Source organism: Triticum urartu, chromosome 6A (genome assembly GCF_056163025.1).
Source record: "Triticum urartu cultivar PI428250 chromosome 6A, HENAU_Tu73, whole genome shotgun sequence".
NCBI lineage: Eukaryota > Viridiplantae > Streptophyta > Magnoliopsida > Poales > Poaceae > Triticum > Triticum urartu.
In genome coordinates, this window is record NC_141878.1 from 437046069 (window position 1) to 437117188 (window position 71120).

A 71120-nucleotide genomic window follows, 5' to 3' on the forward strand; every position below is an offset into this window, starting at 1 on the left:
ATCTTTGCTTCTCCAGTGTTCCCTTGAATTCTGTAGTCTTCTTTCCTCCTTCGACGTACTTGGTCCATATTTTTTTCTTGTGGGTGTTGATTGCAATTGCCATCTTCCTAAGAGCAGCGTCCTTGACTTTCTGCACATCTACATCAGTGAAATGATCTAGTAGGGTGAAATGTTCCATGAGAGATTCCCAAAGCGTTGATTTTGCTCTGTCGTCGACCCAAGTAAGATCTGGATGTTTCTTTGTTGGCTCTTTCCATTCTTGAATGGAGATCGGGAGTTGGTCCCTCACAAGAACTCCGCACTGACGAATGAACTTGTTCGCAAAGTTCTTAGGCGCGCTAGGTTCGCCATTAGCTTTGATGGCATTGATGTTGTACTTTACGCCATCCTCAGCTTTTTGCCCGGGCCTCGCACTGTCCTGCTGCCTGTAGAAGATTTGCTCGATCCGGAGGGCTGAAAGAAGAAACATCGATTCGTTAATATATCTTCAAATCATTAAAAACATGTGATGATTACAAGGTGTCTGCATATATAAATATACCTCGCCGGTCTCTGTTATTTCCAAATCATCATTTTCGGCGTCATCATAATCATTTTCGGCGTCATCATCATCATGGTTCATGACTTCATCAATTCGGTCATCGCGACCGAATATCATATCATCACCCTCCCTGGTATTGTTCAGATATTGGGAGCTGTCATCATCTTCATTCTGATCATCTGGCCCACGAGGGGAGTGTATGATCTCGAACAAGACCTCTTCTTCCTCTCTGCCGATATTGTCTGCCATAGCTTTTATTGAACTAATCAAGAAGAAATATAAAACAACTTAGTATTCAAATTACAATGCATGCATGCAATCAATAAGTAAAAAGTGAATCATAGTACATAATCTCGAATACATCGTCTTGAATAATATATATAATCTCGAATACATTGTCTTGAATAATATATATCAAATACATCACTAGCTAGCTAGCTAATAAAGATTGAATACTACAGAAGAATCTAGGCCACTCACGGTTCCTGAGGCGCGGGCGGTGGACACCCAAAGAGAAGGAACCATCACAGGATCATAGCTCCGGTCATCTCCCCAAAGAACATGCCAGGTATTAGAGAACCTGGCGTCCATAGCAGCCATGTAGCGACGGACGTGCTCGTCCTCCTCCCTAACACAGCGATGCACCACCTCCGACGGGGCCAGCTGAGGGAGTCCTGGACTAAGGGGTCCTCGGACGTCCGGCCTGTTAGCCATGGGCCGGACTGATGGGCTGTGAAGATACGAAGACCGAAGACTGTACCCGTGTCCGGATAGGACTCTCCTTGGCGTGGAAGACAAGCTTGGCGACCAGATATGTAGATTCCTTTCTTTGTAGCCGACCTTGTGTAACCTGATACGTCCATTTTGCATCATGCTTTTATATTGATATTTATTGCATTATGGGATGTTATTACACATTATGTCACAATACTTATGCCCATTCTCTCTTATTTTACAAGGTTTACATAAAGAGGGAGAATGCCGGCAGCTGGGATTCTGGGCTGGAAAAGGAGCAAATATTAGAGACCTATTCTGCACAGCTCCAAAAGTCCTGAAACTCCACGGAAGACGTTTTCAGAATATATAAAAAATACTGAGTGCAAGAAGTTCACAAGGGGGCCACACCCTGCCCACGAGGGTGGGGGCGCGCCCTACCCCCCTGGGCGCGCCCCCTACCTCGTGGGCCCCCTGGTGGCCCTCCGATGTCCATCTTCTGCTATACGAAGTCTTTCGATGAGGAAAAAATCATAAGCCATCTCCTTGGACGAAACTCCGCCGCCACGAGGCGGAACCTTGGCGGAACCAATCTAGGGCTCTGGCGGAGCTGTTCTGCCGGGGAAACTTCCCTCCGGGAGGGGGAAATCATCGCCATCGTCATCACCAACGCTCCTCTCATCGGGAGAGGGCAATCTCCATCAACATCTTCAACAGCACCATCTCCTCTCAAAACCCTAGTCATCTCTTGTATCCAATTCTTGTCTCCAAGTCCGGGATTGGTACCTGTGGGTTGCTAGTAGTGTTAATTACTCCTTGTAGTTGATGCTAGTTGGTTTATTTGGTGGAAGATCATATGTTCAGATCCTATATGCATATTAATACCCCTCTGATTATGAACATGATTATGCTTTGTGAGTAGTTACGTTTGTTCCCGAGGACATGGGAGAAGTCTTGCTATTAGTAGTCATGTGAATTTGGTATTCGTTCGATATTTTCATGAGATATATGTTGTCTCTCCTCTAGTGGTGTTATGTGAACGTCAACTACATAACACTTCACCATTATTTGGGCCTAGAGGAAGGCATTGGGAAGTAATAAGTAGATGATGGGTTGCTAGAGTGACGGAAGCTTAAACCCTAGTTTATGCGTTGCTTCGTAAGGGGCTGATTTGGATCCATATGTTTCATGCTATGGTTAGGTTTACCTTAATACTTTTGTTGTAGTTGCTGATGCTTGCAATAGAGGTTAATCATAAGTGGGATGCTTGTCCAAGTAAGGACAGTACCCAAGCACCGGTCCACCCACATATTAGATTATCAAAATACCAAACGCGAATCATATGAACGTGATGAAAACTAGCTTGATGATATTTCCATGTGTCCTCGGGAGCGCTTTTCTCTATATAAGAGTTTGTCCAGGCTTGTCCTTTGCTACAAAAAGGATTGGGCCACCTTGCTGCACTTTATTTACTTTTGTTACTTGTTGCTCGTTACAAATTATCCTATCACAAAACTATCTGTTACCACTTATTTCAGTACTTGCAGAGAATACCTTGCTGGAAACCGCTTATCATTTCCTTCTGCTCCTCATTGGGTTCGACACTCTTACTTATCAAAAGGACTACGATAGATCCCCTATACTTGTGGGTCATCATAACCCTAGATCCTCCCGGTGCTTATATAAACTGGAGGACTTAGTCTGGAGGAAGAGATTCATTATCATAGCCACACAAGCTAGACCTCTAGGGTTTAGCCATTACGATCTCGAGGTAGATCAACTCTTGTAATAGGCGTATTCATCAATATCAATCAAGCAGGACGTAGGGTATTACCTCCATAGAGAGGGCCCGAACTTGGGTAAACATCGTGTCCCTTATCTCCTGTTACCATCGACCTTAGACGCACAGTTCGGGACCCCCTACCCGAGATCCGCCGATTTTGACACCGACACCAGCTCCCTCTGCACCGTACGTGGCCCACGCGAACGCTACCAAAGGAGCTCAGGGTCGACGATGGGACGCGGGGCCGGGTTCCTCACCAAGCGGCGAGCCCTTGAAGGTAGCACCTCCCAGTGCCAGCCCGGGGGAGCCCAATCCCAGACATGGGTCCTCTGAACCAGGATGTCGTCGCGAACGGGTCGACGGCGAGGATGCGGGCCGGGCATCGTTGATGTCGATAACAAATTCTTATGAAAAAAATTCCTATATATGCAATGTCATTTCATTAGGAAATTTTGAGCAACTTTTTCCTATGCAACTTCTCCTAGTCCTTTGTCTAACAAATATATATGGTCAACTTTTTCCTATGCAACTTTTTTATATGCAATTTTTTCCATACTAGGATATGCAACAGAAACACTAAGTAAGCATCTACCACTAAAAACAGAGAAAGCAACTTCTATACATCCATTAAAAAATATAAAAACAACATTATATACAAAAAATCCATACTAATTAAACACTAATTATATCCATCTAACATGCATTCATACATATATACTAGTGAAAAAATAATAATCTAAAACACCTAAACTAATTAAACATACAAAAATACATATATACTAATTAACTTAAGAAAATGTGTGTGTGTGTGTGTCCATCATGCATGTGTGTGTGTGTGTGTGTGTGGGCTCGGGGAGGGGCGGCCATGGTGGCCGGAGGCGAGGGAGAGGGGGGAGAGCTCACAGCGGGGCGACAGCGACGGCGAGGCGAGACGACGGGGGCGACGACGCGGGGACGGGCCGGGGGCGGCGCGACGGGGATGGGCCGGGGGTGGCGATGGAGACGGGGGCAGCGATGGGGACGGGGGCGCCGACGACAACGACGCGCGACGGGGGCGGCGACGGCGTCGATCGAGCGGGGCAGGCGATGCGTCGTCGATGAAGAAACATAGGAAGAAACAAAGGGAGAATGAAATCTTTTCAAGTGTTGTTTATATAGGAGGGACCTTTAGTACCGGTTGTAGCCACCAACCGGTACTAAAGGTCAAATTTGGCCAGGCCAAGCGGCGGGAACGACACCCCTTTAGTATCGGGTCGTGGCTTCAACCGGTACTAAAGACCCCCCCTTTAGTACCGGTTGGAGCCACCACCCGGTACTAAAGGTGGTGCGCTGCCAGGCGAGGGGCGCAGAAGTTTAGTCCCACCTTGCTAGCCGAGGGGCGCCCGCACCTGCTTATAAGCCTCGCCACCGCTGCTGTCTCGAGCTCCTCTCTAAAGTAGGCCTTCTGGGCCTACCTCTGCTGTGATGCCCTGGTGGGCCTACTGGGCTAGCGGGCCTGCATCCTGGCCCAACTAGAGGTTGGGTTTCTGGTCGTATGCAGGCCGCTGTGGCCCAGTAGGCGGGCTTTTTTAATTTAGTTTTTTCTTTTTCTTTTTCTTTTCTACTTTATTTATTTTCTTTAATTTATTTCTGAGTTGTTTTTTGCTGTATTTAGAGTTTCTTTGTGAATATCTTTGCTTTAGGTACAAAAAATTACAAACTATCTGTTAGTGCCGGTAGTTTTCAAATTTAAATAGTTTAAATTTGAATTTTTTGAAATTTGTGTGGATCACTAGTTTGTGAATGACTTAACCTTAGAAATAGATTTTCAGTGATTCTTTTTTCTTATATTTAATATTAGTTTGTTTTATCATTAAATTCAATTTGGTAATACTTAGATTATTTAAAAAATAAAATGCCTTTGTAACAGATGAGTTTTTGTCCGAAACCCTGATACTTCGAAAAAGATTGTCCATTTTGTACACGAAGTGCATCCAATTTTTGCCGTAACCCTCTCTACTTTTTTGCACATGCTATGTGGGTGAAATTATGATACCATGCCAACTTTCAACCTTTTCAGAGTTCATTTGAAGTGTTTTTCAATTTGAGGGTCATTTAGCTGAAAAAAATTAGTAAATGCATGAAAGAATTTGTTTGCACATAAAATTTCTTCGCGTTTCAAATGCCAAAACACATAAGTACCCTAACTATTACAAAGATTCCCTCCGGTTTGTTCGAATCGGGACTTTCCATATATATATAAGTCTAGAAACTCACTAGAGAAGAAAGTGATGACAGTGAGAAGCTGATCACATCCCAGAGTGGGATCTTTGGGCCATGTGAAACTTTTTCTTCGCGTGTGTCCCTTTGCGCCGTAACCATGGACAATCTTCATTATCTAACTGGATGCTCGGGTCAATATTCATGGTGAATGGAGCAATTTCATGAAATTTTTCATAATCTTTTGACATGTCTGTTTTGTCATCCACTCGCACATGTTTCTTTTCCTAGAAAGAACTATGTGGCGCTTTGGCTCATCGTATGATGCATCCGCTACTTTATCTTTTCTTTTTCTCGGTTTGGTGGACATGTCCTTCACATAGAAAATCTGTGCCACATCATTGGCTAAGACGAATGGTTCGTCTTCATACGCAAGATTGTTGAGATCCACTATTGTCATTCCGTACTGCAGGTCTTCCGTTACCTTGCCTCGTGTCATATTCACCCATTTGCACCGAAACAAAGGACCTTCGAACCACGTCCATAGTCAAGTTCCCATATGTCCTCTATGTAACCATAATATGTTTTCTTTCCCGTCTTGGTTGCTGCATCAAAGCGGACACCACTATTTTGGTTGGTGCTCTTCTTATCTTGGGCGATCGTGTAAAATGCATTCTCATTTATCTCGTACCCTTTGAACGTCATTACATTCAAAGATGGTAACTGGGATAGCAAGTACATGTCATATTCAATAGCGGCGTCATGCATGGCACGTGTCTGCAACCAGGCGGCGAAAGTCCCCGTTTGTTCACGTGTAATCCAGTCATCAGACTACTCCGGGTGTTTGGAGCGTAGAAAATTCTTGTGTTCGTCCATATACGAAGCCACCAAGGCGGAATTCTGTAGAACTGTGTAGTGTGCTTGAGTGAGAGAATGCCCGTCCATACATATTATTTGATCCCCTCCTAGCGTGCCTTTTCCATCCAGTCTGCCCTTATGCCCCGATTTAGGAACATCAATCGGCTTAAGGTCAGGAATAAAGTCAATACAAAACTCAATGACCTCCTCATTTTCATGGCCCTTGGAGATGCTTCCTTCTGGCCTAGCACGGTTATGAACATATTTCTTTAAGACTCCGATGAACCTCTCAAAGGGGAACATATTGTGTAGAAATACATGACCAAGAACGTTAATCTCTTTGCATAGGTGAACTAGGACGTGCGTCATGATATTGAAGAAGGATGATGGAAACACCAACTCGAAACTGACAAAACAATGCACCAAATCATTCTCTAATCTTGGTATAATTTCTGGATCGATTACCTTATGAGAGATTGCATTGAGGAATGCACATAGCTTCACAATGGCTAATCGAACGTTTTCCGGTAGAAGCCCCCTCAATACAACCAGAAGTAGCTGCGTCATAATCATCTGGCAGTCATGAGACTTTAGGTTCTGGAACTTTTTCTCTGTCATATTTATTATTCTCTTTATATTCGACGAGAAGCCAGACGGTACCTTCATACTGAGCAGGCATTCAAAAAAGATTTCCTTCTCTTCGTTGGTAAGAGCGTAGCTGGCATGACCCTGATGTATGCCGTCTTTTCCGTGCATACGTTGCTGGTCCTCCCGTGCCTCCTGTGTATCTTTTGTCTTCCCATACACACCTAAGAAGCCAAGCAGGGTCACACAAAGATTCTTCGTCAAGTGAATCATGTAGATTGCGGAGCGGACCTTTAGGTCTTTCCAATACGGCAGGTCCCAAAATATAGATTTCTTCTTCCACATGGGTGCGCGTCCGTCAGCGTCATTCGGAACAGGTTATCTGCCAAGACCCTTTCCAAAGACTACCTTCAAATCCTTGACCACATCATGTACATCAGCACTAGTACGGTGGCGAGGCTTCGTCCGGTGTTCCGCCTCACCTTTGAAATGCTTGCCTTTCTTTATTACGGGATGCCTGCTCGGAAGAAATCAACGATGTCCCAGGTACACATTCTTCCTACAATTACCCAAATATATACTATCGGTATCATCCAAGCAGTGCGTGCATGCGCGGTATCCCTTATTTGTCTTTCCTGAAAGGTTAATGAGAGCAGGCCAATGTTGATGGTCACGAACAGCAACACCTTTATGTCAAATTCTTCCCCATGTGCTCATCCCACACACGTACACTTGTTTCATTCCACAGCTGTAAGAGTTCTTCAACTAATGGCCTGAGGTACACATCAATGTCGTTGTCGGGTTGCTTAAGGCCTTGGATGAGCACTCGCATCATAATGAACTTTCGCTTCATGCACAACCAAGGAGCAAGGTTATACATACATAGAGTCATAGGCCAGGTGCTATGGTTGCTGCTCTGCTCCGCAAAAGGATTAATGCCATCTGCGCTTAGACCAAACCATACGTTCCTTGCGTAACCTGCAAACTCCTTCCTGTACTTTCTCTCGATTTTTCTTCACTGCGACCCGTCAGCGGGTACTCTCAACTTTCCGTATTTCTTACGGTATTCTCTGTGCCACACATAGCCTTGGCATGCTCTTTGTTTAGGAACAACCATTTCAACCGTGGTATTATAGGAGCATACAACATCACCTTGGCAGGAATCTTCTTCCTGGGGCGCTCGCCCTCGACATCACTAGGGTCATCGCGACTGATCTTATAGCGCAATGCACCGCATACTGGGCAGCGTTCAAATCCGCGTACTCACCGCGGTAAAGGATGTAGTCATTAGGGCATGCATGTATCTTCTGCACCTCTAACCCTAGAGGGCAGACAACCTTCTTTGCTTCATACGTACTCTCGGGCAATTCGTTGTCCTTTGGAAGCATCTTCTTTAACTTTACCAGCAACTTTCCAAATGCCTTGTTAGATACACCATTATCTGCCTTCCATTACAGTAGTTCCAGTGTGGTGCCTAGCCTTTTATTGTCAGTTTCGCAATTCGGGCACAACAATTTCTTGTGATTCCTCTAACATGCGCTGCAACTTCTTCTTCTCCTTTGCACTTGCGCAGTTCTCTCTGCATCAGCAATGGCCCGACCTAGATCATCAGTTGGCTCATCTGATGCCTCTTGTTCAGCTTCTTCCGGCATTGCCGGCTCAACTTCTCCCCCATTGTTGTATCATCGTATTCAAGGAACCCATGGCCAAGATAGCTATCGTCGTCCTCTTCTTCTTCATTTTCTTCCATCATAACCCCTCTTTCTCCGTGCTTGGTCCAAACAATATAGTGGGGCATGAAACCGGACTCAAACAGGTGTATGTGAATGGTTCTTGCGTTAGAATAATTGTGATCATTCTTACAGCCAGCACATGGACAAGGCATAAAACCATCCACCCGCTTGTTTGCCTGAGCCGTAATCAGAAAAGTATGCACACCCTCAACGAACTGGAGAGAGCATCGGTCATCGTACATCCATTGCCGGCTCATCTTCATTACACAACACCGAATAGACCAAATTAATACAAGTTCATACAATACTTATTCTCATAAAGCAAACATATAAATAGCTCTCTAGCTAAAGAATTTAAATGCAACAACAAATGCGATCAAGATCGCAACTAAGGTAACAATTGATCCAACAACACAATGATACCAAGCCTCACTATGAATGGCATATTTTCTAATCTTTCTAATCTTCAAGTGCATTTTCTCCATCTTGATCTTGTGATCATCGACAACATCAGCAACATGCAACTCCAATTCCATCTTCTTCCCCTAAATTCTTTTTAATTTTTCTTTCAAATACTCGTTTTCTCTTTCAACTAAATTTAACCTCTCGACAATAGGGTCGGTTGGAATTTCCGGTTCACATACCTCCTAGATAAAAATATCTATATCAATTTGATGGGCATAATTTGTCATAAACACGAAATGCAACAAAATAGTTATAAAATCAAATATACCACATCCGAATCATAACCCGGACGAGGACCGACGGGGACGGATATCAAAACCATGGCATACGGGTAAGATAATTATACAAGTAACTATATATCTAAATCACACAAACATGATTCTTTTTATACAAAAAAGATAAGAACAAGAGGGCTTACCCCACAAGGTGGTGCCGGCCACAAGATGGTGCGGACGATCGACGGTGGTTAGGACGAAGACGGGAAGGCACTAAGTAAACCACACCTACATATGCAAACTAAGAGTTATTTTAAGCTCAAATTGCATATAAATCAAATAAACTACCACATATAATTCCTCCCAAATTACTAAAACCCACAAATTAATGACTATATAAAGCATTGCAAAAGCTAATCTAGCAACGAGAGATGAAAGGACAAAGTTGCTTACCTTTGTGATCACTTGAATGGATGGGGGCCTTCAAATCTTGACAAAATTTGGGCAAAATGTGAGATGAGCTCAAGGTAGAGGGGGAAGAACAGAGAGGAGAGGAAAAAAGGGAAAAACAAAGAGAGCTCGCTCGCGGTGGACGAAGGGTTTATATAGGACGACCTTTAGCACCGGTTTGTGCCACGAACCGATACTAAAGATGTTGAAGGAGCCCCAGACTGACAACATACTGTCACCACTCTCTTTAGTACCGGCTCGTGGCACGAACCGATGCTAAAGATTCGCCATGAACCGGTACTAATGGTAGTGGCCCAGCTAGCCGTTGAAACCAGCACTAATGATCATATTAGTGCCGGCTCAATTACAAACCGGGACTAATGAGCTGAACATTTGACCCTTTTTCTACTAGTGGTGATGCCCTTTGGTTGGCCAGGCGGATGTACAGACTCCCACAAAACTCCCCATGTTTGTTTCCAATTTGCGAAAGAAATCGTGTTCGGACCGTTCCGTGGACCGATACAAGACCGTTTTGAATAGCTTCCTCGGTTCGGATAGCGCGGTCTGAATGGTTGCGGGAGGTTTGCAGGTCCCGCATTGGAGATGCCCTTAGTCCCTTGTTTCATAATTTTCTTCATGTTTTGAAGTAAAACCACGACAAAAATAATTATGAAACGAAAGGAGTAGGTGTTAAGAAAAGAAATGGCAGGAAAGTACTCCCTCCGTTCCAAAAAGATGACTCTACTTTATACTAATTTTAGTACAAAGTTAATATAAAGTTGGGTCATCTATTTTGGGACGGCGGGAGTAGTACTCCGTTCGAAAATAATTGTGAGAGAAATGGAGTCTCTGATACGAGCGGCACCACACCGACCGTTTCAGCCGGACATATTGTTACAATTTTGCTAAAGCATATCTAGATGTGTCATAAGTATTGCACATCTAAATCATATGTCATTGATCTTACAATGAGATTCGTGCGAATATTTTATTTCCCTTTTTTCTTTTTCTTTTTATCCTTAATTCACTCACTTAGATGTGCAATAATTAAAGCACATCTAGATACGGCCTAAACACACCCATATTGTCATACCTCGAACTTATATGCATCTCTTGCCAACAATCACAAGGCCATCCACGGCACGCGCGCCCAGCTGCAAATCCAAAGCTAGCTCGTGCGCGTGTGCATGCCCTGTTACTGTCCAGGCCACTTCCTCACCAATGCCTCAGCTCGGCACCCTCGTCGCCATCACGCTACTCCTCCACCTCCACGCCGCGCCGACGGGCCTCGCGCAGGCCGCGACGGGCGCGTTCATCTACGCCGGGTGCTCGCCGTCCAAGTACGAGCGCGACACCGCCTTCGAGAGCAACCTCGGCTCCCTCCTCGCCTCCATCGCCTCCACCGCGTCCTCCGGCGCCGCCTACAACAGCTTCACCGCCGGCGGCGGCGTCGGCCAGGCGGAGGCGACCCGCACGGCCGCGTACGGCCTGTACCAGTGCCGCGGCGACCTCGGCCGCGGCGAGTGCGTGGCGTGCGTGCGGGAGGCGGTGGCGCGCCTGGGCGCCGTGTGCGCCAACTCGTACGCCGCGTCGCTGCAGGTGGACGGCTGCTACGTGCGGTACGACGCCAGCGACTTCGTCGGCCGGGCCGACAACACCGTCGCGTACCGCAAGTGCAGCTCCGGCAGCAGCGAGGACGCCGGGTTCCTCAAGAGCCGCGACGCCGTGCTCAGGGAGCTGCAGGCGCGGGCCGCGACGGGGTACAAGCTGACCGGCTCCGGCACGGTGCAGGGCGTGGCGCAGTGCCTCGGCGACATCGCGGCGCCGGACTGCGCCGCGTGCCTGGCGCAGGCGGTGGTGCAGCTCAAGGGCACGTGCGGCTCCGCGCTGGCCGCCGACGTCTACCTGGAGCAGTGCTACGTCAAGTACTGGCAAAACGGACACGACTTCCGCTCTTCACAGGGTACGTATTATTTTCTTAGGAATACGTCTGCGTGGTACAATGCCAACTATGTTAAGCATCGCCGTAGGAGTAAAACCATCTTCTTCTTCTCTTTTCTTTTTGCGGGGGAGGAGTAAAACCATCTTCAGCTTCAACAGATCACAACAAGTCCTCACTTTCCTTGACAAGTTATTTTTAGCCAAAAAAACGATTTTCTTCAGAAGTCCTAACGTTTAACATTGTTTTATCAATGAAGTTTGAGACAAACACATGAATTCAAATCTGTGAGATTAGACAACGGTGAAAAATGTATAGAGAACTTGCATACCGTGGCCCCACCGGATGCGCGAATTAGACGTCAATTGCAACTGGAGACCACTATATAGAACTATTATTAGTGATGATCAGTCAAAAGGTGATATGGAGGGCATGGGGCAATGGCAACGAGCATATATTCCGAACTGGTAAACTTCCAATCCAAAGTTGATAAAGAGGAGGACAAGCGGAATATATTCCAAACTAGCGTTTTGTTAGATGTGAGAGGTAATGGTGGGGTTCGAAACACGATTAGATGTGATTACTGGTATAAACATGGTTGTGGGGGGTGACTTTCATATCATGGCGCTTTACACACACCGACGTGTTCCGTACAAATTTACTGATCATATGATAGAAGCTACGCCTACTGATTATATTCCTTGTGAACAAAGGAGACACTTTTCTGCGAGTGCTGCACTTGTTTCGAATGGACTTATTAATCTGCTTGGCTTTGGTGACAGACTATTCGGGAGACGAATTTGGGAGGACCGTGGCTATAATAATTGGCATCTTGGCCGGGCTAGCACTCCTGGTGGTGTTCATCTCTTTCCTCAGCAAAGCATGTAAGTCCTCTAGATTATGTCAGCCCAAACTTCAGTTTATTTATTTAATTTTACCAAACTTTTAAACCATTTTTCCAATGCAATGCAGGCTAGAAGCCCACACGGCCCAGGTTACCTCCAGCTACAGCATTAGAGACTAGAGGACAGGACGACATGGCATCAGGAGTCCAAGGAAAAACCCAGCAAAAGGACTCCTACTGGCTGGACACTCGCACTTGCATAGGTCGACTGATCTTCAAGTTGTCTCAGAAGTATCGCCTCGGTTTTTCCTACAGTATTTTACTTTGAGGGGGAAAACTGCTCTTGAATAATTAAGACAAGAAAGAAAGGCCTGCTTGTGAACGCATTACCTGGTTGTTCATCATACCACACACCATGCAGGATTAATACTAGTACGTACAATATACATCACACAGCTAAAGCAACGGACATGGCCACATTCTTATATAGTCGGCCTCAAGGTTATTTAGATGATACACTACTAATAATAGCCCCATACAATACTACATATTCACATAAGCCGACGACAAGTAACATACTAGCATGCACCTCAGCCGGTTGGTTGATCAAGCGCTGTACCCTTGGATCAAGCTGCTCCATCTCGCGGAGTTCTGAACGCCGCAAGCCCCGATGCTTGCTTCCTTCATCGTTGTGCCAGAAATCCCATTGTTGCATATATTTGCGAAAGCTCGCATGTGCTTCATACCGTACTGAGTGAGCGATCCGCAATGAGACTCAAAGATCCGCACCTGAAGAAGGCGCTCAAGATTCAAAACATTAGAAGGACTGAGCTGAAACTATGCAGGTGTACACAACACAAGAGTCTCCTACTCACCATCCTCTTCAGGCAATCCCAGTCGTCCACTAGAGGCTTCCCAGAAGGTCTGACAGCTTGAAGCACCGAAGGTCCATTCTCGTAGCCAAATAGAAGCTTCCCAATAAAATCGATGCTGCTGTCAAGATGCTTCCTGTGGGTGACTGTCTCACTGATCTCCCTCAGAACGTTCGTCTTCTCTTTCGACTTTTCATGTAGCAGCTCATACTGAAACCAAACCAAGAACCTTCAGCTAACATAGGCATAAGGCAGAGGCCAATACTAAACACAAATACTAATCAGTCGCAGACACAGTGCTGTAGGTTCCGATGAAAGTAACTCGGTAGCAAGTACAACTAAAATGGAGAATTTCCTGTGAACAAGAAATAGCAACTGATATATCAAGGGAAAATGCAACAAAAAGCTCTAAATCAATAGACAGTAGACTGCTCAGTTCAGGTAAATCATCCTTCTGAAACAGAAGTCTATTACTGCAATTAGTGTTGAAGAGGTTAGCAAACCAACTGAAAGACTACATAACACTAAAACATACCCTCCTCCACAAGAAAAGAAGATCTGCGTCTCTTTGGTTGATTGCAGCCTTTGGGGCTTGCAAAAATAGCTTGTTTGTAATGTTGGTGTTTGCAGGATTGAAACCTTGATAAAGGTAAAGCTTCTCATCCTTGAAGGTCTTGTCGCCATACTCCATAACATGCGAACCGGCACTATAGCTGTTCATGTCTGAGGTTCGCTTCTTTACCTGCACATGAAACTTTCAGTACCAGGATCTTTACAATTACAAATGAAAATGGTAAAAAGGCAAATAAATCCGCACCACTTCGTACTGCTTCTTGATTGTCTCCTCCTTCAGATTATTAGTCTCACTGTGAAATAGCATGCAGATAACCAAACACGTCATTAAGTGAATGCTTAATATACAAACAGATTCTTCAGCAAGCTTGTGTAATCCGGATTTGCAGGTTCTATGTCATGTACTTAGGAACTAAAGGAAGGAATGGACATGACTTGTTACAAAATCCTCCTTGAGGTACTACGCAGTGCAAAGTAATGCAACCAAATATAACTCATCAGCTGCTGGTCATTGTAACCTATTCTGCTAAACACTGGTACTCTGTAAATTAATCCTATCATTGTGAATTTAGGTTACAAGTTACATACCTGTCTTCCATCCAAGAAATACTGTAGAGATCACCTAAGCAGGTAATATATTCAGAAGGAGGCGATGGTTCCATTCCTGGGCAGTATGTACCCCAGCTGCTTTCTTCTGCATTTGATGCTGTTGTGACATAAATATTGAGGTCTGCAGGCATCAAACCCTCAAAAATACTGCCACTTTCACAAGCTTCCACATATATAACCTGCCAATTATAGCACTGATTTCGGTCAAGCAGGAAACGGTTAGCACAAACAAGTAACCATGGGCAGCCTTACCATTTTTGCATAGGTATTGGATGCATGTTTTTCTTGCAAGACCTTGATAAAATCAGCAGCATACAGATATGGCAGGTTGGGCATACCTGAAACTTGCAAAGGTCAATACACAAGATGAACAAAACTAACTAATACAACAAAGCAGCGGATACAACTTCCACACACCAAGGACTCCAGGACCCCCGTGATCTGAGTAGTAGATAAATATATGGTCATTTGGTTTGCTGTCTATGACCTTCTTACTCCCTCCAGTGACCGCAGTTTTATTGCCCAAGAGAACTGCATAGAAGTTCTTAGCAGTAACTGCCTCTCCAGTGTAGTCCTGAAATTATAATGATGCTATCTTCATCAAACTTGAGAGAAGGGCAATAGATATCTTCATCAAACTTGAGAGAAGGGCAATAGATATGTTCTGTACTTCTACTATACACAATTATTGAGCCATATGAAGCTCGAAAAGAACATACCGATATTGAACTACTTTTTTGTGTCTTGATGCAGTGATAGTTAAATTTATGTAGAGCAGTCGTACAAGTACACCGAAACCCACACAGCCCCCACAACCAGGGGTATAGCCAGACCCCAGGCTGCCCAGGCCGCGGCCTGGGGCGTGGCGGTCGAATCCTTAGTATACTGTAGCTACTGCAGCTCTAAGGGCTGGCCCAGGGCATAGGCTGAGGCGCTGAGGCTGGCTAAGCAACTGCCTAAAACACATGCCATTCACCTAAGCACCGCGCTCCACTGAAAGTGTGGCCTGAAGACCGTCTCCCTGGCTTAGACCACAATCCCATCACTGCACGGATAGTGCCAAACAACATTGCAGTGTCGAGTCTAACTCCGTCGAAGACGGCAGCATTCCGCTGTTTCCAAATCCAGCATAACTTGAGCATTATCAATGAAGATAAGTCTTTCGTTAGCGATAGTGGAGTGGAACCAGCTGATTATTGCCACCAGCACACAAGCAATAGAGAACTCCATAGCGCATAGTGATAATATAAGATAGCAGCAGGACACAACTTGCTGCGCTTTTCCCCTTTGAAACTCTATTTACAAATCATAGGACTACACAAATGTTTGATTCAAAATGACCTATGTTAGGATGATCAGTTTGTAGGCAGGATGTCGCAGTAAAGTACTTCAGATTCGAATGAGCAAGGAGGTAGTGTTGAGTAGGTAATAATCAAGGCAACTCAAATCATATATCTTGGTAATAAAAATCATTAAATTACTTGGAAATAAAGGTAAATTTTGAGTTGAAGTAAAATACGTGCTGTAAAAGGTACTAATTGACAAAGCCAAACAACTTAATTGGCGAAACCAATAGACTACAAGGGAACAACCTACATATTGAAGTATTTGCCTAACAACACGCCTGTTTATTCCCCAAGAATATATTAGTGATTCCCATCAGGATTCAGGAGACAAAAATAATGGTAAGACCGTCATCATGTAAGTAGCTAATAGCTAGAACACAAAATAAGCTACTCGCAATGTTGAGGCTGAGTTATATGGACGCACACAACAGCATACATTAGCCCACATGCAATGCTATTTTGGAGATTTCTACATTGCAATTTTAAATTTCTCCTAGATATAAGCCTATTAGAGAATCCAATATGGACTACATACGGAGCAAAACAAGTGAATCTACACTCTAAAATATGTCTATATACATCCGTATGTAGTTTGTATTGAAATCTCTAAAAGGGCTTATATTTAGAAACGGAGGGATTACTTAATTTAATAATTTTGAATATACTACGTGATTAAATTTAATATAATATCATACAAACTAGCTCATGGAAATGCGTTGGTTGATGACTAGTGATCCTAATGTTCAACTCCAAGTTAAGCTACCAAGTCATACCTTTGGAACGCCAGCATATACATCTTCGCCCTCTGGGTGGTTGATGATAACCCCTGGCCTCGGGTTGAGAGGGTTGTTGGCAATGTCATCATACATAAAAACCACGATGTTCTCCTCCTTTACGCCCCCTTTTCTCAATATCTGGTAGGCATGGCATATATCGGCCTGCAACAGCAACACACCACGAATAAATCAAGAGTTCAACAAATGGTCCAGGAAACATAGCTGCTTGCTGGTATCTCCTAGTTTCAAACCAAAGCAAGATGTAAGCACACATTATTGTATCCACAGGCAAAATGTTTCAATCACACTTTCAGGGCTGCACCAAAATTCCAGTGTGCACTAGTGATCTGATCAAAAGTGCAAGTATCCACATAATGAATATCTAGCTCTTATTTCTTTTGTCATCTAAATTCTGTCCAGCATCACCATTATTTTTCAGTGGAATTTATCTCGTTTCTACCCAAACACTAAAAATCAGAAACCCTTTTCCCATTATGAATGAAGCTGCTACCAATACTGAATCTCTCCTGAAAACAGCTAGCAGTAGTATACAAGATCAAGAGAAGAAACAGAACAAAACATCACTGTCTGGAGCACAGACAGCTGCAGTTGGGGATAGCAGGATACTATTTGGAGATTCTTGTGATTCTTAAGTAGTACTCCCTCCGTAAACTAATATAAGAGTGTTTAGAATACTAAAGTAGTGACCTAAACACTCTTATATTAGTTTACAGAGGGAGTAGTTATCTAGGAAAACCTTGGAGTTGTCAAGTTCTGCACCTGCCGCCGAGTACCAACAACTGTGTTGATTTCACAACTTGGGGAAAAAATAGAGTTAAGCTTTGAGCTTCCGGATCACCGATCAACCCATGACCCCCAAAATTGAGATTGAACGTGCAAAACTCCAAATCTGCGAACTCCAACATCTCAACACGGATAATATCGGCAATATTCAGAACTGCACACTGATTGCCGCAAAAGAACTTCCACAAACCGCCAATCCTTCAGCTGTCACGCTCATCTCGTTTCCAGCCAAATTGAACTACGTACGCAACAACAACGCGCGCAAACGCACGCATCACCACGCCGATGATCTCCGACTGCGGTCAGCTGCTCACCTGGTGCCTGTAGTTTCCGTAGCCGGAGGATCCGGCGACGAGCACCGCCCACCTCGTCCCGACGCCGTCCTCCTCCTCGGAACTCTCGTCGCCCGTGGCGGGCTCCTCCTCCCCCGGCATCCGGATCACCGGGTCCCACTTCCACTTCGAGGCGTCGGCCCCCGCCCGCGCCCTGGCCGCCGCACACAGCAGCAGGAGCAACGCGAAGCACCACCGCGGCGCCATCCGTCTGCGCAGGCGAGGTCGCAGTAGCACTACTGCCTAAGAGCACCGCGTGGGGGAGCCGGAACGTACGGGCGAGAAGAGCGGCGCAGGGTGCGGGGTAAAGTAGGCGCCAGCGCCGCCATGCAGGGAGGTCGAGCAGCCTGGAGAGCGGACGCGTGTGGCGCGAGGTGCCAGGTGGTGGTGCGGCTCGTCGGCTTTCGGCGGCGGCGTCGTCTCCCTACCACTCCCCCCTGGTCAACAAGCCCAAGCGAAACAATGGACCAGAGCCCAACTTAATCTCAAAACATGGGCCGGGCCGGCCCAATAAGCAAGGCTTCGTGATGGACCGATGAGAAGAGAAGGGGGCAGACGGAGTCGTTACATGCTATACGCTTTCTAAATAAGCAAAACGTAAACAGGGAGTGCGTGACGGGAGTCCACGACGCATCGGCTCGTCGGGTCGCTGGAGTGGCCGTGGGAAGGTTCCGGAACCCTTGAGCGAGCTCGCTCGGCCCGGCCTGCTGCTCCGCCTTAATCCCCATCTAACCCCAGGATTTGTCCTCCTCCACCCAGCCGCCAAACCTTCTCGAAGCTTCCCCGCCCCGCCCCCGCCCCGATCCGATCGGACCGCCCGCCCGCCATGGCCGACGAGGCGAAGGCCAAAGGTAATGCGGCCTTCTCGGCAGGCCGCTTCGAGGAGGCGGCGGGGCACTTCTCCGACGCCATCGCGCTCGCCCCCGCCAACCACGTGCTCTACTCCAACCGCTCGGCGGCGCTCGCCTCGATCCACCGCTACTCCGACGCGCTCGCCGACGCCGAGAAGACCGTCGAGCTCAAGCCCGACTGGGCCAAGGGCTACTCGCGCCTCGGCGCCGCCCACCTCGGCCTCGGCGACGCCGCCAGCGCCGCCGCCGCCTACGAGAAGGGCCTCGCCCTCGATCCCAGCAACGAGGGCCTCAAGGCCGGCCTCGCTGACGCCAAGAAGGCTGCCGCCGCCCCGCCGCGCCGCGCGCCGTCTGGCGGCGCCGACGCCATCGGCCAGATGTTCCAGGGCCCCGAGCTCTGGACCAAGATCGCCTCCGACCCCGCTACGCGCGCCTATCTCGACCAGCCCGACTTCATGCAGATGCTGCGGGAGGTGCAGCGGAATCCCAGCAGCCTCAACACGTACCTGTCCGACCCGCGCATGATGCAGGTGCTCAGCCTCATGCTTAACATCAAGATCCAGACGCCCCAGGACTCCGATTTTTCGCAGTCTTCCTCGCCGTCGCAGCCGCCACCGCAGCAGCAGAAGCAACAGCCTGAGACAAAGGCGAGGGAGATGGAGCCTGAGCCACAACCGGAGCCGATGGAGGTGTCTGATGAGGAGAAGGAGCGGAAGGAGAGGAAAGCTGCTGCTCTGAAGGAGAAGGAGGCAGGGAATGCATCCTACAAGAAGAAGGACTTTGAGACGGCGATCCAGCATTACACAAAGGCCTTGGAACTTGATGACGAGGACATCTCCTACCTCACTAACCGAGCAGCGGTGTACATCGAAATGGGCAAGGTGAGGTTTATTATTGTACAGATTCCATGCCTTAAAGTGAAGGATCTGATCTTCAGTTCACCCCTACTGTTTGTATATGATTGGTTGCTGCACTGTAAGCATTGGTAGTACTAGTAGTTTTGACTATCGGGCAATTAGGTCATGGCACGTGCTGCATATATATATAGTGACTAGCAGTTGAGAGGATTAGCGGTTTGGTTGATGTGCTAAACTGATGAACATCAAGGTAAGATGGTCTGGGTTCTAGGTACAAGAGGTCTTGGGGACTAATAGGACAATTGAAAGAGGCCTAAAACTAACCATAAGTTATTGATACTGTTAGTGTTAGGAAAATAATGTGAATTGAATTTTGTCTGCTTGGTCTCTCCTGGGTTGCGAATAATTGACGGTTTGCAGTTCTTTTTGACCGACGCTTTGCTAATTACTTCTATTGCAATTGCAATTTACAACCTTAGATATCTCAGAAGTGCACCGCTTGATACTGTCTTATTAACCAAGCGAAGCTGCCAAGTCTTACCACACTTTTCTTGCCACGCTTGATACTGTCTTGTTAAGCAAGCGAAGCTGCTAAGTCTTCCCACACTTTTCTTGCCACACTTCTAGCAAAGTCTGTGAAGAATATGAGGGCCTGTTTTGTTAAAATTATTCACCACAACCATGTTTAGGCAAAGTGTGGCTTGCAGAATGAGCACCACACTTGTGGCAACATGTAACGGAGAATCTGAGTCTACGACTTTTGGATCATGTGTATAATTAAGGGTGTAAAGCCGCAACTGTGGCGTGCCTAACCTAGAGCAACTATAGCAGATGCGCTATATTCCTGTCTCGCAGAATCGTTTTACGGTTCCCCCTAAAATTATTTTGTGTGAACTGATTCGCCCCGGGAGAACAGATCCGCTATCTCTGCAAATTTAAAAACATAGATCATACATATTTCCCGCTACGAAGTTCATCACAACACACCGAAGTTCATATATGGGTAAACTTAGATCTAATAGATAGGGAGGCGGTGCTCAGTTGTCGACGCCGAGGAAGAACGCCTCTGCCGACCTACGGCAAGCGTAGGCGTAGGCGTGCTCCTCCTTTCCCGCGGGAGCCTATTAGCGGCCCCTTCTTCTCTGGCCTTGACAATGTGCTTCACGGCGAGAGCTCCGCATCCGCCTTGCAGCATGACACGGTGTGCGGCTAGAGCTCTTTGTGGAGGTGATGGAAGTTGACCCAAGGGGACCGCTCGTCTTTGTGGGAGAGCCAGCCGCACTTGCTTGGACCGCCAGGTTTTGACGGGTGGCTAGCTGGAGCGTCTTTGCGTGAGATAGTGTGCAGCGGCGACCCGCCAAGGCCACGGCCACAACACCTGCATGCGGATCCTCCCATCGCTCGCCAGGAAAAAAGATCTATGTCGGGTGGATTTGCTCGCTTCAGATAGTAAGGGAGGCGGTGGATTGCGGCGGAGGAAATGCGAGGCCTGAACCCTAAAACGCTGGTGGTCAACTAGATATAGAGGCGGAAGGATTGTTTCGCGGGCCACTTGTATAATTTTTACGGGCCAGGCTAGATATAACGGATCTATTTGGGCCGCAAAAAACGCAAATACACTATGTCGGCCGGAATTATACGGGTCGATGAGGTTATAGCGCATCTGCTAGAGTTGCTCTTACTCTAGGAACCAAATAGATCCGGTGGATAGAGCGTTTTTGCGTGTTTTGTGGCCTGAACAGGTCCGCTATATTTAGCCCTGCCCGTAAAAATTATACGAGTGGCCTGCAAAATTGCACTTCGGCCGCTATATCTACCAGACGACATGCATTTTAGGGCTCCCGTCTTGCATTTCCTCCTTCGCTAGCCGCTGCCTACCTTTCTCTCTCCCTCGGGAGAGCGATTCCACCCGGACCCGGTACAAAGCTTTTTTCCAGCGAGTGATAGGGGGATCCGCAGGCGTGGTGGTTGTGGCGGGTCGCCGCCGTGCAAGATCTTCCACGACGACGTGGAGGCCGGCAGCTCCTTCCTTCCCCTGTCGAGGCTTGGCAGTTGCAGCAAGCCACTTGGGCCCACTTGAACCGTCTCCACGAGGAGCTCTACCCACACACTGATGCGGAGAAGGGGCCGCTGACAGGCTCGCCGCAGTGAAGGAGGAGCACGCCCATGCTTGCCGCCAGTCGGCGGAGGCGTTCTCTTCTTCCTCGGTGTCAACCACCGAGCCACCGCCGCTCCTGCAGCTAGATCTCGTTTTATCTATGTATATGATGAATTCCTGTGTGATGAACTTTGTAGCGGGAACTATGTTTTTAAATTTGCAGTAAGCTTTTGTGGGATCTGTTCTGCCGGGGCGCATCACTTCCCGCAAAATTGTTTTAGGGGGAATAGTAAAACGATTTTGCAGCAGGAATACAGCGCATCTGCTAGAGTAGCTCTTACAGGTAGCCCTGTACTAATTTACAGACTGCTATATTGGCTTAGGAGATCACCGACCCCTGCGTTGGAGCTGTGCATGTAATACAAATTAACATTATACAGGTGCCATACTAATAGAAATGTTCTGTTTCCACTTTGATTTGAATATAATGACACACCCTTGCCCTTTGAATTTGGGTAGATAAGGAGGTGTGGCATGCCACAATTATGGCAGCAAACCATACAGTTGCCACATCTTTTGCAGTTTATGGCTATTGTGTATCCATAAAGGTTTCAGAGTGAACACCAAATATAGATATGACCCTAGAGGGAAAAGCTGCATTTTCTTAATATCAATCCGTGAAGGTTTTCTACAATATACTTATGGAAAAGATTCTTAGAAGCGGCTGTGTGCTCTTGGATGTGTGTTGCCTTAACATGCCACTTTTGTTTACTTTGAGTAAGAAGAGTGTAGTGTTATGATTACAGATTTGCGACCGTCCATAGAGCTGATTACTGTCCCTCTCCTTATTTTCTGCAACTAAATATATCCTGGTAATATATGTTATTTCTTGTTTATTGTAGTCTTATCATTTCCTTTCTGCAGTACGATGAGTGCATTGAGGACTGTGATAAGGCTGTGGAGAGGGGAAGAGAACTTCGTGCTGATTTCAAGATGGTTGCAAGGGCACTAACAAGAAAAGGAACTGCTCTGGCCAAACTTGCTAAGAACTCGAAGGACTATGATATTGCCATTGAGACTTTCCAGAAGGCTCTAACTGAGCATCGGAATCCAGACACTCTTAAAAGGTTAAATGAGGCTGAGAAGGCAAAGAAAGACTTAGAGCAACAAGAGTATTATGACCCAAAGTTAGCTGATGAGGAGAGGGAGAAAGGTAAGAGTGGCATTGCGTTGTCATCATTAGTCTTCCACACTCCTTTTATCTTCTTCTGGTAGCATCTGTTTGTTGCAGATTTATCTTCAGTGTTGCTTTTTATGCTCGTGGCAGTCTTGCTTATCTGATGGTTTTGTAGGTAATGAGATGTTCAAGCAGCAGAAGTATCCAGAAGCAATAAAGCATTACAATGAGGCTATCAGGAGGAACCCGAAGGATGCTAGGGTAAACTTTTTTAGTCCCTGTTGGTTATTTTTCTTTGAAGTAGCTTAAGTATATATGTGACGGAAAAGTTTGTTTCATTGTTCCAATATATGGAACCTCTGGGACAATGTGATGATAGAAAAATCTTGGTGGTTGCAAGTTTTGCAACTCTACAACATATGGAACTCAGCAGATTGTAGACCACTGAAATATGTATGTTTGCTTTAAAGTGTCCTGTTTTTCGGAACACTTGGCACTTTGATCATATGCCTTTAACAATTTTGAAATTGCACCTGAACTCCATCCTTCAATCAACTCTCAACTGCTGCCCCCTTTTCCTTTTGTTGTCATGTATGTCTGTTTATTGCATTTGTTGACTGCAGTTGTGTATTGTCTATCATTTTACATATGTTTGTTACAGCTTTAACTGTTTTAATGGTTTACCACTTCACCTACAGGTGTACAGTAATAGGGCTGCATGCTACACCAAGTTGGGAGCCATGCCTGAAGGTCTTAAAGACGCAGAGAAGTGTATTGAGCTAGACCCAACCTTCACCAAAGGGTATACAAGAAAAGGTGCAGTTCAGTTTTTCATGAAGGAATACGAAAAGGCAATGGAAACTTACCAGGCTGGGTTGAAACTTGACCCAAATAACCAGGAACTGCTTGATGGTATAAGGAGGTAATGAAGTTAGGCCATACAACCATTTAGTCTACTCACATAATCTCTTGAAAATATGCATAAACAAACTTTTAACTGCTGTTGGCTTTTGCAGGTGTGTTGAGCAGATCAACAAGGCTAACAGGGGTGACATAAGTCAGGAGGATTTGCAGGAGAAACAGGTAAGCCTCTTGATGCACTTCAGGGATTCTTTATGTTGGCTGTTCCACAAACTCAATATCGCTAACCCTTTTTGTTATTTTTGTAGAGTAAAGCTATGCAGGACCCAGAAATCCAGAACATCCTTACCGATCCCATCATGCGACAGGTATCATCGAATCTCAGTTCGTTGTGAGAGTAATGCCATTCGGTCTATTTGTTCATACAAATGACGCTGGAAATGTTTTGCAGGTGTTGATGGATTTCCAGGAGAACCCTAGGGCTGCTCAGGATCATCTGAAGGACCCTGGAGTAGCACAGAAGATCCAAAAGCTCATAAACGCTGGAATAGTCCAAACGAGATGATCAAGCAAAGCTAGAACGAAGCCAGGGGCGTTTGTATTGAGATTGTGCTCGGTTGTGTCACCATTGTACACTGCTTCTCTGCCCAGCGTGAACGAACTTCTATTGTATGCCATGCGAACTTCTATTGTATGCCATGGGGCTTTTCTGTTGGATTCGTGAGTACAGCCTGCCACAACGTTATTCCTGTTTACGGCTATATTATGTTATTACAGTTTTATGTGGGCAATGCCCCATATTATTAGTTGTAGCCGTTTTTGCCTTCACAGTGGACAGACAACAGTAGAATGTTGTTGTATTTTATTTCTTGCTCTAGGGAAATGCTGTCAATGGAGAAAATTCATTGCCGCCTCTGGTCTGGATGATATTTTATTTTGATGCGGAGCTAAGAAGGAAACAAATGTGGATTTCTTTCCTGAAAAGGCTTCGTAACTGGCGCCAAGCACTAATTATTCCGACTGATTCCTTCTCTATTATACAATCACGAGGTTGAACTCTGCTCAAGCAGGAGGTCTGAAGCATTGGCTTTGAAACAATCAAATAAGGCTACCTCTGCTCAAGCAGGAAGTCTGAAGCATTGGCTTTGAAACAATCAAATAAGGCCCTGTTCGATAATCGGAGCGGGGAAAATTGCAACTCCACCATTTTGAATTGTAGCTCCGCCAACTCTGCTCAGGAGTTGTGGAGCGGAGCAATACTTGCGCCAACAGTAGCTGTATTGTATAGCCTTCTCAACTCAGTCTGGCTATGCAAATGCAGTCTCAAATGCACCATTTGCCTGATGTTTGGTTGTCTGTATGTTAGTGGACAAATCCAAGAGATGGTGTTTGGTTGTATGCAACATCTGGTGTGTGGTAACTTTTTTGGTTAGTTGGTGAGGTTACCAGCACATTTCGGCACAACCATGTAGCACACATCATAAGAAGAGCAGAGTATAAATAGAGGATCAACTACTTCAGAATATATTTCAGATAAGCAGTACCACACTTCATAACAGTTCTACGCATAAACCATAAACATAAAACAGTTCAAAGCAGACTCGATAGTACTTAGGGAGGCCCCGGCCCTACTCCTTGGTGGCGAAGGCTTCGTCGTGCTTCCCGCACTTGTTGACGACCTCAATGTCATCGTTGTCGAAGATGATGACCTTGAGGGTGTCGGGAGGAGATTGAACGTCACCATGTAGCCGATCTTGATCTGATGAACGGCTGCGTAGGTGGCCCAACCCTGATCCAGGGTCACCCTGCCGTTCATCAGCTTCACCGTCACCTTCCAGGAGCAACCGGTGTTGTTACTGAGCTTGAATTCCGTCGGCACCGCGACGAAGTGCTTGGTGAAGTCCAGGGGCACGGGGATGCACTCAAGCTTCGGTGCAAGGATGACCTTGCAGAAGTGAGTTGGGCCATCCTCTTGATGGTAGTGGCCGTAGTTGCGACGCTTGTTGCTGGGGGGCTCCTCCATGCCCTCGTTGTCGCCACCCTCAGGCGTCTTCGGGTCCTCCTCGGCGGTGGGCGGCAGCACAACCTCGTCGGGTATTGGGTGAAGGGGCTGCTTGCCCTTGTTGTCAACGGCCGGGAGCACCTCCGTGCCCATCTCATTGCTCTCCTCGATCTGCACATAATTCATGGAGTCAGACACAGCATCGAGTTCATGGCTTATTGAAGAGCATGTAGGTAAAACGGCATGACTGTCGCTCTTCTCCTCCTCTCCATCGCCCCTATATTTACTCACCCCGCCCACCACTACTTACCCACCCTCTCTCTTCTCTCACTGTCAACCTTCCTCCTCCCCATCGCCATGAGCTCTAGCTCCAGCCCCAACACCAACCCCTTCCCTTGGGGTATTTGTTAGGGAACGCAGTATTTCAAAACAATTCCTACGGTCATGCAAGATCTATCTAGGAGATGTATTGCAACGAGAGGGGAGAGTGTGTCTACGTACCCTCGCAGACCGAAAGCGGAAGCGTTTAGTAACGTGGTTGATGTAGTCAAACGTGTTCGCGATCCAACTGATCCAAGCACCGAACGTACAGCACCTCCGCGTTCAGCACACATTCAGCTCGATGACGTCCATCGATCTCTTGATCCAGTTGAGGACGAGGGAGAGTTCCATCAGCACGACGGCGTGGCGACGATGATGATGAAGTTACCGGCGCAGGGCTTCGCCTAAGCACTATAACGATATGATCGGGGTGTGTAACTGTGAAGGGGGGCACCACACACGGCAAAGACAATTGATCTTGTGTGTTCTAGGGTGCCCCTGCCCCCGTATATAAAGGGGAGGGGAGGCTGGCCCTCCTAGGGCGTGCCAGGAGAGGGGAAGCCTACTAGGACTCCAAGTCTAGTAGGTTTCCACCCAAGGAAGAGGGGGAAGGGAAGGAAAGGGGGCGCCGCCCCCTTCCCCTAGTCCAATTCGGACCCAGGGGGCGTGGCCAACCCCTCCCGGCCCTTCCTCTCTTCCCACGAAGGCCCATCGAGGCCCATTAGTTCCCCCGGGGGGTTCTGATAACCCTACGGCACTCCGATAATTATCTGGTATCTCTCGGAACTCATCCGGTGTCCGAATAACATCGTCCAATACATCAATCTTATGTATCGACCATTTCGAGACTCCTCGTCATGTCCGTTATCTCATTCGGTACTCTGAACAAAATTCGGTCATCAAATCACATAACTCATAATACAAATCGTCATCGAACATTAAGCGTGCGGACCCTACGGGTTCGAGAACTATGTATACATGACCGAGACACATCTCCGATCAATAACCAATAGCGGAACCTGGATGCTCATATTGGCTCCTACATATTCTACGAAGATATTTGTAGGTCAAACCGCACAACAACATACGTTGTTCCCTTTGTCATCGGTATGCTACTTGCCCAAGATTCGATGTTGGTATCATCATACCTAGTTCAATCTCGTCACCTGCAAGTCTCTTTACTCGTTCTGTAATGCATCAGCCCGTGGCTAACTCATTAGACACATTGCTTGCAAGGCTCATAGTGATGTGCATTACCAAGAGGGCCCAGAGATATCCGATACACGGAGTGACAAATTCTAATCTCGATCTATGCCAACTCAACAAACACCATCAGGGACACCTGTAGAGCATCTTTATAATCACCCACTTACGTTGTGACGTTTGATAGCACACAAGGTGTTCCTCCGGTATTCGGGAGTTGCATAATCTCATAGTCTGAGGAACATGTATAAGTCATGAAGAAAGCAATAGCAGAAAAACTAAACGATCATTATGCTAAGCTAACGGATGGGTCTTGTCCATCACATCATTCTCTAATGATGTGATCCCGTTCATCAAATGACAACACATGTCTATGGCTAGGAAACTTAACCATCTTTGATTAACGAGCTAGTCAAGTAGAGGTATACTATGGACACTCTGTTTGTCTATGTATCCACACATGTACTAAGTTTCCGGTTAATACAATTCTAGCATGAATAATAAACATTTATCATGATATAAGGAAATATAAATAACAACTTTATTATTGCCTCTAGGGCATATTTCCTTCAGTCTCCCACTTGCACTAGAGTCAATAACCTAGATTACATAGTAATGATTCTAACACCCATGGAGTCTTGGTGCTGATCATGTTTTGCTCATGAGAGAGGCTTAGTTAACGGGTCTGCAACATTCAGATACGTATGTATCTTGCAAATCTCTATGTCTCCCTCCTTGACTTGATCGCGGATGGAATTGAAGCGTCTCTTGATGTGCTTGGTTCTCTTGTGAAATCTGGATTCCTTTGCCAAGGCAATTGCACCAGTATTGTCACAAAAGATTTTCATTGGACCTGATGCATTAGGTATTACACCTAGATCGGATATGAACTCCTTCATCCAGACTCCTTCATTTGCTGCTTCCGAAGCAGCTATATATGTACTCCGCTTCACACGTAGATCCCGCCACGGTGCTCTGCTTAGAACTGCACCAACCGACAGCTCCACCATTCAATAAAAATACGTATCCAGATTGTGACTTAGAGTCATCCGGATCAGTGTCGAAGCTTGCATCGACGTAACCGTTTACGATGAGCTCTTTGTCACCTCCATATACGAGAAACCTATCCTTAGTCCTTTTCAGGTATTTCAGGATGTTCTTAACCGTTGTCCAGTGATCCACTCCTGGATTACTTTGGTACCTTCCTGCTAAACTAATATCAAGGCACACATTAGGTCGGGTACACAGCATTGCATACGTGATAGAACCTATGGCTGAGGCATAGGGAATGACTTTCATGTTTTCTCTATCTTTTGCAGTGGTCGGGCATTGAGTCTGAGTCAACTTCACACCTTGTAACACGGGCAAGAACCCTTTCTTTGACTGATCCATTTTGAACTTCTTCAAAACTTTATCAAGGTATGTGCTTTGTGAAAGTCCAATTAAGCGTCTTGATCTATCTCTATAGATCGTGATGCCCAATATATATGCAGCTTCACCGAGGTCTTTCATTGAAAAATTCTTATTTAAGTATCCTTTTATGCTATTCAGAAATTCAGTATCATTTCCGATCAATAATATGTCATCCACATATAATATCAGAAATGCTACAGAGCTCCCACTCACTTTCTTGTAAATACATGCTTCTCCAAAAGTCTGTATAAAACCATATGCTTTGATCACACTATCAAATCGTATAATCCAACTCCGAGAGGCTTGCACCAGTCCATAAATGGATCTCTGGAGCTTGCACACTTTGTTAGCACCTTTATGATCGACAAAACCTTCTGGATGCATCATATACAACTCTACTTTAAGATATCCATTAAGGAATGCAGTTTTGACATCCATTTGCCAAATTTCACAATCATAAAATGTGACAATTTCTAACATGATTCAGACAGACTTAAGCATCACTACATGTGAGAAGGTCTCATCGTAGTCAACTCCTTAAACTTGTCGAAAACCTTTCGCAACAAGTCGAGCTTTGTAGACAGTAACATTACCGTCAGCGTCAGTCTTCTTCTTGAAGATCCATTTATTCTCTATTGCTTGTTGATCGTCGAGCAAGTCAACCAAACTCCATACTTTGTTCTCATACATGGATCCCATCTCAGATTTCATGGCCTCAAGCCATTTCGCGGAATCTGGGCTCATCATCGCTTCCTCATAGTTCGTAGGTTCGTCATGGTCAAGTAACATGACCTCCAGAACAAGATTACCGTACCACTCTGGTGCGGATCTTGCTCTGGTTGACCTACGAGGTTCGGTAGTAACTTGATCAGAAGTTTCATGATCATCATCATTAGCTTCCTCACTAATTGGTGTAGGAATCACTGGAACTGATTTCTGTGATGAACTACTTTCCAATTCGGGAGAAGGTACAAATACCTCATGAAGTTCTACTTTCCTCCCACTCACTTCTTTCGAGAGAAACTCTTTCTTTAGAAATGATCCATTCTTAGCAACGAATACCTTGCCTTCGGATCTGTGATAGAAGGTGTACCCAACAGTTTCCTTTGGGTATCCTATGCAAACACATTTCTTCGATTTAGGTTCGAGCTTATCAGGTTGAAGCTTTTTCACATAAGCATCGCAGCCCCAAACTTTAAGAAATGACAACTTGGGTTTCTTGCCAAACCATAGTTCATATGGTGTTGTCTCAACGGATCTAGATGGTGCCCTATTTAACGTGAATTCAGCCGTCTCTAAAGCATAACCCCAGAACGATAGCGGTAAATCAGTAAGACACATCATAGATCGCATCATATCTAATAAAGTGCGATTACGACATTCGTACACACCATTACACTGTGGTGTTCCAGGTGGCGTGAGTTGCGAAACTATTCCGCATTGTTTCAAATGAAGACCAAATTCATAACTCAAATATTCACCTCCATGATTAGATCGTAGAAACTTTATTTTCCTGTTACGATGATTTTCCACTTCACTCTGAAATTCTTTGAACTTTTCAAATGTTTCAGACTTATGTTTCATTAAGTAGATATACCCATATCTAGTCAAATCATCTATGAAGGCCAGAAAATAATGATACATATCGCGAGCATCAACACTCATCGGACTGCATACATCAGTATGTATTATTTCCAATAAGTCTATTGCTCGCTCCATTGTTCTAGAGAACGGAGTCTTAGTCATCTTGCCCATGAGGCATGGTTCGCAAGCATCAAGTGATTCAAAAATCCCATCAGTATGGAGTTTCTTCATGCGCTTTACACCAATATGACATAAACAGCAGCGCCACAAACAAGTTGCACTATCATTATTAAACTTATATCTTTTGGCTTCAATACTATGAATATGTGTATCACTACTATCGAGATTCAATAAAAATAGACCACTCATCAAGGGTGCATGACCATAAAAGATATTACTCATATAAATGGAACAACCATTATTCTCTGATTTAAATGAATAACCGTCTCACATAAAACAAGATCCAGATAAAATGTTCATGCTTAACGCTGGCATCAAATAACAATTATTCAGGTCTAATACTAATCCCGAAGGTAGATGTAGAGGTAGCGTGCCGACGGCGATCACATCGACTTTGGAACCATTTCCCACGCGCATCGTCACCTCGTCCTTAGCCAATCTTCGTTTAATCCGTAGCCCGTATTTCGAGTTGCAAATATGAGCAACAGAACCAGTATCAAATACCCAGGAGCTACTATGAGCATTAGTAAGGTACACATCAATAACATGTATATCAAATATACCTTTCACTTTGCCATCCTTCTTATCCGCCAAATACTTGGGACAGTTCCGCTTCCAGTGACTAGTCCCTTTGTAGTTGAAGCACTCAGTCTCAGGCTTAGGTCCAGACTTGGGCTTCTTCACTTGAGCAGAAACTTGCTTGCCGTTCTTCTTGAAGTTCCCTTTCTTCCATTTGCCCTTCTTCTTGAAACCAGTGGTCTTGTTGACCATCAACACTTGATGCTCCTTCTTGATTTCTACCTCCGCATCCTTTAGCATTGCGAAGAGCTCGGGAATTGTCTTATCCATCCCTTGCATATTATAGTTCATCACGAAGCTTTTGTAGCTTGGTGGCAGTGATTGAAGAACTCTGTCAATGACACTATCATCAGGAAGATTAACTCCCAGTTGAGTCAAGTGGTTGTGGTACCCAGACATTATGAGTATATGTTCACTGACAGAACTATTCTCCTCCATCTTGCAGTTATAGAACTTATTGGAGACTTCATATCTCTCAATTCGGGCATTTTCTTGAAATACTAACTTCAACTCCTGGAACATATCATATGCTCCATGACGTTCAAAACGTCGTTGAAGTCCCGATTCTAAGCCGTAAAGCATGGCACACTAAACTATCGAGTTGTCATCAGCTTTGCTCTGCCAGATGTTCATAACATCTGGTGTTGCTCCTGCAGCAGGCTTTGCACCTAGCGGTGCTTCCAGGACGTAATTCTTATGTGCAGCAATGAGGATAATCCTCAAGTTATGGACCCGGTCCGTGCAGTTGCTACCATCATCTTTCAACTTAGTTTTCTCTAGGAACGCATTAAAATTCAAAGGAACAGTAGCATGGGCCATTTATCTACAACAACATAAACATGCAAAATAATATTAGGTACTAAGTTCATGATAAATTAAAGTTCAATCAATCACATTACTTAAGAACTCCCACTTAGATAGACATCCCTCTAGTCATCTAAATGATCACGTGATCCATATCAACTAAACCATGTCCAATCATCACGTGAGATGGAGAAGTTTTCAATGGTGAACATCACTATGTTGATCATATCTACTATATGATTCACGCTCGACCTTTCGGTCTCAGTGTTCCGAGGCCATATCTGCATATGCTAGGATCGTCAAGTGATAACCCACAAGTATAGGGGATCACAACAGTTTTCGAGGGTAGAGTATTCAACCCAAATTTGTTGATTCGACACAAGGGGAGCCAAAGAATATTCTCAAGTATTAGCAGCTGAGTTGTCAATTCAACCACACCTGGAAACTTAATATCTGCAGCAAAGTATTTAGTAGCAAAGTAATATGATAGTAGTGGTAACGATAGCAAAAGGTAACAGTAGTAAAAGCAATGTTTTTGGTATTTTGTAGTGATGATAGCAATAGCAACGGGAAAGTAAATAAGCGAAGAACAATATATGGAAAGCTCGTAGGCAATGGATCAGTGATGGAGAATTATGCCGGATGCGGTTCCAAACATAACCTAGGGCGACACAGAACTAGCTCCAGTTCATAGATATAATGTAGGCATGTATTCCAAACATAGTCATACGTGCTTATGGAAAAGAACTTGCATGACATCTTTTGTCCTACCCTCCCGTGGCAGCGGGGTCCTTACGGAAACTAAGGGATATTAAGGCCTCCTTTTAATAGAGAACCGGAACAAAGCATTAACACATAGTGAATATATGAACTCCTCAAACTACGGTCATCACCGGTAAGTATCCCGATTATTGTCACTTCGGGGTTAACGGATCATAACACATAATAGGTGACTATAGACTTGCAAGATAGGATCAAGAACACTCATATATTGATGAAAACACAATAGGTTCAGATCTGAAATCATGGCACTCGGGCCCTAGTGACAAGCATTAAGCATAGCAAAGTCATAGCAATATCAATCTCAGAACATAGTGGACACTAGGGATCAAACCCTAACAAAACTAACTCGATTACATGATAGATCCCATCCAACCCATCACCGTCCAGCAAGCCTACGATGGAATTACTCATGCACGGCGGTGAGCATCATGAAATTGGTGATGGAGGATGGTTGATGATGACGATGGCGACGGATTCCCCTCTCCGGAGCCCCAAACGGACTCCAGATCAGCCCTCCTGAGAGGTTTTAGGGCTTGGCGGTGGCTCCGTATCGTAAAACGCGATGATTTCTTCTCTCTGATTTTTTTCTCATCAAAACTCAATATATGGAGGTGGAGTTGGAGTCGGAGAGGCAACAGGGGGCCCATGAGGTAGGGGGCACGCCCTAGGGGGGCAGGCGTGCCCCCACCCTCGTGGCAAGGTGGTGGGCCCCCTGGCCTTCATCTTTGGCAGGTATTTATCTTATTTTCTGGAAAGTGGCTCCGTGAAGTTTCAGGTCATTCTGAGAACGTTTGCTCCTGCACATAAATAACACCATGGTAATTCTGCTGAAAACAGCGTCAGTCCGGGTTAGTTCCATTCAAATCATGCAAGTTAGAGTCCAAAACAAGGGCAAAAGTGTTTGGAAAAGTAGATACGTTGGAGACGTATCATCAAGTTTAACCTGAGTATTTTGCTTGTGCAAAACTGGCTTGCACCCGTTGTATGTGAACATAGAGCTTATCACACCCGATCATCACGTGGTGTCTTGGCACGACGAACTATAGCAACGATGCATACTCAGGGAGAACACTTATACCTTGAAATTTAGTGAGAGATCATCTTATAATGCTACCGCCATACTAAGAAAAATAAGATGCATAAAGGATAAACATCACATGCAATCAAAATAAGTGATATGATATGGCCATTATCATCTTGTGCCTTTGATCTCCATCTCCAAAGCACCATTATGATCACCATCGTCACCGGATTGACACCTTGATCTCCATCGAAGCATCATTGTCGTCTCACCAACTATTGCTTCTACGACTATCGCTACCGCTTAGTGATAAAGTAAAGCAATTACATGGCGATTGCATTTCATACAATAAAGCGACAACCATATGGCTCCTGCCAGTTGCCGATAACTATTAAAAAACATGATCATCTCATACAAAAATTTATATCATCCCGTCTTGACCATATCACATCACAGTATGCCCTGCAAAAATAAGTTACACGTCCTCTACTTTGTTGTTGCAAGTTTTACGTGGCTGCTACGTGCTTCTAGCAAGAACCTTTCTTACCTACGCATGAAAACCACAACGATTTTTTGTCAAGTGTGTTGTTTTAACCTTCAACAAGGACCGGGCGTAGTCAAACTCGATTCAACTAAAGCTGGAGAAATAGACACCCACTAGCCACCTGTGTGCGAAGCACGTCGGTAGAACCAGTCTCATGAACGCGGTCATGTAATGTCGGTCCGGGCCGCTTCATCCAACAATACCGCCAAATCAAAGTAAGACGTTGCTGGTAAGTAGTATGACTATTATCGCCCACAACTCTTTGTGTTCTACTCGTGCATATAACATCTACGCATAGACCTGGCTCGGATGCCACTGTTGGGGAATGCAGTATTTCAAAAAAATTCCTACGATCACGCAAGATCTATCTAGGAGATGTATAGCAACGAGAGGGTAGAGTGTGTCTATGTACCCTCGTAGACCAAAAGCGGAAGCATTTAGTAACACGGTTGATGTAGTCGAACGTCCTCGCGATCCAACCGATCCAAGCACCGAACGTACGACACCTCCGTGTTCAGCACACGTTCACCTTGATGATGTCCCTCGATCTCTTGATCTAGTTGAGGATGAGGGAGGGTTCCATCAGCACGACGGTGAGGCGACGGTGATGACAATTGATCTTGTGAGTTCTAGTGTGCCCCCTGCCCCCGTATATAAAGGAGCGAGGGGTGGCCGGCCGGCCCTCCTAGGGTGCACCAGGCGAGGGGAATCCTACTAGGACTCCAAGTCCTAGTACGTTTCCACCTAAGGAAGAGGGGGAAGAAGGAAGGAAGAGGGGGAAGGGAAGGAAAGGGGGGCGCCGCCCTCTTCCCCTAGTCCAATTTGGACCCAAGGGGGGGGGGCGGCCAGCCCCTCCTGGCCCTTCCTCTCTTCCCACTAAGGCCCATCGAGGCCCATTAGTTCCCCCGGGGGTTTCGATAACCCTCGGCACTCCGGTAATTATCCGGTACCTCTCGGAACTCATTCGGTGTCCGAATAACATTGACCAATATATCAATCTTTATGTCTCGACCATTTCGAGACTCCTCATCATGTCCGTGATCTCATCCAAGACTCCAAACAAACTTCGGTCATCAAATCACATAACTCATAATACAATTCATCATCGAACTTTAAGCGTGCAGACCCTACGGGTTCGAGAACTATGTAGACATGACTGAGACACATCTCCGGTCAATAACCAATAGTGGAACCTGGATGCTCATATTGGCTCCTACATATTCTCCGAAGATCTTTATCGGTCAAACCGCACAACAACATACGTTGTTCCCTTTGTCATCAGTATGTTACTTGCCAGAGATTCGATCGTCGGTATCATCATACCTAGTTCAATCTCGTCACCGGCAAGTCTCTTTACTCATTCTGTAATGCATCATCCCGTGGCTAACTCATTAGACACATTACTTGCAAGGCTCATAGTGATGTGCATTACTGAGAGGGCCCAGAGATACCTCCCCGATACATGGAGTGACAAATTCTAATCTCGATCTATGCCAACTCAACAAACACCATCGGAGACACCTGTAGAGCATCTTTATAATCACCCAGTTACACTGTGACGTTTGATAGCACACAAGGTGTTCCTCCGGTATTCGGGAGTTGCATAATCTCATAGTCCGAGAACATATATAAGTCATGAAGAAAGCAATAGTAGAAAAACTAAATGATCATTATGCTAAGCTAATGGATGGGTCTTGTCCATCACATCATTCTCTAATGATGTGATCCTGTTCATCAAATGACAACACATGTCTATGGCTAGGAAACTTAACCATCTTTGATTCACGAGCTAGTCAAGTAGAGGCATACTAGGGACACTCTGTTTGTCTATGTATCCACACATGCACTAATTTTACGGTTAGTACAATTCTAGCATGAATAATAAACATTTATCATGATATAAGGAAATATAAATAACAACTTTATTATTGCCTCTAGGGCATATTTCCTTCGGTATTGGCTGGTGAGCCTTCTTCCTCGGGTGGTCGACTGGTGACCGCACCAAGTTCGAGAACACCGTGGAGGTGTGCTCGAACTTTGGCTCCATGCCTGAAATGCAGAAGGAATCTAATGTAGTGCTCATGAGGTCCACTACACAAGAGCTGAAGACCCTGATTCCTGACCCAGCGAAGGGCACGATGGTAGTTGACATCATTCGCTGAGCCAGGAATCAGGCCATCTCCAACGACACTAAATAGAGGAAGAAGTGGTGCAAGTACAAGAACTACTGGGCTCGTAATGACCGTTGTGCCACAGTGTACAGGGAGATGGCAATCGCGCCGCCGTCGGTCATCGGTGGGTAGCCTAAGGAGGAGGAAGAACCGGTGCAGATGCCAGCGAGGGCGTCGGAGCCAGGCCGTCGTACCTGGCAGATCGACCTCGACTCCGCCGAGGACGAAGACGACAACCTGCTAGCCCGCACGGCAATGAAGAGGAAGAAGGCCAGCGGCTCGACCCGCCGCTCCGCACGCCGGTGACGACCGCCGCGGTGAGCCGGTGTCTGTTGTGTACCCCCAATCCCCCAATCCCCCTTCTGCATCCGCATCTACCTCTATTCCGATCTTGCATGAACTAGTTTGAAGTACTATGAACTCGTATGAACTAGTATGAACTACCTCTACATGCTTATCTACCCCTATTTCCCATTCCCCTTCACCGTGGATCGAATCTGTCGCCAGATCGAACGGGAAAAAGTTCTACATGTCGAACAGAGAGAAATGCTTACCGCCATTGCCACGGGCCAAGTGATGATCCGCTCGCCAGTGATGGAGTCTGGTGGTCTTCTTGATCTGCTTCGATCCGCCACTGCTGGTGAGAGTTGGGAGAGTGGGGGCGAGTGGGGAGAGGGAGCGGTGAGGCTAATAATTAACGGCGCTTCGGGAAGCAACGCGACTTCTCGAGCGTGGCCGTGCGCGTGCAGCTGCCGCCACCCACGTGCACCTCTCGGGCCTGGCCCTTGAGAAACTGCTGATTCATGCATTCCCAGGGAGCCAGGCCCAGGAGTGCTTTAAGGTTCGTGCCATGCGGGCCGAACAGTGAAAGCAGACAACCAATTGGCCCGTTTTCGTCCTGCGCGAGCCAGGCCGGGCCTCATGCAGGCTACCAAACATGCCCTAAGTGAATTGTAGCTCCGCCAACTCTGCTCAGGAGTTGTGGGGCGGAGCAATACCGAACAACGCCTAAGTGAATGGTGAAAATCAGCACATGAACTTCAGTTTTTATACTAAAAGTTAGGTGGACATCATGCCAAAAGGAGTTGGATTGAAGCTACAAACCAACCTTGGCTGGATGGTTAGGTGAACAGTGATATCTCAGTCCACTAGGGTTTAAATCTTGGTGCTCGCATTTATCCTGAATTTATTTCAGGATTTCCGGCGACACATGTTCAGTGGGAGGATATGTTCCCGTCGACTACGAGGCACCTACGGCGACTTTGTAAAATCTCAAGATGATATGCCGGCTCAGTCTCTCGGGGGTGTTCATAAGGGTGGGGTGTGCGTGTTCATAGGGTTGAGTGTATGCACGTATTTATGAGCGTTGCGTCTGTACTATGTTAAAAAAAAGTTGGATTGAAGCTGGTATGTTTTGTAGACACGGGAGTTTCACATGACACAAATGAACATGGTGCCCAAAGCCGAGGAACAAGGATGCTCGGCCTAAAAACCAAGCACGAAATAGACCAACGTGACATCCAACGTCGCCAAAGCCAACCCCCGGGGACGCCGCGAACAAGCAATATAGCTCCTTCATGAAGGAGATTAGCGCCTGAAGAATCGGACCTAGGGTTTCCCCTGAGCTCAAAAAGGGACGCGGATGAAGGCCATGGCAGCGTCTCGAAGAAGGGGAACGACACCCGCGAGTATTTTCGCTGCCAGCATAGGCAAGCCGAGCCAGGATTTCTCCTTGGATGGGTCTAAGTAATCTCATAGTTGCCTGATCCGGATACGGAGATGAGGGGGGCATGTCGATGGTAGGAATCGTCATGTCGAGAAGGGGGTTGGCGGGGCTCTCGCATAAGAGTGAGGTATGAAGGTGTACAGTAGGTCGAGGAGGCGACGAGGCAGAGAGGACTAGCACAGGGAAACGACAGCGGCCAACAACTCCGACAAGCTAGTCCCTGGAGAGAATGCAGACCCCAACAGCCGAGGCGATAGCCGTCGGGATGTGGCAAGCCATAGACACTGGAGAATGCAGCCCCAAGGCCGCCGAGGTCGGAGCAGCGCAGGCAAAAGCCCATTGCGAGGCGCCCCACGCCCACCGCACCACCAAGCCGTCGTGCCGCCGAAGGCAGACGCCGCTGAGGAACAACCACCGTTGCCTCGACACGCTGCCACACCGGAGCTGCCACCGCAGCTCGAAGGAAGGCGTGACAGGAGACGAGGAGACACACATACACAAGGCGGGCTCGCAAGCTCGGACAACCTATTAAGTTGTGATCCAAATTTATATCTGGGCTAACTTCTGACTGAGTGGAGCGGAGGCCCGTCGCCGTCCTTTTTAAGGCTGACAGTACTTGTTTTTAGGCTTTTGTGGGACACAAGGGATGGGTTTAAAACTTTTTCTCAGTCAGCAGGAAGTTGTTTTAAGTCAGGCCCAGGGCTTCGTTTGCGCTTTTAGTTTGCGCTAACGGGCACATCGATGTTCGAGTTCTTTACACAAAATGTTACATATTGTTCTAAAATTTATGGGTTGCAGGCACAACTTTTCCTTATGTCCAATCATTTTTAAACATTATAGTTTTGTGTGACAAATGCGTAAAAAACTGAGGTTCCTCAATATTTAATCCCCTACTTTTGACAGCAAGGGATAGAAACCGAGGTGATACCATGATAAAAAAATACGAGATGATATAGGAAGTATACAAGTTTAAGCAATAAGATAGGACGGCACAGATTTGTCATACGGTAAACATAAATCAAAGATCAATCGATGAACGAGTTTGTCGCCTTATCGATTTCTTTTCAGTGAAACATCAACCATGAATGCATGCCAATCTCAATCGTTCATGTCAATCGGTCGGGCAAATTATCAAAACATCAAGAGTAGCCATCTTTCATGTCTCGTCAGCCTTGCGGTCTGGCACTACTATCTGATTAGCACACCTGAAATGATTCCTTCATTTAGTGTTTCTTTGAAAAGGTGTTCTCCTTCATGCATGCGCAACGTGAACGTACACGTTGAGTGACAAGCAAATCAGAAAATAACTAGCACTACCCAAAAAATTCTCAACTGGAATATATCTGGCACTACCTAAAAATATCACAACTAGAAAACTAGGCTTCTAATTTCTCCTACACTGGCATTAGTTAAACATTTGAACCGAAACCTTACTCCGTAAACTTGAAAATATTACAATGAAAGGAAGGAAATGGAAAAACGGATGGAATAGACACGCGAACTTGAAAAAGCACTAATAAACCGATATTATATGTGGTTAATCACCATAGATAAACTCAAGCACTGCACAAGGGTGCCCTCGGCACTATCGGAAGGCCTCACCGTGTCGGGATCAAGTAGATGATTGCAGCAGCAACACCCACTTACTCGACAAGTATCCCCCCAGCACCATTGAAAGGCATCACCATGCCGAGAACAAGTGGATTGCAACAACAACACCCGCTTACTCAACAACTATCAATGTGGAGTGTCGACGGCTTTTCACTGTTCGCCGAATGTTATATATCACTGCATTAATAAATCATTGCACCCAAGCCGCTCACTGGCTAACTCAGGTTTCGAGGCTTGGCATCAACACCATCAATGGGCATTGCAAACGTGAGTGTAGAAAAAACACGAACCTTGCTAGCTTGCTAGCATACTAAGTGGTCATTACCACAAAGACAACAACCAACCGGGACTACACCAAACACACATAACTCAACTACGGATTGGCAACCAACATTGTGGAACAAACTCTAGCATGCACGACTAATAGGCAGATGTAATCAGAGGTGGCGCCATGCGAGACACTACTGCAATATGCTGCTAACACGACACTACGATCAGAGACCCTTTGACGAAACTGTGTGTGATGCATTAATCACAAACGGCGATGCAAAAAATCCGTCAAAAAAGATGCAAAATGTTTGCGATGGATGGTACATCAAACACGATTCCGATTTTAGTTGCGTGTGCGATGAGGGGAATACGGTTGACCTATACGAACTGTTTGCGATGAGACAGAACAATAGAAACGGGCAGCCAGATCAAGGTGTGTGCGATATACGACATACAATTCACTCTGATGAACTGTTTACGATGATTGAGGTGAACACAAACGATTCAGCGTAACAAGATGTGTGTGATACCCGGCAAACAGGTCGGTAATCAGAATTGTGTGCGATCATTATAGACAGCCCATACGGTCTTTTTTTGTGAATTGTGTGCTCGTCAGGTCACACAGTTCAACAAACCAACCTGTGGGCGATAATGTAGAAGATCTTTGTCGAATACATATTACTAACCGTCTGCGATGAGATTGACGGGATAAACAGAGATATATACAGTCTGCTTAATTTAGTCCTTCTTCTTCTTGTTGTTGTTGTTGGATGGCCCCACGACATCGTCTTGGCGAGGACACTTCTTGCCGCTGATCGTTGGCTTTTCATCGCCACCGCCTTCATCATCATCATTGCTGTCGCCGTCCTCCTCCTCCTTGTTCGACCATTCCCCCTCATCATCATCGTCGTCCTCTTGTTCGTCCTTCGACGGCTCCTCGTCCGTCTGGTTGTCATCTGATGACTCCAGAGGCGGCGTCCCTTCCATGAACTGGATATAATCGAGGTCTGAGCTCGACGCCAGACTCATGGAACACGAGCAGGATGATTCCGATGTTGACCTATCATCGGGCGCCAGACTACTGGCCGAACTGTCGTCTGTTGGGGAACATAATATTTCAAAAAATTCCTATGATCATGCAAGATCTATCTAGGAGAAGCATAGAAACGAGCGGGGAGAGTGTGTCCACGTACCCTCGTAGACCGAAAGCGAAAGCGTTTAGTAACGCGGTTGATGTAGTCGAACGTCTTCGCGATCCAACCGATCCAAGTACCGAACGCACGGGACCTCCGCGATCTGCACACGTTCAGCTCGGTGACATCCCCTGAACTCTTGATCCAGTTGAGGCCGAGGGAGAGTTTCATCAGCACGACGGCGTGGTGACGGTGATGATGATGTTACCGGTGCAGGGCTTCGCCTAAGCACTACGATGATATGACCGAGATGTTAACTATGGAGGGGGGGCGCAGCACATGGCTAGGAACAATTGATGTGTGTTCTAGGGGTGCCCTCCCCACGTATATAAAGGAGGGGGAGGGAGGGAGGCACCCTAGGGCGCGCCCAAGTAGGAGGAATCCTACTTGGGCCCCTAATCCAATTCGCCCCCCTTACCATATTTGGACAAGGGGAAAGGAAGGAGGGGGGAGGGGAAGGAAGTAGGAGTCCTACTTCATACTTTCCTTTTCCTCCTCTCCTTTTCCTTTCTCCCCACGTGGCTAGCCCTATAGGGGGCGCACCAGCCCCTTGTGGGCTGGTGTGTTCCCTTACTTGGCCCATTAAGCCCATATCTTTGCCGGGGATTGCCCGGAACCCCTTCTGGTGACCCAGTATCACCCGGAACACTTTCGGTGTCCGAATATAGCCTTCCAATATATGAATCATTACCTCTCGACCATTTCGAGACTCCTCGTCATGTCCGTGATCTCATCCGGGACTCTGAACAAACTTCGGTACATCAAATCACATAACTCATAATACAAATCGTCATCGAACGTTAAGCTGCGGACCCTACGGGTTCGAGAACTATGTAGACATGACCGAGACACATCTCCGGTCAATAACCAATAGCGGAACCTGGATGCTCATATCGGCTCCTACATATTCTACGAAGATCATTACCAGTCAAACCGCATAACAACATACGTTGTTCCCTTTGTCATCGGTATGTTACTTGCCCGAGATTCGATCGTCGGTATCATCATACCTAGTTCAATGTCGTTACCGGAAAGTCTCTTTACTCGTTCCATAATGCATCATCCCACAACTAACTCATTAGTCACATTGCTTGGAAGGCTGATAGTGATGAGCATTAACAAGAGGGCCCAGAGATACCTCTCTGATACATGGAGTGACAAATCCTAATCTTGATCTATGCCAACTCAACAAACACCACCGGAGACACCTATAGAGCATCTTTATAATCACCTAGTTACGTTGTGACATTTGATAGCACACAAGGTGTTCCTCTGGTATTCGGGAGTTGCATAATCTCATAGTCAGAGGAACATGTATAAGTCATGAAGAAAGCAATAGCAATAAAACTAAACGATCATTTATGCTAAGCTAACATATGGGTTATGTCCATCACATCATTCTCTAATGATGTGATCATGTTCATCAAATGACAACACATGTCTATGGTTAGGAAAATTAACCATCTTTGGTTAATGAGCTAGTCAAGTAGAGGCATACTAGGGACACTCTGTTTGTCTATGTATTCACACATGTACTAGGTTTCCAGTTAAAACAATTCTAGCATGAATAATAAACATTTATCATGATATAAGGAAATATAAATAACAACTTTATTATTGCCTCTAGGGCATATTTCCTTCAGTCTCCCACTTGCACTAGAGTCAATAATCTAGTTCACATCGCCATGTGATTTAACACCTATAGTTCACATCGTTATGTGATTTAATACTCTATAGTTCACATCGCTATGTGACCAATACCCAAAGGGTTTACTAGAGTCAATAATCTAGTTCACATCGCCATGTGATTAATACCCAAAGAGTACTAAGGTGTGATCATGTTTTGCTTGTGAGAGAAGTATAGTCAACGGGTTTGCCACATTCAGATCCTTATGTGTTTTGCAAATTTATATGTCTACAATGCTCTACATGGAGCTAATCTAGCTAATTGCTCCCACTTTCAATATGTATCTAGATCGAGACTTAGAGTCATCCAGATCGGTGTCAAAGCTTGCATCGACGTAACTCTTTACAACAAACTCTTTGTCACCTCCATAACCGAGAAACATTTCTTTATTCCACTGATGATAATTTTGACCGATGTCCAGTGATCCACTCCTGGATCACTATTGTACCCTCTTGCCAAACTCATGGTGAGGTACATAATAGGTGTGGTACACAGGATAGCATACTTTATAGAACCTATGACCGAGGCATAGGGAATGACTTTTCATTCTCTTTCTATTTTCTGCCGTGGTCAGGTTTTGAGTCTTTACTCAACTTCATACCTTGCAACATAGGAAAAACTCCTTCTTTGACTGTTCCATTTTGAACTACTTCAAAAACTTGTCAAGGTATGTACTCAATGAAAAAATTTATCAAGTGTCTAGATCTATCTCTATAGATCTTGATGCTCAATATGTAAGCATCTTCACCGATGTCTTTCTTTGAAAAACTCCTTTCAAATATCCTTTTATGCTATCCAGAAATTCAATATCATTTCCGATCAACAATATGGCATCCACATATAATATCAGAAATGCTACAGAGCCCCACTCACTTTCTTGTAAATACAGGCTTCTCCAAAAGTTTGTATAAAACTATATGCTTTGATCAACTCATCAAAGCGTATATTCCAACTCCGAGATGCTTGCACCAGTCCATAGATGGATCGTTGGATCTTGCACACTTTGTTAGCACCTTTAGGATTGACAAAACCTTCTGGTTGCATCATATACAACTCTTTTTTGATAAATCCATTAAGGAATGTAGTTTTGATATCCATTTGCCAGATTTCATAAAATGCGGCAACTGCTAACATGATTCGGACAGACTTCTAAGCATCGATATGAGTGGGAAAATCTCATCATAGTCAACACCTTGAACTTGTCAAAAACCTTTTGCGACAATTCGAGCTTTGTAGATAGTAACACTACTATCAGTGTCCGTCTTCCTCTTGAAGATCCATTTATTCTAAATGGCTCACCGATCATCGGGCAAGTCAATCAAAGTCCATACTTTGTTCTCATACATGGATCCTATCTCAGATTTCATGGCCTTAAGCCATTTCGCGGAATCTGGGCTCATCATCGCTTCCTCATAGTTTGTAGGTTCGTCATGGTCTAGTAACATGACTTCCAGAACAGGATTACCGTACCACTCTAGTGCGGAACGTACTCTGATTGACCTACGAGGTTCGGTAGTAACTTGATCTGAAGTTTCATGATCATCATAATTAACTTCCTCACTAATTGGTGTAGGCATCACTAGAACCGGTTTCAGTGATGAGCGACTTTCAAATTCAAGAGAAGGTACAATTACCTCATCAAGTTCTACTTTCCTCCCACTCACTTCTTTCGAGAGAAACTCCTTCTCTAGAAAGGATCCACTCTTAGCAACAAAGACCTTGCCTTCGGATCTGTGATAGAAGGTGTACCCATTAGTTTATTTTGGGTATCCTATGAAGACGCACTACTCTGATTTGGGTTTGAGCTTATCAGACTGAAACTTTTTCACATAAGCATCGCAACCCCAAACTTTAAGAAACGATAGCTTAGGTTTCTTGCTAAACCACAGTACATACAGTGTCATCTCAACGGATTTTTAGACGGTGCCCTATTTAACGTGAATGCAGCTGTCTCTAATGCATAACCCCAAAACGATAGTGGTAAATCGGTAAGAGACATCATAGATCGCACCATATCTAATAAAGTATGGTTACGACATTCGGACACACCATTACTCCGTGGTGTTCCAGGTGGCATGAGTTGTGAAACTTATTCCACATTGTTAATGAAGGCCAAACTCGTAACTCAAATATTTGCTTCCGCGATCAGATCGTAGAAACTTTATTTTCTTGTTACGATGATTCTTAACTTCACTTTGAATTTCTTTGAACTTTTCAAATGTTTCAGACTCGTGTTTCATTAGTAGATATACCCACATCTGCTCAAATCAACTGTGAAGATCAGAAAATAACGATACCCGCCGTGAGCCTCAACACTGATCGGATCGCATACATCAGTATGTATTATTTCCAATAAGTCAGTTGCTTGCTTCACTATTCTGGAGAACAGAGTCTTAGTCATCTTGCCCATGAGGCATGGTTCGCAAGCATCAAATGATTCATAATCAAGTGATTCCAAAATCCCATCAGCATGGAGTTTCTTCATGCGCTTTACACCAATATGACCTAAACGGCAGTGCCACATATAAGTTGCACTATCATTATTAACTTTGCATCTCTTGGCTTCAATATTATGAATATGTGTATCACTACGATCGAGATTCAACAAATCATTTATATTGAGTGTATGAACATAGAAGGTTTTATTCATGTAAATAGAACAACAATTATTCTTTGACTTAAATGAATAACCGTATTGCAATAAACATGATCCAATCATATTTATGCTCAACGCAAACACCAAATAACATTTATTTTAGGTTCAACACTAATCCCGAAGGTAAAGGGAGTGTGTGATGGTGATCTTATCAACCTTGGAATCACTTCCAACACACATCGTCACCTTGCCCTCAACTAGTTTCTGTTCATTTTGTAATTCCTGTTTCAAGTTACTAATCATAGCAACTGAACCAGTATCATATACACAGGGGCTATTATGAACACTAGTAAAGTACACATCAATAATCTGTATATCAAATATACCTTTGTTCACTTTGCCATCCTTCTTATCCGCAAAGTATTTGGGGTAGCTCCGCTTCCAGTGGTGTCGGGGGTTGGGTGCGACATATGCCAAAGGATGGCTTATCATGGTGGGGGCGAGTAGAACGTTGCCGGTGCCTGGAAACGGGATAAGGCGAAGACATGCACGCCGGCGAATCTTACCCAGCTTCAGGGCTCTCCGGGGAGATAATACCCCTACTTCTACTCTACGGGGTCTCCGCATGATCACTATGGCAAAGTGTTTACACGGTTGCTCCTTGAGCTATTTCCTGGCGGTAGGAGAAGGCAAGGCTAGCTCTCTCCTTCCTATATGATCTGGTCTAGTGCTAATGGATTCCAACCCTTTGCATGGATGCCCTGGGGGTTTATATAGGCCTACCCCCCATGGGTACAATGGTAATCCGGCTGGGCGCGGGCCCAGCCATCAGTCTCTCTGGCCGCCGTCTTATCCGCCGACTCCTGGGGCCCGCTGACTGGTGGGCCCCGCCGACTGGCTTGGTATGGAGCCGACAGGCCGCGTCCGCCGCGGGCGGGTCTTGCCGGCTGCAGATTACTGTTGCCATGCCTCTAATGACGCAGGCTCGGTCATGAGGTCATGGCGACAGCTCCGCCGTCTGGCGGGTGATCACTGTGGACACTACTTGTCGTGTCTGATTAATGGCGCGTGGGGCCCGTGGGAGGGTCTGGCCGACTTCTGGTGGCCGACTCCCATCCGGGCCGACTTGTGGTGCTTTCGCCGTCTTTCGTACGCCTGCTGACTGGTGGGACCCATCATCCCTGGGTCGTACCAGCAGACCATCGTGGGCACAGGGCTCCGCCCCCTGGGGCTGATGTCAGGGCCGTCATGGCAATAGTGTCACGCCGCGCGGAGATCTCTGCGGGCACGACGTACTGTAGCCACGCCTGCCCTTGGAAAAGGGGTGGGAGTGGACCTTACTGTGGCCACTCCCCGTCCCGTCCCTCTTTATGAGGTCATGGGGTTGTTGGCGTCGCGGGCCGACTCCCCAAGGCCGGCTTCTCTGGAAGTCGCCAGTCAGGAGTCGGCTCATCCTGAAGTCGTCCCTAGGACTCGGCCGCGAGGGGGCAGCCGGCCGCCTCGCCGCCGACTCTCAGAAGGCGGCTCTTCGTCCTGGGGTCTCGAGGGGCGTAGTCTGCCTCAATGTCTTGAAAGGTTCTGGGCCTGGGTTAGCCTACCCGTGGCCCATTACTCCGACAGTAGTCCTCGAAGCTGGTGAGGCTCCGAGGGCGACATGTCGTGGAGCCTCAACAGTTTCTTCTCTCCGGTGGTTGGATCTGGGCTTCGCTAGCCGTCTTCTGTCAAGCTGACTAGTTGGAGTCGGACTTGCTCAAGGCCGACTTGCCCCTAAAAAAGTTTGAACGTTGCGGCGGAGTTCAGGCGGCATGTCTGATAAGCTTCCGGGTTGCCGCCCGTGGTTGACCCATCGCGAGGCGCCACGTGGCGGAGCTAGTCTGATCACCCACGCGCGCGACATGACAGGTCTATAGGCGGGGCCCTCCACTACCGCGCCTTAGCATGCGAACGGATCCGTTGCGGCCGCGCGGACGGTTGGGGTTCCCGCGCGGTTATTACACGTGGTAACTTCGTGTGGTAAATCGTGGGGGTCGTGGGGTCCCGGGCGCAGTTAATCCAACGACCGCCCCCTCGACTTCTCAGCCCACGAGCCTAGAAGTAGGCGGGGGGAGGGGGGCGGCGAAGCACGCGCGCCCATTCTCCCCACTTCCTTTTGCTCCTTCCTGCTTCTTCTTCCTCTTGCCGCTGCTGCTCCGAACCATGCCGCGCCCGCAGCGATGAGCTCCTCCTCCGCCGCCGCGCCTCCTGTTGTTCGCTCCGGAGTGTGGGATGGCTCCGAGGTTGACGACGACGACATCGAGATCCTCCGCCAGACACGGCGGCTGCCTGGCAGGGACTTAGTGCGGGTCCACCTCGCGCCGGAGGGAGAGATATCGCCGGCGCCGGAGGAGGGCGAGCGGGTCATATTCCGCTCGCTCCTCATGTGCGGCCTGGGACTGCCGGCGAGCGGCTTCTTCCGCTCCTTCTTGGAGTTCCACGGGCTCCAGCCGCACCACCTTACTCCGAACACGGTGGTGCTGCTGGCTGCCTTCGCCACCCTGTGCGAAGGCTTCCTCGGCGTTCTCCCCACCATCGAGCTCTGGGGTGAGTTCTTCCAGTCCAAGCTCGGCACACACGTCGCCGGCGTGCCGGCCCAGTGCGGTGCATTCATCGCAATGCGGAGATCAGTGGCCGACAATCCGTTTCCCACCATCGCACTGATTAAGTCGGTGAAGATGTGGCAGCGGTCATATTTTTATGTGAAGAACGTCGCCCCAGAAGGCGACTGGGTCAACCTGCCGGCTTACGAAGCCGGCGCACCGGCTGGAAGGCTCCCCAGCTGGTCACACCGAGCCAGGATGCTATCTCCCGCTGGTGCCACCGCCGTCGCGCAACTCCGAGTGCTGACGCAGTCGGAGGGCCTGACCGGGGCCGACTTGCTGGCCGCCTTCGTGGCGCGCCGAGTCCTTCCACTCCAAGGCCGACCTCACCTGATCTGCCAGATGAGCGGTCATCGGGACCCGAGTCGGATGTGCTCCAAGGACATGCCTCATGCGGAGGTGGCGAACACGGTGAACTACATCACGAACTGTGGTCTCTCGGTGGACTGGCGGTTCGGCAAGGAGCCGTATTCGCGCGCCAACCCCCCGCCTATTGTAAGTCGTCTTCCTTTTTCTTCTGTTTCTCTTGTTGCCGAGTCCGACTTGTCAAGCCTGACTATTTTTGGTTTTGAATCAGAACCCTCTCGTCCCTCCTTCGGCTGGCACCGCGGGGCCGGCTCGTCAGTTTGTCCCCGATCGGGTGGAGAGCGACGTCGACGACCCTAACTTGGGGGCGGCGGCCATGGAAGCCGACGCCGAAGGAGGAGGAGGAGAAGCAGGCGGCTCCAGGCCTTCGGCCACTTTCGCCGACTGGCCTGACGACGAGGCCGAGGGAGAAGTCATCCCGCATCGCTAGCCAAAAGCCGGCCAGCCAAGCGCGAGTTCCTCCATCGGCTTGGACGCTCAAGGTGGTGCGAAGAAGCGCCGGGCCGGGCCGAGTACGCTTGGTGCCCGGTCGAAGAAGTTCAAGGGAGCGGCCGCCGTGACCAAGCAGGAAGAGGCGGCCGCGAAAGCCAACCGCTTCCGCAAGGAAGTGAAGAAGCCGCCGCTGGTCTCTGCGTAAGCGCCTCCATCCCTTATCTTTATTTTCACTTTGTTGATCTTGTCTGAGTTTTTCATATGCTTTTCTCGCCTCAGGGCTCCCCTCACTCTTGAGAGGGTTGCCGCCGCCTCCGTTATGGGGTCGGTGGAGACGTCTGCCACCACTCGGCGGATTGACCCCGCCGCCGACCTTCGGGAGGCGATGGAGCGGAACGCGCGGGAGAAGCACGAGGAGGACGAGGCCGCCCGCCGGGAGAAAGCGGAGGCCGAGAAGGCGGAGGCCTCCGCCCTGAAGAAGTTGGAGGCGGCTGAGGCCGCCGCTGCGGTAAAGCGGCCACCCAAGGAAGTCGCGCCCCGGCGGTCGGCGGTGTTCGTCACCCCTCTGAACTCCGCGCCGCCCCCCGGAGTTCACGGGGCAGTCAGGGGAAGCCGGCGGCGAGTTCCTGATCATGGAGAGGGGCGGCGGCGATGCCCCCATGCCGGACGCGGTCGCGCCGCCATAGCCGCCCCCGCCGCCGTCTAGAAGCGTGCAAGGCAAACAGCCGGTGGATCCGCCGTTGCCGCCGACTGAAGATGAGGCCGTGCCAAGGCTACTCCTTCAAGTCGGCTCGCCAACGCGCCACCGTCTTGAAAAGGCGACTTTGGCACCACGCCCCTTAGAGACCGGCACCGCCAGCTCGACGATTCCAGACGCCGAAGCGACGAGCGTCGCGCCCATTGGGTGGGTACGAGGAGGCGGCACGGGCCCGCTGAACCAGGCGCTTCTGGATGTCCAGACGAAGCTGCGAGCAGAGAGCGACGCCATCCAAAACTGCACCTGGCGTCGCGGGCAGCCATCCGGGTATGCTTTCTCCTTTGTCCCTGTTTTCTTGTTCCTCTCTATGGGGGCGCGCCAGCGCACCCACTGGGTGTAGTCCCCGAGTTTTGGGCCGGCTGCTGAGCAGGCGGCCCGGAACTCCAATTGGTAAGTTCCGGGTACTAACCTTTGTTCTGGAATACTTGTTGTAGGACTATCACAACCTCTGTGTCACCGCCTTCAACCGCAACATTGAAGAGCTGGGAAAGGGGACTGCCGACTTTTCGGAGAGCCGGAGTGAGTCCTTTTTCTTCTTTACGGGGGCGCGCTGGCGCACCCGCGGGCTGTAGTCCCCGAGATTCGGGCCGACTGCTGAGCAGTCGGGCCGGATCTCCCCGGTGACCTTCTTCGTTGATGAATTAACGCCTTCTTTCTTCTTTCTCTTCAGAGGCCAACGCCACTCTTCAACAGCAGCTGAGCGAAGCCAACTCTGCGTTGCGCGCCAAGGGGGAGGGGTGCAGCAAGCTCGCCGCAGAGTGCGATTTGCTGGCCGCACAATTGGCAGAGCAGAAGGAGCTGCTTACGAAGATGCAGAAGGAGGCGGAAGAGGCGGAAGCCGCCCTCCTGGCCGAGTTCGCGAGAGAGCGCTCCTCCTGGACCGACAAGGAGGCAATGCTGGTCTCCGGCTTCCACGAGATCGAGGACCTCGTCGACGGTGAGCTTCTTTGCTTTCCTTCTTCGAGCCGCCGACTATATGTCGAGCCGACTCCTGGTTTTTTTGACTTGTTCTTCATTCTTTCCGTCTTGGCAGACTTCTTTCCCGGCCACTCGCAGGCCGCGATTCAAGCTATCGAGGCCGACCGCGAGGAGCAGAGGGCGGGTGGCGCAGAGATCGCCGCTGATGCCCCTCGGCATCTTGACGAGCATATTCTGAGCATTGGGGCTCGCCTGCGGCTGGCCCACCAGATGTTGCGCCGGCTTCAATGTGTCAGCGCCCAAGCGATCGCCGCCCTGTGGCCAGACGTGCAGGCTCCGCGCACCCCCAGTCGGACTGCCGACTGGCTAAAGGTCGCGGCTGGCCGTCTTGAGGCCTGGAAGGGTTCCTCGGCCCGGGCCGGAGTGCGCCAAGCCTTGGAATTCGTCAATGCGTGGTATCCGGGGCTGGACCTAGACCGGCTGGCCACACTCCAGTCAGAGGCCCAGCCGGAGCTGGCAGCCGTGGAAGACGCCCTTGTCAAGCGTGCGGCGGCGATCGCCGAGTACACCGACACCAGCATCTTTGTCCCCGAGCGGGCTGAAGACGGCGAGGAGGTGCCGCCGGAGTGGTTTGGGCTGAACCCCGACTATGGCGAGAACTCGGCAGAGGTGATCAGCTCCAGCGTCTATTAGGAAGACGAGGCAGAGGACGGGAGCGAGACGGAGGCACCGGAAGATGGAGCGGACGGCCAGCCTCAGCTCGACCGTGCCTCTAGCAACGAGCCGTGCCCGCCCGAGCCGACTGCTGCCGGAGGTGATCAAGCCGAGACCGCCCAGCCGGCCGCCCCAATATCCAACACCGCCGTCTCCTCCGATCCTCCAAACCCGTCTGCCGCCCCCTAGGCTGCCACCTTGTCTTTGTTTTATCTGTTCTAATAGTTTTTGAAGAACTTGTTAATTCGCACAATTCCACCCGCGGGGTGTATTTTGAAATTCTGCTCGAAGATTCGGCCAAGGGCATTTGTTATGTAAATATTCATCTGACTTCTATCTTTCTTGCTCATTGTTCTTTTGGCTTTTTCCTTTGCCGTCTTCCCTCAGTTGCCGTCTTTGTCAGTCAGACAGCCGCTCTGCGAACTGCTGCTGGATCAAATTCTTGGTCACTTTGGGAAGGCAAGTACTTAGCCGTTTTTAGAGTTGTTTAACAAGTCGGATAGAAGGCGGCAAGCCAACTATTCAAGAGTCGGTTTGCGAAAAAAGGCTGGAAGCCGGCCTTAAGCTAGGTTTGTGCTTTGAGTCCTTAGCCATTTTTCATGTGGACGCCCATTCTTCCTTACTCCTGCCGACCAGACAGTCGCTCTGTGAGCTGCGGCTTCTGGCAGGAGACCGTTTAGACGCCACACACTACTTGTCCGGCTGCAGGAAGCATTTCATAGCGCAGGTCGGCAAGTCCCCGGGCTGACTAGTCGAACCCGGTGCCAAGCGGCATAACAAAGAGTAATATACTTGAAGGCATATTTCTTATCATATAGATAAAAGAGGGCAGTCCCCGAGCTCTTCTCGGGGGGCCTGAAGTCTTGGTACTTTTAATACAAAAGGTAGCGTGATACATACTGCGTTTAACTGTAAAATTTTCGGAGGAGATTTGCATTCGATGGCCGCTCTGTCTCTTTGCCGGAGTCGTCCCTCGTGCGTGCTCGGGGCTTCTGAGCGTCGATCAGGTAGTAGGAGTCGTTGCCCAACACTTTGTTGATGATGAAGGGGCCTTCCCAAGGTGCCGACAGCTTGTGCTGGCCGGCTGTTCGCTGGATTAATCGAAGCACGAGGTCGCCCTCCTGAAAATATCTCGGCCTGACCTTCCTGTTGTAGTATCTGCACAGGCTCTGCTGGTAGATGCTGAACCGGCTGAGTGCCAACAGCCAGCCCTCTTCCAGCAGGTCGACGCCGTCTTGTCGTGCTTCTTCTGCTTCTTCCTCGGTGTACATGGTGACTCGCGGGGAATCGAACTCTATGTCCGTTGGGATGACGGCTTCAGCACCGTAGACGAGGAAGAAAGGTGTGAAGCCAGTTGACTTGTTTGGAGTCGTGCGCAGACTCCATAGGATGGCTGGCAACTCGTCGAGTCAGCAGCCAGCCGAGCGCTCCAGAGGCTCGATCAGTCAGGGCTTCATGCCGGATAGGATGAGGCCGTTTGCTCGCTCCACCTGGCCGTTTGACTGTGGATGGGCGGCGGATGCTAGGTCCAGTCGGATGCCCTGTGTCGCACAGAAACGGGCCAAGGCGCCTTTGGAAAAATTCATGCCGTTGTCGGTGATGATGCTGTGTGGTATGCCGTACCGAATTGTGATGTCGGAGATGAAAGTCACGGCAGTCGGACCGTTCAGTTTCTTGATTGGCTTCGCTTCTATCCACTTGGTGAACTTGTCCACCGCGACAAGTAAGTGAGTTAAGCCACCTCGTGCTGTCTTGAATGGTCCCACCATGTCTAGACCCCAAACTGTGAAAGGCCAGGCAATGGGGATGGTCTTGAGTGCAGAAGCCGGCTGATGCGGCTTGGAGCGGAACTTCTGGCACCCTTTGCATTTTTGGACCAATTCCTTGGCCTCTTCTAAGGCCGTTGGCCAAAAGAAACCGTGTCGGAAAGCTTTGGCGACGAGTGCTCTTGAAGCCGCATGGTGGCCGCACTCGCCTTGATGGATGTCTTTGAGAATTGCTTGGCCTTGCTTTGGCTCTACGCAGCGCTGGTAGACACCAGTGACGCTGCGCCTGACCAGCTCTCTGTTGACTATGGTGTAGGCTGCCGCTCGGCGTTGTACTTGCAGAGCTAAGGTCTCATCAGTCAACAGCTCTTTGCTCACGAGGAATTTGAGGATGGGCTAGGCCCATGAGGGTGCTGCTATTTCTTCGACCGCCAGAACTGTGACTTGGACGAGGGCGGCTGGGCTGGGAGGTGGCAGGCTGGAATCAGCAACTGCTTTCTGGATTAACGAAGTCCCCGGGTCGCCTGGCACAGCTCTTGGGCCGAGTTCTGGAGTCTTCGGGCCAGCCGCCGCAGTCCCCGGGCCGGGTTCTGCATTCCCTGGGCCGGCCTCGACTGTGGCGGCTTTGGAGCCGTCTGCCAAAATCCCCGTACCATCTGCCGGGGCTCTGGAGTCGGATCCGACTTCTTCAGGAGGAGCCGGCACAAAGATGGAGTCTGATTCTGGTGAAGACTTGACAGACGGCTTGAGGAGGCGTTGAAGGGCGACGCCAGATGGTATTGCTTGTCGGGTAGAGCCGATTCGTGCCAAGGCGTCTGTTTGGTCATTGTCGTTTCTTGGCACATGGAGGAACTCGCACCCCTCGAAATACCCACTGAGTTGCTGCATGAGGAAACAGTAACTCACCATGTTTGCATCTTTGGCGTCCCAGTCGCCAGACGACTGCTGGACCACTAAGTCCGAGTCGCCATAACACAGGATCCGGCGAATGCCAAGTTCTTTGGCAAGCCGGAGCCCGTGAATGAGCGCCTCGTACTCAGCGACGTTGTTGGAGGCGGCAAAATGGATTTGCAGTGCGTATTTGAGCTTGTCGCCTTTAGGAGAAGTGAGGACAACGCCGGCTCCCAAGCCGGTGCGCATCTTGGAGCCGTCGAAATGCATCCGCCAATGGGTGGAGTCGGGCGCTGGAGGTAGGTACTGGGTCTCGGCCTAGTCGACGAGAAAGTCGGCCAGTGCTTGTGACTTGATGGCGGTGCGGGGCTGGTAGTGGATGGTGTAGGGAGCCAGCTCTATGGCCCATTTGGCCACTCGGCCAGAAGCATCTCGGCTTCCGATGATCTCGGCAAGTGGGGCCGTGCAGACCACATTGATTGGATGCTCTTGAAAGTAAGGCTTCAATTTCTTGGCGGCAAAGTGCACGCCATAGCACATCTTCTGGTAGTGGGGGTAGTTCTGCTTGGAGGCCGACAGTACTTCGCTCAGGTAACATACCGGTCTATGGACAGGTAGTGCCTTGCCTTCCTCCTTGCGTTCCACTACAATGACTGTGCTGACTACCCGGCCGGTGGCGGCGATGTACAGGAGCATAGGTTCCTTAGGAGTCGGAGCCGCCAGAACGGGTGGAGTAGTCACCATCTTCTTCAACTGGAGAAAAGCTTCGTCCGCCTTGTGGTTCCACTCAAAAAAAGTGGTCTTCTTCATGAGCTGGTATAAGGGGAGAGCTTTCTCGCCCAGCCGACTGATGAATCGGCTGATGGACGCCAAGCATCCGGTGAACTTTTGCACGTCCAGCAATTGGCTGGGTACCTCCATCCTCTCAATGGCCTTGATCTTTACAGGGTTGCACTCTATGCCGCATTCAGAGACCAGGAAGCCAAGGAGTTGGCCGGCTGGTACTCCGAAGACGCACTTCTCAGGGTTGAGCTTGATCTGGAATCGGCGCAGGTTCTCAAAGGTCTCCTTGAGGTCTTCCAGCAGTGTTCCACGCTTTTCCGTCTTCACCACCACATCGTCCACGTAGACGTGGGCATTTCTGCCGAGTTGCTTGAGGAGGCACTTCTGTATGCAATGCTGAAAGGTGGCGCCGGCATTCCTCAAGCCGAACGTCATGGTGAGGTAGCAGAAGGCTCCAAATAGCGTTATGAAGGCGGTCTTCAGTCAGTCAGCCGGGTTCAGCTTGATCTGGTGATATCCTGAATATGCATCCAAAAAGCTCAACAGCTCGCATCCGGCTGTGGAGTCTATCACCTGATCAATTCTTGGTAGAGCAAACGGGTCCTTGGGGAAAGCCTTGTTGAGGCTTGTGTAGTCAATACACATTCGCCACTGCTTGTTCTTCTTCAGTACCAGGACCGGGTTGGCTAGCCACTCTGGAAAGAATACTTCCATAATGAAGCCGGCTGCTAGGAGTCGGGCTATCTCTTCTCCGACAACTCTTCTCTTTTCTTCTGATAGGTGGCGCAAGGGCTGCCTGACCGGCTTTGCATCAGATCGGACATGTAACTTGTGCTCGGCGAATTCCGTCGGCACACCTAGCATGTCTTTGGGGGACCATGCGAAGATGTCCTAATTCTCACAGAGGAAATCGACGAGCTCGCCTTCCTATTTGCTATCGAGGTTTGTGCCTACGACAACGTACCTCTCTGGGTGCTCCGGATCCAAGGGTATCTTCTTTGTCTCCTTGGCCGGCTTGAACGAACCCTCAGCCTCCGACTCCTTTGGGTTAGGTGACACCTCTAGCTGCTTGCCGGCCATCGCCACAACCCGGTCAAGGAGCCGCTTCTTGGCCGCGATCACCAAGGACTCGGCCAGCCAACTACTCTTAGCCGCACAGGCAGACGACTTCCGGTAGTCGCCGGCTACGGTCAGAATCCCCCTGGAACTGGGCATCTTCATTTTGAGGTAGGCGTAGTGGGGGACCGCCATGAACTTGGCCAGGGCGGGTCGGCCAAGTAATGCATGGTATGGGCTCTCGAGGTCCACCACCTCAAACCAAACTGACTCTCGGCGGAAGTGATCTTTGTCTCCAAAGAGGACGTCCATCAGGATCTTGCCGATTTGTGAGCAGGAAAGCCCAGGAAAAATGCCGTGGAACACAGTCCGGCTGTTCTGAAGCTGTCTTTGCTTGATTCCTAACTTCTCCATGGTGTCCTTGTACAGGATGTTGATGCTGCTGCCTCCGTCTATCAGAACTCACGAGAAACGAGCAGCTCGTCTATCCGTGGCAAAGGTGGCATCCAATACCAAGGCATAAGAGCCCGGACTCGGCATCACCTCTGGGTGATCAGCCCTGCTCCAGCTGATAGGCTTCTCGGACCAGTGCATGAACTCTGGTGTCTCTGATGCTACTGCATTCACCTCTTGTCGCTGCAGCCGCCTGCTGCATCGATCATTAGCCATGCTGGTAAATATCACGTAGGCTCCATGCTCTTTGGGGTACTCGTCTTGTACTGCACCGACTGGCCTGACAGCCGGCTACTGGGGCGGAGGCGGAGGCTACTGCCCAGCAGGCGGGGGAGGTAGGAGGTCGTCTCCTTTGGCGATCCTGGTGAGCTAGTGGCACTTCCGGGTGGTGTGATTCGACGGCTTCGCGCCGCTATGGAACTTGCAAGGACCATCCATAGTCTGCTCGTATGAGAAAGCCGGCAACCAGTTGGGCTTGCCACCTTTCTGTCGCTTGGGGGGAGGCTGCCCATCCGTCTGCTGGTCTTCAACTGTCGCGACCTGCCGGCTGCGGGGCCTTGCGCTTGTGGTCGTTCTGCTGTTGCCACCGACTGGCGTCTCCTGCCGGAGTTCTAGGAACCTGAGGGGCCACTTTGCCAGTCGCTCTAACTTGAATCTCCGCCTTCATGGAGGAGTCAGCCGTGGCATACTTGTCTGCTATGATCAGCAGCTCGTCGAGGGTTTCTGGCTCGTCGCAGAGGAGCTTTTGCTTGAGGAGGGTGCCTTCTCTGCACCCGGCGGTGAAGTACTCGATAGCCTGCACCTCGTGCACGCCCTCGCAGGAGTTCCAAAGCTCGGCCCAACGCGTGAGGTAGTCGCGAGTCGACTCATTGGGGTCTTGCATGCACAAGGAAAGCTGACGAGGCTTGGGAGGACGCTTGTACGTGCTTGTGAAGTTGCGCACGAATGCATCGGTGAAGTCGACCCAGCTGTTGATGCTGCGGGGCTTCAGGCTGTTCAGCCATGTCCGGGCCGTGCCCTGGAGCATGAGCGGAACATATTTTACGGCGACACGCTTGTTGCCGTTCGCTATGTTGACAGCCGTGGAGTAGTCAACCAGCCAGTCCTCCGGCTTCACGGAGCCGGTGTACTTGGGCGTGTCTCTTGGGAGCGTGAACCCTTTGGGAAAGGGCTCGTCTCGAATGCGGGGCCTGAAACAAGGCGGACCCAACTCGTCTTCTTCTTCCAGCGCCAGGGATCGGTGAAGTCGGTCAATCCGGTGGCGGGCATCGTTTTCTCCGACTCCCTCTTGGCGGCCAAGGCGGTCGCCGAGAGTGGATGGTCAACAGGCGGCGGGGAGACTCGCCTTTCCTTGCGAGGAGGAGGAGGCGGACAGTCGTCCCGTCGTTCCACTGCTCTCGGGCGGCCGTCTCGGTCGCGCTCTATGGTAATGTGAGTCCGACTGTGGCTGACAGCCGGATCCTTGTCTTTCCTTCCTTGGGCGCGACCAGTCGGCGTCCAAGACGTCGCGCCTTGATCTCGGCGAAGGTCGTCGTTTTGCTGTTGCGGCGCCTCCGTGCGGCAGCCGGCCTCGTTCTGCGCAGCAGCCGCGTCGAGGAGCCGCTGGACTCGCTCCATCATCAGGCGGCGCTCTTCGCCCTCGAAGTTGTCCAGCTCGTCCGCCGCCGCCTGGGCGGCTCGAATGTTCTCTGCAAGCGTGGCGTACATAGGGCTATTTGCCCCGAACAGGTTGGCGATGGCCATGCCGCGCTGCTGGACCGCGCCAAGGCGGCTGGGCCCAGCTAGGGCTGGCGAGCCACCCACAGCGCGATCCATCTCACGCTGGTAGGCTTCTGACAAGCGTCTCATGCTAGCCAGCTTCTTCGCGCCTTCGACGAGCTGAAGGCGGCGCGCCTCCAACGTCTTCGCGTCAGCGTCTTCCGGAATGGGCGCAGTCAGGTCTTGTAGTGTCGCGCCAAGTGGGTCATGCGCTCCTCCGCCGGGAGGCTCATCATGACCGATGACGAGCACCTCGGTGACGGTGCTTATGTCGCTCTCCGCGCGAGGGAGAGGCTCGTCGTAGACCACCACATTGGTGGGGAACGCGTCGAGCGACGTGGTGTCGGAGTCGACCAGCATCGGGTCAGTGGAGCCTACAGACTCCAAGTCCACGGTTGGCTCGTCGGCTACGTGGAGTTGGTCGAGGAGGCCCGCGAGGAGGCTCTCGGGGACGCCCGTGCCTGCGTTGGATGCAGGTTCGTCGGAGAGGCAAACCTCGCCGACAAGATCGGCGAGGCAGCTGGCTGCGCAGGCGATCTCAACGCCGTGCAGCGTGTCAGTGCAAACTCCGTCTGGCGTGTCGGGCTGGCTGCGCTCGCCAGGGAGAAAAAGGGTTCCCGTCCAGAGCAGGTCTCCGGACGACGGTGCACCAGGCCCCACGGTGGGCACCAAATGTCGGGGGTTGGGTGCGACATATGCCAAAGGATGGCTTATCATGGTGGGGGCGAGTAGAACGTCGCCGGTGCCTGGAAACGGGATAAGGCGAAGACATGCACGCCGGCGAATTTTACCCAGCTTCAGGGCTCTCCAGGGAGATAATACCCCTACTACTGCTCTACGGGGTCTCCGCATGATCACTATGGCAAAGTGTTTGCACGGTTGCTCCTTGAGCTGTTTCCTGGAGGTAGGAGAAGGCAAGGCTAGCTCTCCCCTTCCTATATGATCTGGTCTAGTGCTAATGGATTCCAACCCTTTGCATGGATGCCCTGGGGGGTTTATATAGGCCTACCCCCCAGGGGTACAATGGTAATCCGGCTGGGCGTGGGCCCAGCCGTCAGTCTCTCTGGCCGCCATCTTATCCGCCGATTCCTGGGGCCCGCCGACTGGTGGGCCCTGTCGACTGGCTCGGTACGGAGCCGACATGCCGCATCTGCCGCGGGTGGGTCTTGCCGGCTGCAGATTACTGTTGCCGTGCCTCTAATGATGCAGGCTCGTTCATGAGGTCGTGGCGACAGCTTCGCCGTCTGGCGGGCGATCACTGTGGCCACTACTTGTCGTGTCTGATTAATGGCGCGTGGGGCCCGTGGGAGGGGCCGGCCGACTTTTGGTGGCCGACTCCCATCCGGGCCGACTGGTGGTGCTTTCGCCGTCTTTCGTACGCCCGCCGACTGGTGGGACCCATCATCCCTGGGTCATACCAGCAGGCCATCGTGGGCACAGGGCTCCGCCCCCTGGGGCTGATGTCAGGGCCGTCATGGCAATAGTGTCGCGCCGCGCGGAGATCTCCGCGGGTACAGCGTACTATAGCCACGCCTGCCCTTGGAAAAGGGGTGGGAGTGGACCTTACTGTGGCCACTCCCCGTCCCGTCTCTCTTTATGAGGGCATGGGGGTTGTTGGCGTCGCGGGCCGACTCCCCAAGGCCGGCTTCTCTGGAAGTCGCCAGTCAGGATTCGGCTCATCCTGAAGTCGTCCCTAGGACTCGGCCGCGAGTGGGCAGCCGGCCGCCTCGCCGCCGACTCTCAGAAGGCGGCTCTTCGTCCTGGGGTCTCGAGGGGCGTAGTCTGCCTCAATGTCTTGAAAGGTTTTGGGCCTGGGTTAGCCTACCCGTGGCCCATTACTCCGACAAGTGGCCATTCCCTTTGCAGTAGAAGCACTCAGTTTCTGGCTTAGGTCTAGCTTTGGGTTTCTTCATAGGAGTGGCAACTTGCTTGCCATTCTTTGAAGTTCCCTTTCTTTTCCTTTGCCCCTTTTTTCTTGAAACTAGTGGTCTTATTAACCATCAACACTTGATGCTCTTTCTTGTATTCTACCTTAGCCGATTTCAGCATCACAAAGACCTTGTGAATCATTTTCATCATCCCTTGCATATTATAGTTCATCACGAAGTTCCAGTAACTTGGTGATAGTGACTAGAGAACTCTGTCAATCACTATCTTATATGGAAGATTAACTCCCACTTGATTCAAGCGATTGTAGTACTCAGACATTCTGAGCACATGCTCATTGGTTGCGCTATTCTCCTCCATCTTGTAGGCAAAGTACTTGTCAGAAGTCTCATACCTCTCGACTCGGGCATGAGTCTAAAATACCAATTTCAGCTCTTGGAACATCTTATATGCTCTGTGGTGTTCAAAACGGTTTTTGAAGTCCCGGTTCTAAGCCGTAAAGCATGGTGCACTAAACTATAAACTAGTCATCATACCGAGCTTGCCAAACGTTCATAACGTCTGCATCTGCTCCTGCAATCACTACAAAAAAAAGACACATCCGTGACATTTTGCGCCGAATGAATTTTTTTCTGTCATACATATGACACTTCTATGACGATAATTGTGACAAAACCTGGTATCATCATAGATGTGGTGGGCTCCTACTTCTATGACAAAAAATCATGACAGAAAATGGGCTTTTCATCCTGGGCGGGCCGGAGAAGCAGCTGCATGACATTCTTTGGGCCGTCCATGACGGAAAAAACCATGGTAGAAGCGAGGGCGAGGAAAATTTCAGGGAGTTCCCGGTTACGGTGGGAGGTCGGGGGCCGAGCGATGCGCGTTTCTCTTGTACACGTACGCGCGTGTGTGCGAGGTGTTGGCTCTAACTGAACCCGAGCGAGGCATTGGGCTCTAACTAAACCCGAGCGATTGCATTGCAGGCTACGCGTTACTGAACCCGAGCGATCGATCGATGGCTGTTAACTGAACCCGATCAAGCGATTCCTTCGCTACTGCTGCTAACTGAAGCCGATTGATGCTGCCTCTGGATGAACAGTGAGAGTTGCGGGGAGGGGGGGTTGGATGAATAGTTCCCGGTGGGGGTGGATGAACAGGACCCCGTGGTGTTGCCTCTGGATGAACAGGACCCCGATCGACCGAGCCGGTTGGGGCTGGATGAACAGGACCCCGTGGAGGGCTGGATGAACAGGACCACCCCGTGGAGGGCAGGATGAACAGTAGACGGTGGAGGGCAAGATGAACAGTAGCCCGTGGAGGGGTGGTTGAACAGGAGCCCGTGGAGAGGGCTGGTTGAACAGTAGCCGGTGTAGTAGCGCGCGGTGGAGGCTGGATGAACAGGAGCCCATGGATGAACAGTCGCAGGTGGAGGCTGGAGGAGGTCAACGGTGGATGAACAGTAGCTCGTGGAGGCTGGAGGGGGTCGACGGTGGAGATGAACAGTATCCCGTGGAGTCCCGTTTTGCGGTACACCACACCCCTCCCGATGAACAGGACCCCCGTTTTGACCGTAGCGCTCCAACACAAGTCCGTTTCGTCCGTTTTGCGGTATGCCACACCCCTCCCGATCAACAGGACCTCCGTTTCGACCGTAGGAGGTCCGTTTCCTCCGTTTTGCGGTACGCCAGACCCCTCCCGATCAACAGGACCCCGTTCCGAACGTAGGAGGTCCGTTTCCTCCGTTGTGCGGTATGCCAGGCCTCGTTTCCATCGCCTGTTTTGTCCAAGCCCTCCCGATGAACACGACACATTCCGTTGCCTCCCCATGAACACGAAGACGACGCTGTTTCTTCGTTCCGACCCAGCAATGTACACGAGCCCTGGCCGTACGTATGCGCGAGTAGGCATTCGAGACCCCGCCCGTATGTACACATACATGGCCGTATTTTCTTTCTTGCACCCTGGCCGCTGTACGTACGTGCACATGCTACGTGTGCGCCTCCACTACGACACGTGTGCGCCTCTACTACGACACGTGCGCGCCTCTACATCGACCAGTATGTACGTACACGTTCGCGACCAGAATGACAACGCTACGTATGCTTTGACCAGGTGGGTCCCGACTGTCAAGCACTTCCTTGCCTGCGAAGATGTAGCTGGTGGGTCCCAGCAGTCAGGGGGCGAATCGTTTTTTTGCCCGGACGCACTTCCTTGCGTGCGAAGATGTAGCTGGTGGGTCCCAGCAGTCAGGGGGAAATGTTTTTTCGTGAAATACAGTCGCCCGTCCGGTGGGTCCCAGCTGTCAGGTGGAGGAATCATTATTTTCCGCGCAATAAGGAGGCACTTCCTTGCTGCGGCCGTGGACCCAGCTGTCAGCCTCTCCACGTATAGTCCACGTCCGATGGAAGTCGTTCCTTGACCACGTTGACCACGCCGCGCCGAGAGCACCAGGGCGGTGGACGACGGCGAGGGCTAGGAAGGGGACGACATAGAGGCAGGGAAGACTCGGCAGTTGTTTCCCACGCGGAGGGGAGTATGATTGTACGAGGGTTTACTGGTTCGTCTGCTGTCGCCAGAGAATAACAGCAGGTGTGGGTGAGTAGAGGGATGGCTAGGCCAGCAATGGGAGTACGGTCGGGCGGTGAGGCCTGCGCGGCAGCACAGCCGGCCGCGAGGAGGAGGGAGCAGGCAGTCCCGCCGGCCTTTGTTTGAGCGGCTGGAGCAGAAAGAGCATAGATTGAAGAAGCACGACGGCCGTTGGATGGACATCCAACAGTCAGTGCTTGTGCGTCAACCTTTTTTTAGGAAAGTCTCAAATCTGTGGAAAATAGCATACAACCCATCTGCCATTATTTCTAATAATTTACAGCCCATTTGCTAATTCTTAAGGTTTTTTTGGAGCCCATATTCTTTTTGTTAGCATTACAGCCCATATTGTGGCAACGGTTAAAAAATTATACGAAGTTTTGCATATTTCGGTGCGGTCGAACTGTTTTTAATCCCGAAATTTTGACTCACATTCAAACTGATTTTAAAAATAAATGTATATCAATATAAAATCCAACAAATTCTCCATGCATAAAAATTAATGTAATTTAAAATCTTGAAATGAAAAAAAAGATATTTGAAACTAATTGCCGGTTTGATGTGTTTTAAAAATGTACATCGCATTTCTCATTACTGATGGGCCATTTTCTCGGCCAGCCAAATGAAAGCTCTCCTTGTCTTGAAAGATTTGCAACCCAACAGGCCTGACAAAGCGACTTACTTGGCAAATCACAAAAAAACGGTGTTGTGGCCGGGGACCCAGCTGTCAGCCTCTCCACGTATAGTACTCTTCCGATGGAAGTCGTTCCTTGACCATGTTGACGACGCCGCACGGAGAGCACCAGGGCGGTGGACAACGGCGAGGCCTAGGAAGGGGACAATGCGGCAGTGGAAGCCCGCGCGGAGAGGACTACGAGGGTTCACTGGTTCGGCTGCGGTGTGAGGCTGCCGTCGCCGCAGGGCCTGGCCAGCGGTGGGAATAGTAGGGGGCGGTGAGGCCTCTGCGGCAGCACAGCCGGCCACGTGAGGCGGGAGCATGCGGCACGACCGGCGCTGCTTTGCGCGGCTGGAGCAAGAAGACCAGAGGTTGAAGAAGCACTACGGCCGTTGGATGGACATCGTACGGTCACTTGAGCTAGAATCGTTCATATTGACTAAGTTGACTAAGCCCTTCGTCCCCGTCCACTTAGTAGGCCCACAAGTCAGCCTCCCAGCAAGGTGGGTCCCAGCTAGCCGGGGGAGTATTCATTTTTTTGTGCGTAATAAGGAGGCACTTCCGGTGGGTCCGAGCTGACGGCGGCGGGGGGGGGGGGGCGTTTTTTTCGTGAAATACGGTGGCCCGTCCGGTGGGTCCCAGTTGTCAGGGGGAAACGATTTTTTTCGCAAAATACTGGTGGCCCGTCCGGTGGGTCCCTACTGTCAGGTGGATGAATCATTATTTTCCGCGTAATAAGGAGGCACTTCCTTGCTGCCGCTGTGGACCCACCTGTCAGCCTCTCCATGTACAGTACACGTCCGATGGAAGTCGTTCCTTCCATGTTGACCACGCCGCGCCGAGAGCACCAGGGCGGTGGACGATGGCGAGGCCTAGGAAGGCGACGACGCGGAGCCGGTGAAGACGCGGCAGTGGATGCCCACGCGGAGAGGAGTATGAGGGTTCACTCATTCGGCTGCGGTGTGAGGCTGCCGTCGCCACAGGGCCTGGCCAGCGGTGGGAATAGTAGGGGCGGTGAGGCCTCCACGGCAGCACAGCCGGCCACGGGAGGCAGGAGCAGGCGGCACGACCGGCGCTGCTTTGGGCGGCTGGAGCAAGAAGACCAGAGGTTGAAGAAGCACTATGGCCGTTGGATGGACATCGTATGGTCACTGCAGCTAGAATCGTTTATATTGACTAAGTTGACAAAGCCCTTGGTACGTCAACTTAGTAGGCCCACAGGTCAGCTTCCGAAACGGTGTGCCCCAGATGTCAGGGGGAGGAATCATTTTTTGGGCGGGTGAAGCTAGAATAACCGAGATTGAAGAAGAAGCACGGCATCCGTTGGATGGACATCCAACGTCCACTGCTTCTAGAACCGTGTGTTGACTATAAGTTGACAAAGCCTTGCATATGTGTCAACTCTGTTTTTTAGGGGACGCGTCAACTTAGTAAGGCCAGAAGTGTGTGGCAGAGAACTTATAGCCCATTTGAGATTTGTAAGAATGTGTAGCCCATTTTTGAATTCTAATTGAATTTACTACAGCCCATTTACAGTTTGTTAAAAGTACAGCCCATTTCAACCAACCGTTCAAAACAGAATTCAATAAAATTTCCCACATTTTGATGGGATCCGAAATATTTTTATCCCGAAATTTCTAGTCAGATTAAATACAATTTCAATATAAATTTATATTACATAAAAACCCAACGAAACATTGCGCTCGCAACAATTAATGAAATTAAAATTTTCAATATCCAAAAATAATATTTTATAACATAATCACGTGTTTGGTGCATTTTTTTATAGTTACTGCCCAGTTTTTATAATTACATCCCATTTATTATTTCTTAAAGCCCATTTTCTTGTTAAGCCTAATGCATCCCTCCTAGGAAAGGTTTGCAGCCCAGCGGGGCGGAGAATAACAACTTGACCTTGCCTGGGTATTCCTAAAAAGAGTATAGCTGGGCTAGCCATTTTCAGCTTGAAAAAAATTAATATCTGGGCTGGATATCTGGCCTGGACTAGACGGGCCACAGCCGCCCAGTTAATACCTGCAGTGATGTTTTCATTGTTGTTCAGAGGAGAAAAATTAATATCTGGGCTAAACATCAAAAAACTTTGTAGTGCTCACACCTCAAAAACACAAATACTGCTCGAGCTGCTTGGTCCCAGCTGTCGGCCGCTTCTTGTGCAATTCTCTCGTTTATTGACTAGTACTACATAGGTTGACAATGGTGTGGGACCGTGATGTCAGGAAATCTGGGGGAAGCAAAATAAATAACTCCAGTGAGCGCTTCCACCTCTGCCTCGTTGTCTCTAGTGGAAATGTAACACCCCAGATATGATTTTCCCAATATGTAATCCAACTCTTGCCGTTTCCGGCGTTAAGTTATTTTATTTTCTCGGGTTCGGGTTTTTGTCTCTGTGTGTTGTTGTCATTGTCATGCATCTCATATCATGTCATCATGTGCATTGCATTTGCATATGTGTTCATCTCATACATTCGAGCTTTTTCCCCGTTGTCCGTTTTGCATTCCGGCGCTCCGTTCTCCTCCGGTGGTCATTTCTACCTTTCTTTCGTGTGTGGGGATTAAACATTTCCGGATTGGACCGAGACTTGCCAAGCGGCCTTGGTTTACTACCGGTAGACCGCCTGTCAAGTTTCGTACCATTTGGACTTCGTTTGATGCTCCAACGGTTAACCGAGGGACCGAAAAGGCCTCGTGTGTGTTGCAGCCCAACACCCCTCCAAGTTGGCCCCAAACCCACCAAAACCCTCTCCATCACCTAGAGCGTTCGATCACGGTCGCGTGGCCAAAAACCGCACCTCATTTGGACACTCCTAGCTCCCTCTACCTCTATATAAAGACCACCCTCTGAAATTCGCGGTTCCATTCTCCCCCTAACCCTAGATCCATCCACCACCGCCGCCGGACACGTCCGACCCCCACCGGACAAAACCGCCGCCGCCAACCGGGGCGCGCCACGTGGCAGCGGGCGCCCCACTTCACCGCCGCCACCGACGCGGGCCCGAAGGCCCAGCGCCGGCCCTCCCCGTCGCCCGACCGGCCCGACCGGCCTCCCGCACGCGCCGCCTCATCTTCCCGACTCCGCCGACCGCCGCCCTGCTTCACCTCGTCGCCGGCCGCCGCGCCTCCTCGCCTCACCGCTCGACGCCGCCTGCCGCCGCCTCCCCGAGGCCTCGCCGCCGATGACGCGCCTCCTCCACGCCGGCCAAGGCCCCGGCGAGCAGCGCCCCGCTCCGGCCACCCTCGCCCCGGCCTTCTTCCCCGACGAACTCCGGTGAGCTTCAAGTCCCTCTCCGGCAAACCTTGTAACCCGTGCAGCCAGATCTGGATCCAGATACAAAAACTCGGTTGACTTTTGCCTCAAACCCTAGGTATTTTGCCCCTGTTCATCGTGTCGTAACTTCTCATCCGTAGATCCGTTTTGGGCATGTAGCATATCAAAATGTTCGTCTCAGAGAGAACATCATTTCATCTCATTGCATCATTTTCATTTGAGTTCATCTTGATGCCCTAAATGCTTTTAGAAGAATGCTATTTGAGATAATTGTCAGATCTGCTGCTCCATTTAGATATTTGTCATTTTTTGCCATGATTATTGTGTGCATGATATGCCCAGGAGTTCTACATGAGTTTTGTTATATGTTTTGCCATCTATCCAGAGGTGCAACCCATGTATTTTTGTGATGTGTGTGGTGACTAGCACAAGCTTGCAAAGTGGTGCATTCGTTAATGCTGATTTCAGGGACTTAGCATTTCCACCAAGTCCTTGAGCTGTTTATCTCAATATGCCATATGTTCATGTTGTTTACTAGCAATCCGTGCCTCTTTTAAGGATGATCAGTAAGGATGTTTTGTTAATCTTGTAGTGCTCTATCCATCCATGTATTTTTTTTGAAATTATGGAGCACCCTAGCTTGAGTCAATCGAGCTCTACTTTTGTCATTTCGTGAATCTGGGCAGATTGTCTACTTGTTAGCAATTTTGCCGAGGATGTTGTAGTTGATCCATACATGCTATGTTATTGCTCTTGCCATGTCTAGCTTGTATTTTGTGTATTCTTGATGGGTGTATGCTTAGATTGTCACTACTTTATCTGTAGTGAGTGCATCGAGCTCGTAAACATGCCTACTCGATATCTGTTTCAGCATGCTCCAGTTTTCACTAAGTCTGAGAACTGATTATGTTTTTGCCATGTTCGCATGCTTGCAAATGTATTTTCTGATCCCTTTTGGCTCAAGGTCACTAAGGGACTTTTGTTAATCTCTTTGAGTAGCTCCATGCCATGCTTTACTTGGCCATGTTCAGGTCCTGTAGCATATAGTTTTCATGCTCCAAAGTGGGCTACCTGATCTGAAATTCCAGACAAGTGTTGATTTCACTAAGTCTGAAATCTGTTTACCAAATGCATTTTTTCCATGCTTGTTTTAACCTGTTAATGGATGAATTGGCCGTAGCTCAGTGCTAGTCTTTTGTTAAGCATCATGAATGGATCCCTACCATGTATTTTGATGCCATGTTTGGGTGCTGTAGCATGTTCATCTTGTTGCATTTAGATGGCTACTTGCTGTAAATCGCAGAACGTGGTCATATTTAAATTGCTTGCCATTCCCAAACCGTAACTCCGACTCCGGCGTTCTTTATATCGTTTTCAAGCAATTTCATCTCATCTTTCCAGTGGCACACTTGGATTTCCAAGTTGAGGCCAGGTTCATGCATTCCTTGTCAAATCTTGCATATGCATCCCATATTGCATCCCGCATAGCATACCATCTTTGCATCATATTGGTTGAGCCTTGTACGTGGTTGATTGTGTCCTTGTTTCTTGTTTGTCTTGTTTGGATAGAGCCGGGAGATGAGTTTGCTAACGAGGAGCCCGTTGAGTTTGCTTTCGAGGATCCAGTCAACTCTAACAACTTTGCAGGCAAGATGATCATACCCTCGAAATCACTACTATCTTTGCTTTGCTAGATGCTCGCTCTTTTGCTATGCCTATGCTACGATGCCTACCACTTGCTTATCATGCCTCCCAAATTTCCATGTCAAACCTCTAACCCACCATGTCCTAGCAAACCGTTGATTGGCTATGTTACCGCTTTTCTCAGCCCCTCTTATAGCGTTGCTAGTTGCAGGTGAAGATTGGAGACCGTTCCTTGTTGGAACATTATTCACTTGTTGGGATATCATTATATCGCCTTGTTATCTTAATGCATCTATATACTTGGTAAAGGGTGGAAGGCTCGGCCTCTCGCCTAGTGTTTTGTTCCACTCTTGCCGCCCTAGTTTCCGTCATATCGGTGTTATGTTCCCGGATTTTTGCATTCCTTACGCGGTTGGGTGATAATGGGAACCCCTTGATAGTTTGCCTTGATTAAAGCTTTTCCAGCAATGCCCAACCTTGGTTTTACCATTTGCCACCTAGCCTCTTTTCCCTTGAGTTTCTGGAGCCCGAAGGTCATCTTATTTTAAACCCCCCCGGGCCAATGCTCCTCTGAGTGTTGGTCCACCTCGTCAGCCGCCGGTGGCCACCAGGGGCAACTCTGGGCTGGCCTACCGGAAGTTTAGACAATCTGAGTGTGCCCTGAGAATGAGATATGTGCAGCTCCTATCGGGATTTGTCGGCACATTCGGGCGGTGTTGCTGGATTGGTTTTAACTTGTCGAAGTGTCTTGTAGAACCGGGATACCGAGTCTGATCAGAATGTCTCGGGAGGAGGTCTATTCCTTCGTTGACCGTGAGAGCTTGTCATGGGCTAAGTTGGGACTCCCCTGCAGGGATTTGAACTTTCGAAAGCCATGCCCGCGGTTATGGGCAGATGGGAATTTGTTAATGTCCGGTTGTAGATAACTTGAACCTTAACTTAATTAAAATGAATCAACAGTGTGAGTTACCGTGATGGTCTCTTCTCGGCGGTGTCTGGGAAGTGAACACGGTGTTGGAGTAATGCTTGCCGCAGGATGTTCTCTAGTTACTCGTTCGCGCTTTGCCTCCTCTTCTCGCCCTCTTTTGCGAACAGGATAGCCACCATATATGCTAGTCGCTTGCTGCAGCTCCACATATATTATACCTTGCCTTACCTATAAGCTTAAATAGTCTTGATCGCGAGGGTGCGAGATTGCTGAGTCCTTGTGGCTCACAGATTACTTCCAAACCAGATGCAGGGCCTGATGATTCCGTTCCAAATGACGCGCTTGAGCTCAAGTGGGAGTTCGACGAGGACTCACGCCGTTACTACATGTCTTTCCCTGATGATCAGTAGTGGTGCCCAGTTGGGGTGATCGGGACCGTGTCGCATGTTGGGTTATCTTTTATTTTGGCGTCGTAGTCGGGCCATGAGTGTCTGTTTGATGTAATGCTATTTATGTACTTTGATTGACGTGGCGAGTGTAAGCCAACTATGTATCTCCCCTTTTATTATCTATATTACATGGGATGTTGTGATGATTTCCTAACTTGTGACATTGCTTTCAATGCGGTTATGCCTCTAAGTCGTGCCTCGGCACGTGGGAGATATAGCCGCATCGAGGGCGTTATAGGAAACCCCTTTCCTCCCTTTTTTTGCTTGGGCAAGGACCAACGCATGCAGCACGTCCATGCGGTTATTAGGCAAGAAATAAAAGCGCTTTGCATGCTATGAATTAAGATGGCCTGCATGGGTAGCTAATAAGGCATCCTCTTAACTGCCGTGATTAAATGTTGTGTTTAGAAGAGAGAAATATTCTTCTTTTCCACCAATCTGCTTGCACCTAGGTCGTGATGCACCTTCTAATATGACTTATTCACCTAGACGGAGGGAGTATAGTTTTATACATATATATATATAATAAGGAGGCACTTGCGTACGTAGGCTATGGACTTGGTGGGTCCCCATTGTCATCCTCTCCAAGTAAAGTCATCTCCTCGCTTGCGCGCGGTTTCCGCCCGAAACAGTCAGTGCCGCCCGCCCCGCTTCCCGGTGCAGGCGATTGCTCCGCCTTCAAACGACACAAGTGTCGTCCGTCCATCCATTTGCCGCCCACATTAATGATATGCGGTTGCCAAGGCGGCTACTCCGGCGCCACACGTCCGTCCCTCCGCCCGCCCACCATTGCTATATAAAATGTTGCGCCGGCCATAGCCGCAGTCATTCGCATCCGTTCCCTTTCTCCTGTCCACACCACTACTGCCCACCATGGCTTCCTCGCGCTCTAGCGCTCTTCGGGATGGGCGGACAAGGACCACAAGGAGATGGCAGCCATTGCTGCCGACCGGCTGGCCGGCAGGCAGCCGGAGGACGACGACGTCCCAATGGAGAACATGGTAGTCGACGATCCGGCGCCAACCCCCTCCTCCGCGCCATCCTCGCCAGTGCATTGCACATATATGGACAGTGTGAGGCAGATGCGTCAGGAGCAGTTCCGGGAGGCGCAGGCCAACGCCGCCTACAACCACCATCTCCTCTAGGAGCATCTGCAGGCGGAGGAGCAGATCGCCGCGGAGCGGGCAGAGCAGGAGGCGCTGCTCGACTCGTACCGCTCCACCCGCAAGGGCCGCCTAGAGCGCCGGCGGGAGCGCATGCAGGTGGCGGAGGCTGCGGCCGCCTATAAAGAGGCTAGCAAAGAGGGCGATGAAGCGGGCGAGGTGCTGTTTGGCGAGACCGAGGACGAGGCAGAGGACGATGCTGGCTCCGACGAGTCCCCGCTCCGCTGGCGTCGACGAGGTCCTACTCCGCCGAGGCCCGCGGTGCCAACAACGAGGTAGAGGACACCACCAGCTCCGCCGAGGCCCCGCCCCGCCAACAACGAGGCAGAGGACATCGCCGGCTCAGCCGAGGCCCCACCCTGCCGGCAATGCGGGGGAGGATTTCCACCGCTCCGCTGAGGCGCCGCCCGCCGACAACGAGACAGAGGACATCGCCGGCTCCGGCGAGGCCCCGCCCCGCTGCCAACGAGGCCGAGCCACACAGAAAACGAGGAAGAGTAGAACACGGTAGGTCACCGCCGCTCGGGTCCAAGTAAGGCCACCGCTGCTACCCTCCTATTGAAGCCAAGCTAGGCAGGTTGACCATTGACGGCCGGTTAGCTTCTTGGCGGCGACGTGGAGTCGGGGAGTTCTGCTGGAGAATAACGCTGCTTCTACTTAACTGCTGGTGCAGTTGGCTGACTGACACGTGGGCCCAACAGGCCACATGTCAGTTACGCAACTGCATCTACAGTTAAGTCACTGAAGCTTCTGTGCGGCTCAGCGGGACACAGGTGGGTAGCTTCGGTTAATTAATTA

The 71120-nt window shown here is 49.2% G+C and overlaps 3 protein-coding genes and 1 pseudogene across 3 annotated transcripts; 2 read left to right on the forward strand and 2 right to left on the reverse strand.

The window, feature by feature from the left end:
• Positions 1-10419: 10419 nt before the first annotated feature.
• Positions 10420-12727, forward strand: LOC125513897 (plasmodesmata-located protein 8-like). Its single transcript, XM_048679106.2, has 3 exons — positions 10420-11506; positions 12265-12366; positions 12455-12727. The coding sequence occupies exons 1-3, from the start codon at positions 10648-10650 to the stop codon at positions 12457-12459; spliced, it is 966 nt and encodes a 321-aa protein (XP_048535063.1). The 5' UTR covers positions 10420-10647; the 3' UTR covers positions 12460-12727.
• A 56-nt stretch (positions 12728-12783) lies between these two features.
• Positions 12784-18060, reverse strand: LOC125513896 (asparaginyl endopeptidase Rep2). Its single transcript, XM_048679105.2, has 9 exons — positions 17621-18060; positions 16500-16664; positions 14798-14954; positions 14633-14718; positions 14360-14559; positions 14016-14064; positions 13734-13940; positions 13202-13408; positions 12784-13115 (listed from the first exon to the last, which is right to left on the reverse strand). The coding sequence occupies exons 1-9, from the start codon at positions 17843-17845 to the stop codon at positions 12933-12935; spliced, it is 1479 nt and encodes a 492-aa protein (XP_048535062.1). The 5' UTR covers positions 17846-18060; the 3' UTR covers positions 12784-12932.
• Positions 18061-18276: 216 nt separating this feature from the next.
• Positions 18277-24395, forward strand: LOC125513895 (hsp70-Hsp90 organizing protein). The gene is made up of 7 exons (XM_048679104.2): positions 18277-19370; positions 22369-22657; positions 22797-22882; positions 23320-23543; positions 23638-23704; positions 23791-23850; positions 23934-24395. The coding sequence occupies exons 1-7, from the start codon at positions 18465-18467 to the stop codon at positions 24045-24047; spliced, it is 1746 nt and encodes a 581-aa protein (XP_048535061.1). The 5' UTR covers positions 18277-18464; the 3' UTR covers positions 24048-24395.
• A 715-nt stretch (positions 24396-25110) lies between these two features.
• Positions 25111-40723, reverse strand: LOC147965580 (uncharacterized; annotated as a pseudogene).
• Positions 40724-71120: the final 30397 nt, after the last annotated feature.

What these genes read in the sequence shown, in the direction of transcription:
- LOC125513896 (XM_048679105.2), bottom strand. Translation starts at nt 17,845, where the DNA reads ATGGCGCCGCGGTGGTGCTTCGCGTTGCTCCTGCTGCTGTGTGCGGCG. An exon ending in TATATGCTGGCGTTCCAAAG is followed by an intron (nt 14,955 to 16,499) that starts GTATGACTTGGT and finishes TTATAATTTCAG; the next exon opens with GACTACACTGGAGAGGCAGT. An exon ending in ATTTCTTGGATGGAAGACAG is followed by an intron (nt 14,065 to 14,359) that starts GTATGTAACTTG and finishes GCTATTTCACAG; the next exon opens with TGAGACTAATAATCTGAAGG.
- LOC125513895 (XM_048679104.2), top strand. Translation starts at nt 18,465, where the DNA reads ATGGCCGACGAGGCGAAGGCCAAAGGTAATGCGGCCTTCTCGGCAGGC. An exon ending in TGTACATCGAAATGGGCAAG is followed by an intron (nt 19,371 to 22,368) that starts GTGAGGTTTATT and finishes TCCTTTCTGCAG; the next exon opens with TACGATGAGTGCATTGAGGA. An exon ending in CTGCTTGATGGTATAAGGAG is followed by an intron (nt 23,544 to 23,637) that starts GTAATGAAGTTA and finishes TGGCTTTTGCAG; the next exon opens with GTGTGTTGAGCAGATCAACA.
- LOC125513897 (XM_048679106.2), top strand. Translation starts at nt 10,648, where the DNA reads ATGCATCTCTTGCCAACAATCACAAGGCCATCCACGGCACGCGCGCCC. An exon ending in CGACTTCCGCTCTTCACAGG is followed by an intron (nt 11,507 to 12,264) that starts GTACGTATTATT and finishes CTTTGGTGACAG; the next exon opens with ACTATTCGGGAGACGAATTT.